Raw genomic sequence first — 60,625 nt, forward strand, 5'->3', positions numbered from 1 at the left:
AATTGTCTTGATGCCAAAAAGAGCCCAACAGATTTTACTTTCAAAAGTGAAGCAGTACGGCTATCACCATACTGTTCCGCTTGATTTATGCATAGAAAAAGCTTTATTATAATTATGCAGGGAGTTTTACAGATTATTTGGACACTGCAATGTAAGTAGAACAGGAAAGGAAAAACAGAAAAAAAAAGAAAAGATGAAAGAAAGAGGAGATAAAAGAAAAAAAAATAATATTAACATTCAAGCAATGTGGAGGTAGGCTAATGATGTGGAGCTTCAGGACCTTTGAGCAATTCCTGTAATCATTGCTCTCTTACACTAAAACCACCAGTTTGTGACCTTAAACTAAAGTGCATTAAGATTACCTTCTGAGTCTATCAGCAAGATCACCCCTGAATGGCTAAATGTACTTTGAAACAGCCTAGTTAAAGTCTGGGCTTAAATTGGCAGTTTATATTCATAAAAAATGTTTACATTTTGCAGAAATAAATAAAAATATTGCAATGAGGATTGGGCCAGATGAGCTCCTTTACAATTAGGTAAAATTATAATTTCCTTTTCTGGCACATTTCTGATGGCACTTGCTGCCACTTATTATGGCAGACCTGGTAATTAGGCTCTGGATCAATTACTCTATATGCAAGATTAGTTTTGTTTGGATAAAGTTTCCCTATATAATGTGAAATCCTTTCAAACTGTGTTTTTTTGCCGGTATATTGTAGATGAGTACAAATCTGTCACACTGCAGCGTTGGGGGAGACCTGGGGCAAGATTAGCTTAGATTTTAAAAATGATTGTTTGATATTGCTTCAAATTGTCCAAAAAAGAAAAAAAGAAAATATAAAACGGGGTCATTTATTTCCCATCCATTAAGGACTAAAAGCAACAAATAAAATAATAAAAGAAGCATAAAATCAGTCTTCAAAACATAATGATGTCATTGTTTTATTACCTCACACTCCTGGATACAAAACATTTTACTACTATTTGCTTTTTTTTGTGTAACTCAAAAACATCATTACACATCAGAGAAAGAACATATGAACATTTCCTGGATCCAGCTAAAGAAAAAAAAAATATGTCACTTAAGTTACATGATTTTCTCCATGGAAAGAGCTCAGTTACCATGGTGAAGAATAATTATTTACATCTCAACCATAACGACCTGGCCACAAAGCCAGTGTGACCCAGCAGACATATTTTAAAGCCTGAACACCCAGCCAGAGTTCTGCAATATTTACACACCACAGAGACAAGTCAGAAAAAATAATCACATTACTTCAAATCAAAAAGGTCGCCTTATAAATACCTTAGAGGAATCTTTTTTTGTATGTTTTATCTGCAAACTCCAGATAAGATTTAATCAGTCATAATTAAAGCTAGTTTCAGCTGAGCATTCTAAAAGTAAAGTTATTTTTTTTTACACCTCTTTTTCTTCAGTAATTCCAGTGAAAGTGGTTGTTGTCCGCAATGAGACAATAAATAAGCCGTCCCAGGCAGTGGAGGTTCTTGTATGAGTGTTGCCATGGCTGATACCCATAACAAGAACCCCCACTGTCCCCAAAGTAGTTTCACATCAGAAATATGTACAACGCCCAAAAAGGTGCTAAGTTGATGAGTAATTAACCTTTGACCTCATCTCCATTATGAAAGTTCCACTGAGTCAAACTTTATGAAGGTCTTATTCAGCAAATTCGCAAACAATTTTTTAAATGCATGATCTAATAAATTCTGCAAAGAACTTGGAAAGACACCCTCGTTTTACGGCTATGATGAAAATGCTGATTCTATCAATTCACAGACGTTTCTGCTCACTGTTTATGACGTCACAGTCAAACTAAGAGGACATGCCTGCTAAGTTTGGATTCGTATTAAAATCTAGAGTTAAATCTTAGTTAAATTTAGCTATTTAAACAGTTTAGGGTTAAAAATAGAAGATTAAAATTTTTATAAGGTGATTTTGAAATGGCCTCACCTTCGTCCTTTACCTTTATATTGCCTTTTTGTCCCAACCTGCATCCATTTTGTTCTTGTCAAAAAACCATCAGGAACTTTGTATTTAACTTTCTATTACAGTTTGTTTCATTTTATTTTTTAGTAAACATAAAATGCTCCAAACTGATCATTTATATCTTTTATCGTATTTTGTCTTCTTACACACTATTTCTGTTTAATGTTTTTTTTATCCCAGTTCAGGCTGGTCTTCAGATGCTTGATCAACCTCAGGTTGAAACAGTGAACCATCTCCTTTATCTGAGTATATTATCATATTACAGCAGATTATAAGCAGATTTTAGGTAATTACTTAAAATCAACAATTGATGAAGATGGTTTTCCATGAAGTGGGTATGATTTGATGCCTAAAGTTGATTGCATTGGACAAACAGGTTTTTATTTATTCTTATTATTAGTGTTTTAAGCTGACATATTAAGTCCTCACAGCTATTACCTGTGTACCTACAAAGATCTGCAGAAAAAGGAACCAGTTCGATAGAATCTATGTTATTGGTGCGGGAAACAGAGCTGGAGCCCAGCCAGCACCAGTTAAGCCCTTTAATTGGTTTAGAGGAAAGTTTCATAGTGTAATTGATCTTTTTACATGTTTTGTTACATTCTTTCAAATATTTCTTTCAAAACCTATAGGAATGTGAACCTCTAGGTTCCCTTAATAAAGGCCACAAATGGCTACAGAATAAGACTTAAAAAAGACCTTCAGAAAGCCTTGAGAATTATAAATCTGTACAATCGGAAAAAAATCCAAGTCATTTGGTGCATTGGAAGCAAAGACATTGTAGATGAATTAAGAATTGTTGCACAGTGCTGTAAGACCAATTTGAGAGACAGGGCCTTGAGAACCTTTTAAACCAAAGCATCAAACGACAAAATGACAACAATAAAGAAGAGTCAGGACTGTAACCAAGCAAAACTTTAACTCAGATTCTAAGGCTTTAAAATGTTTTTTTTTTCTTTCTAAAACCTAAAATTATAGGTCTGCAGTCTGACTGTAAGTACACCTCAGAAAATTGGACTTCCACATCAGGCTTAAAGGAATAGTACACCCAAAACATGATTAGCCTTCATTTTCTACTCACCTCCATGCTGAACAACACTCTGGAGTACTTTTTTGATATCTCAAATGCATCTGGAGATCTGGGAGGCTTCTTGCTGTCTGCTGACATTCAAATAATGGAGGTCCATGGCGCCCGAGACAGAAAGGTCCATAAAAGTCCACAAAAACGTGTCAATATTCCTCCATACTGCTCGTCCAATGTAATCCAAGTGTCCTGAGTGGGTAGCATCCAGAATTTACTCGAAACGAAGTAATTTAGAATGTTTTTAGAGCATAAACAGTAGTGTATAGGATTTCCTAATAGCGCCCCCATGCGCGCTCACGATTCTACGGAAGCCGGCAGACCAAACCGGAAGGAAGTGCGCATTCAGCGTCTGGTCTGCCGATAATGCAAGCGTAGAAGAAGAAATGTGCTGTTTACCTGTGCAAAGAAAGAAACAACGAAAGAAAAATGTCTGAGGACTTCAGTGTTGAGGAAGAGCATGAGTTCTTTGCCGAGCTGAATGCGCTGGTTTGGTCTGCCGGCTTCCGTAGAATCGTGAGCGCGCATGGGGGCGCTATTAGGAAATCCTATACACTACTGTTTAGGCTCTAAAACGTTCTAAATGACTTCGTTTCGAGTAAATTCTGGATGCTACCCACTCAGGACACTTGGATTACATTGGACGAGCAGTATGGAGGAATATTGACAAGTTTTTGTGGACTTTTGTGGACCTTTCTGTCTCGGGCGCCATAGACCTCCATTATTTGAATGTCAGCAGACAGCAAGAAGTCTCCCAGATCTCCAGATGCATTTGAGATATCAAAAAAGTACTCCAGAGTGTTGTTCAGCATGGAGGTGAGTAGAAAATGAAGGCTAATCATGTTTTGGGTGTACTATTCCTTTAAGCTGCCCGTTCGACAACACAAACTCAGATGGAAATCTGGAGCTTGGTGAGGTTCCTCTGGTGCATGTTGTGGTGCCGCACCAGCTCGTCGCTCCGGGCGAACTTCTTCTGACAGTTCGGCCACCGACAGTTAAACGGCTTCTCACCTGAGACAGGAGGACGGGGAAGGTGACAAAGCAAAGGTTGGCGTTATTGCATCAAGTTCCCTCAGAAATGTCTGTAACATTTATTTAGACATCAAATGGATGAAGGAGAAATGGAAAAATAAAAGTTTTACGCACTTGTTTTACCTGTATGAGTCCGTGTGTGTGTCTTAAGGTGGTCAGACCGAGAGAACTTTCTCTGACACGTCTCGCATTCGAATGGTCTAACTCCTAAACACATGTACAATAAGCATGCGCACACATTCAAACACACCAACAGGTCAGAAAAGGTTCACATCAGTTCAACAACACAAAAACACCCACACACCCACACACACACAGAGAGGGAGACAGAAAAATAAAAAGTAGAGCAAAGGCTTGCAGGGAAGCCATTCCAATGTTTGGCCAGCATTTAGCAACTTCATCTGATGTAATTTAAAACTGAACATCACTGCTTAAAAAAATGCTATCTGTTTAAAAGATGGGTGTCATGCAAAGAGCAAAAGTGAGCAACAGGAGAAGGAGCAAAGAACACAGCGGTGAACAGAGCAAGATAGAAAGCCTGAGTGAAGGTAAATGGTTCAAACCTGTGTGCCTCCTCTGGTGTCTTTTAAGCTGGTCAGACCGTGAAAAACTGCGGCCGCAGTCTGTGAAGTCACAGCGATAGGGTTTCTCCCCTGAAAAAGTGGTATTATAATTCAGCTCTAGATCCATTAAGTATCTATGATCAATAACAAACACGTTACACTAATGTCCAACTTGTTTCTCCACAAATACCATATGATCTCACAGTCGTTAAACTGTCTTAGTCAGAGTTTGCATCCTGGGAGCTGGGTTGGAATAAATACCAACAGGAACACATCATCCTCTACATTTGTTTACACCAATGGTATGAAAAAAAAAAAAAATTGCATACCTATTTTCAGTGAGGGGGAAACTGAATAAATGTGGCACACAGAAGGATATTTAATGAAATCAGTTTGTTCAAATATTATGGTATTATTTTAATAAAATAGACAAGTACAGCTATTTTCAATTGAAGGGTTTGACAGAAGTTTAGACTTCGATTCCACCCGCCTCATGTCGATGTGTCACTGAGAAATACATTTAACCTAAATAAACATGTGACTATGAGTCGTTAAGGTTGGTATGATACATTTGGACTTTTTAAAATTGGAAATGGAAGAACTATTTAGTGTTTACTTTTAGTGCTTACACCTGTTCAGCAAGTTGAACACATAAAATAATTCAATAAAACAGAACTTAAAGGAATAGTACACCCAAAACATGATTAGCCTTCATTTTCTACTCTCCCCCATGCTGAACAACACTCTGGAGTACTTTTTTGATATCTCAAATGCATCTGGAGATCTGGGAGGCTTCTTGCTGTATGCTGACATTCAAATAATGGAGGTCTATGGTGCCCGAGACAGAAAGGTCCATAAAAGTCCACAAAAAACGTGTCAATATTCCTCCATACTGCTCGTCCAATGTATTCCAAGTGTCCTGAGTGGGTAGCATCCAGAATTTACTCGAAACGAAGTCATTTAGAATGTTTTTAGAGCATAAACAGTAGTGTATAGGATTTCCTGAAAGCGCGCGCCGGCGCGTTCATGACGCTACGGAAGCCGGCAGAGCAAACCAGATGAAAGTGCGCATTCAGCGTCTGCTCTGCCGATAATGCAAGCGTAGAAGAAGAAATGTGCTGTTTACCTGTGCAAAGAAAGAAACAACGAAAGAAAAATGTCTGAGGACTTCAGTGTTGAGGAAGAGCATGAGTTCTTTGCCGAGCTGAATGCGCACTTTCATCTGGCTTGGTCTGCCGCGGTTTCCGTAGCGTCATGAACGCGCCAGCGCGCGCTTTCAGGAAATCCTATACACTACTGTTTATGCTCTAAAAACATTCTAAATGACTTCGTTTCGAGTAAATTCTGGATGCTACCCACTCAGGACACTTGGAATACATTGGACGAGCAGTATGGAGGAATATTGACACGTTTTTTGTGGACTTTTATGGACCTTTCTGTCTCGGGCACAATAGACCTCCATTATTTGAATGTCAGCAGACAGCAAGAAGCCTCCCAGATCTCCAGATGCATTTGAGATATCAAAAAAGTACTCCAGAGTGTTGTTCAGCATGGGGGTGAGTAGAAAATGAAGGATAATCATGTTTTGGGTGTATTATTCCTTTAAAAGAAGTAATTACCTGGATGTTTCTTTACTATGTATCAATGGGGACTTTTGCTGGGTAATTACCATCAGGTTACCACATAACAGGTTATATTATTGGCCACCACCTACCAATGGCTTACAAAGTAAATTGTAACTTATGATCAGGTAAATAAAGCATTATACAACTGAACTGAAGTTACATATAGATAATAGTTTAGTTAAGAAGATTGGCTTGCCGTCTTCTAGGTTTGGTTTTCTGTTATATAAGGGTTTGACATTAAGATGTCTGACTTTACCTTGTCTGAATAAAATTTAATGCATAGCACTTACCAAAATTCTCCATAAAGTTTTTAATTTTATCTACTAATATAGTGTAACTTGCTATGTTATTAACATGTATTAAATGGTTATAGATGTACTGTAAAAGAAAGGGTTACCGAAATTTCGTAGGTTTGTCATTTGAAAGAATAGCATTGTTTCCTGTTTTTTTCAATTTGTTTTCCTTATCTAAGAGAGAGGGTTATCTTCGAATAAGTTGCTTTATTTTGATAACTTTCATGAATGATAATAAAACGCTCCCATCATTATTTTACTAAATGCAGCATGTAGCTTTTCTGGTTTACTTTGAAATAGTTATGAGATAAGCAAAATAAAATAATCATCTTTATTAGAATTTGTAAAGTACAGCTAAATTTATTGTCAGTATTTAAACCATAGCTCAGTCAGCAGTGAGGAGCGTTCAGTTCCCAGAGAGCATTATGGGTAAAGGTTCTGGCTCAGGGAACCCGTGAGGAAGTCTGTTTGAAGAAGGCACTTCTTCTCCTGCTCTCTAACCAGTAGACCACAACTCCCCCCAAAACATTGTCCCCATTACGGGAGCTGAATGCAGGCCACCTTTTCACATAATTTCAAGACCATATGCTTAAATAGGACAGGTTAAAAAAATATTTTAAAAGTGCAAACTATGAGTTTACCATTTTAAGAAGATTTAAAATTCACTTTAAGGGCAATATTTTGTCTAACCACAGAGTTGTCAGTTTAAAAACCAGCTCTGTCCGTCTCAGTTATGTGTCCTTTACCAGCATTTCCTAATATAGGAGGTCAGAGGCTGTTCATGTTCAGCAGCCTAGTCTTTGCCAGTGAGCCCCAGTGCAGCTATGGCTACAATATAGCTTGCTGATTGTAATTTAAAGGTGCTATATAAGTGCAGGCCTTTTACCAAAATTTCTTACACAGTAATTACTAATTAAATATGAGCTGGGAATCGGGGGGACTACAAAAAATCATTCCCCACAGTTTGGACACTGCTGTTTTAGAGGGAAAGGTAAAGAGAAAGCAGTGAATGCTGCACAATATGACATATATTCACCACAACATTTCAGCTAATTTTACAAAAAAAAAACATTTCACAGGAATTTTTTTTTGTTTTATGAAATCACACAGCAAACCCAACTGCGGTATTGCCATTTCTGTCACCTGTGTGTTTGCGGCCATGCATCTGCAGGTGCGACAATTTGAAATAGCGCTTGTTGCATCCTGGGTAGGCACACATGAACGGACGCTTTTCGTTGGTCTCTGATCGGACTATGGCTGGAGCGATGCTGGGAACCCGCCGCACATCCTGCAACCACAACAACACGGCATAGTTTTGAAACAAACACAAAAGAAGCTCTGAAGCCATCAATAACCAAAGGAGTGAAAGTTAATTAAAAGAAGAGTCTATTAAATACAGCCTCCGTGTAAATTAAGAGCATATGATCTGTTTGGGGAAGCATTACAATGAAATAGTCATATATTCATGAGATGGGAATTAGCAGTAAAATGACCCCAGAATGACTGCATCCCAAAGGGAGCAGTTAGTCACGCCTTTTAGGCAGACCCCCTCTCAGAGTGCCCCGCTTCTCATTTCAGGCGTCGCTGGAAGAGAATAACACAATTTAACATCCTCTATTCTAACTAGTGCACACACAACATGACCCTCCTTTATCTCTCTATTCTCAAAGTGTCTTCTGTCTTTCAACACTTTCCGTTTCTCCACCTCTCCCTCCGAAACGCCTCTTTCTGCTTAAAGGCCATCTGCTTTTAATTTCCTCAGCAGTTAGCATAATGATCACCTAGAGAGAACCCTTGTCGCAGCTAGCACTGTTAGCACCTAAAACACTATGGGTCTGGATCTGATTATTTGAAATTGTTGTTAGTTATAAGTGTAGTGGTGTACATCTCATGTTTAACTAACTCAGCATCTGTTAGAGGTTAATCTGTGCTTTAGTTTTCTACATATGAAAATCTCCTGTGCCAGGACATCGGCTGTTCATGCATTCCCTTATGCACAAAACGGGCTAAAGCTGTACATGCTTTAGACCACTAAATAAACAGCTATTAATATGTACTGGTTTAAAGTCATTATAAGTCTATGATACGTGATTATTTTATTCATAATTATGGTGCTATGAAAAAAAAAAACCCACAGCATTTGTTCTACTTTATTTTTTGTCAGATGACAGATAAAATATTCTGAGATGGTTTTGAGAGATGAACTATTTGTTTAAACTCATGCCCCAGCAATTAAAATATAATTAAATACGGACTCTGACCCCACCACAAGAAAATGTTTAGATAGGATACAAGAGATATCGAAAAACACTTCTATTTTCCTGCAGTAGGAAATTCAGGTGTCCCAGTGGCAAAGTGAAACACAAGTGGAGGCACATGAAATAAATAAAAAAGAAATAAAAAGTTTGAAAATTAGAATAGGAAACTGTGCAGTATATGAAAAGTTACAACATAAAAGATGATACTGTACAATCATCTTTGAAGGCAATCTTAAAATATTTTGCAGGTAAGTAATGTGATACTCAAAATTATATAAAAAAATCAATCTGTTTATATTTATTTTCATGAAATACACCATCAGACTATTAACATGAATGAAGAACATTTCTCCCAACTGTGCAAGAGCTGATGAACTTCAGGGTTTTCTAATACAGAGCAGCTTCCAGACCATGACTGCAGCCCCAGTCTTTAAGCAGCACACTCTGCAACTTTTGGATACACTCCTGCATGAGTCAAGGGGTTGATTTATCTCCTTGCTTTGTCCTCAAACATTGTTAAGCATTCTGAAGTAACCATTTATAGCAGTCAATTGTGTCAGATCAGGGAGGCATTCAAGTTTCAGAACAGTACCACTCGAGGACTGGAGTTGCAGAACCTGGCCCCAGACCATCACAATCCTACCACCATGATGGATTGGATTCAGCAGGATTGGAATAAAATAGTAATTTGACTAAGACAGGTGACTGATGTAGACTGACCATCCGTTTAGCATGCATGTAAATGTTTGGCAGGTAAACAAACCTGAGAGTCCATCAGCACCCTGCATCAACATGAAACACTTCTGCCTTGAGTGGCTAATCACTCTGGCTGACTGTTATTAGAACGTTCCAATCAGAATGTTAAGGTGACACGTATGAATCTGATAGTGAAATCTGTTGCATGTAAATTTTGTGATGTTTTTCTCTCATCTGTTTTTTCATTTCTCATTAATTTTGCATTTTTTTATTATTATTATTATTTTTTTATCTTACTTCTGATAATACTTCTGATAAGTTTTATAAGTAATTTTGTCTTCCCACAGGTCTGGCTGGGGTGCAGCTAAAGACATTTAAGCAAAAATTTCCAGTTTATAATTTTTAATCTTTTTTTTTTTTTTTTTTTTAAAGCCCAACATTTTCACATTGGTTTAGACTTAAACAATCACTCTGTTTTTTGGAAATTAAAAAGCAAAAAACATGAGAAATTATGTAATTTAGCAAAACAATCAGCTTTTACTTTGTGATTCTTTCTCAAAAGATTCACCAAGGAAAATAAACAAAGAAAATAACTGAGGCTTGAAGTATGTTTTCATTGGCAGTGACTGTGAATTTGGTTAATCTCTGTCATAAAACTTAATCCCTAACGTTACTTTGCTTTAACTCAATCTTAAACCTCACCTTTTAGTAGCTTCTAAATTATCCCTTAAGGGGTGTAAGAGTGAGCTTTTGTTTATGCATTTTGTCCTGAGGAAGACCTTCAAGAGCGAAGATGGAACAGGATGACAGATGAAACAGGCGATTTCTGTTGCAGAGTAAAAGCAGGCCTGGAGAATCTCCTGCTCCCTGTCCTTTGGAGCTGCTGACAGATGGTAATTAAAATCTAATGATTTATTAACATGTGAATCCTCATATGGAATCTGTATCATTACACAGTTTTAACTCTATGCATGTGTTTCTCTGCTGCTAATGGATTTATGTTAGAAAAGAATCCTCTTGGTCTTAAAAGCTCTGTGCATTGATATACATGTTTGTGAGCATGCCCTGCTCTGTATCAATGTTTCCTCCTTACACAAGCTGCTCATTGCATTAGCCTCCTCATCTCCACAAATTAGAAAGCGATATATTCTTACTGTCCCAGTGGTGTTTTTTTTATTTTTCCGTCTGCCCGTTTCTAAGTTCTTGGAGAACATGTGTGACACTAAACATGAACAGAGAACAAGATGCAGGGTAACTGCACGCAGCCAGAGCTCACCACATGATGACCTGTTGACGATAAATAAAGTTGTGCAGCAGCAGTGTGAGTCCCACCTGAATGCCTCTGAAGACTCCATGTGTGTGTATGCGGTACTGTGTGCTGCAGCTGTACACCATGGGGGTGTTGGGGTCGCTGTCGTAGCCTGGTGCATGGCTGAAACAGACAAAGACAAACTACCATCAGTTCATATGAAAGACAATTAAATACTTTTGAACATCCTTATGCAGCATTAGCCGAATGTCAGCAAGTAAACAATGCAACTAAGGTTTTGGTTTCTGCTCCGATAACACCTTTGCAATAAGAAAGGCTCCTTATAAAGGCATGTCTGTGGACAACTGTAAAATTTATTGGATGTAAAGCAGATCTCAAGATCAAGAAGGTAATTTAGTGCAAATTTAACCCACGCTGGCGGACTGGTAGAGCATGAAGCTCTGTCTCACTGAGTGCATTCATTGTGTGTAGGTACGATAAGGTCAGGGAGGGAACATTATTCAAAAACATGTCACTTACAGCCTTTAATGCAAATAGCAGACCAGAGTTCAATCTTGATGTAACTTGTTTTTAATGCATTGGGGTAATATTTCACTGTTATTTTGTTAGGACTCCAGTAACTGACCCAAGTCGTGTAGTTGTTTCTGGGGTTTCTCTCTTTGTAATGTTGTTTTTAGGAAAATATTTAAGCTTTTTACTGCATCAAAATCCAAAAATCATGATTTTTTTTTATTATACAAACCAGAAGAACTTGGACACTTTAGCAGCCAGTCTATTGGATCCAACTCGCAGGAATCGGATCAAACCTGCTGTTGCCTTTAGAACTGCTTTAGTTCCTCATTGCAATAAATGAATGAGTTGTCAGAAACACTCCTCAGAGATTTTTTTCCATATTGCCACAATAGTTTCATGTAGTTGCTGCAGATTTCTCTGCTGCACAACAACGATGTGAATCACTCACCAAATCCCAAAGATTCTAAACTGGATTAAGATCAGATGACTCTGTGGAACCATTGCAGTTCAAGAAACCATTCATGAGCCTCATAACATTGTGCTATTATACTTGAAGTAATCATTGGACAGTAGATGGTGATTAAGAGTTGAGATGATCAGCATCAATTCTCAGGTAGGCTGCGTAAACTAAAGCCTGCAAGGATTGGTGCTTTGCAGGTTCTAGATATCCCTTGGTCTAACACAGCTGATTCAAGACCCATATAACCTCCACAGCACCAAGGAGACCTGGTAATCAACAATACATTTTATTCAGGAGTTCTAAAGTTAACATGGGCATGGCCATGGCTCCATGGGGCCCTAAGCCAAATTGTTATTTTGAGGCCATCGATTTCTGCCAATATTATTGATTGCTGCAAAAATCAGTGTGAAAGCCAAAGTAACTTTATTAGTCTCCCTAAGATGAAAGTCTCATTGGACACAAAACACACACACCTAGTTCAACCTAAACCAGGCTTGTTTTTCAGTCACCTACTTGTATGCATCATTTATTGTTCCTAAAACTAATAAAATAAACTATAATGTAGATTATTTATTGTAGACATATCCATACATCCATATATATTCTTCCGCTTATTCCATCAGGGTCACGGTAGGGCCAGAGCCTCACAAAGAGACAAAAAAACCATGCCCAATAACATTCACACCTGAGGAGAATTTCGAGCGGGCAAATAACCTAGCAGTCATGTTTTTGGACTGTGGGAGGAAGCCAGAGTACCTGAAGAGAACCCACACATGCATGGAGAAAACATGCAAACTCCAGGCAGAAAGACCCTGGGTCGGGAAATGAACCCGGAACCGCCTTGCTGCAAGAAAACATTATGGTATGAAATATTTGATTCCAGCAGGAGCAGGATTGTACAAAAAAAGCCTATAATGCAAGAACAACAACAAAAAACAAGTAACATTGCTTCATAATATATATATATATATATATATATATATATATATATATATATATATATATATATATATATATATATATATATCCAAACATTTTTTATTTTTATTTTATATATAAGTGAAGCCTCCTACATGGTGATGTTAAAAAAAAGCATAATTTTATTATATTATTGTGTGTTTCGGTACCTCATTCTTATACTTGCAAAATAAAAAAATTGCTAAAAATTGTTCTTGGAGGACCCCTAGTTTTCCTGGAGGCCTAAGCAGTAACAGTTTGCTTATGTGTTGTTGGCCCTGATGTAAAGCTGGGGTCCAACTCCAGGCCTTAAGAACTAAAATACAGCAATTCTTAGATTTATCCCTTCTCAAATACAAAATATTTTAATCTATTGCTTTCAACCAGTCATTTGTAGTGCAAATAAATACACTGAGGAGGGGATTTAATCAGTAAATGAAAATACAACCGCTCGCCTTTACTTGACTAACCTTTACTTGAAATATAATAATTTAATATCTGTGCTTTTATGCACCTACAGTAAGGCTGGAAGAAAAGATACAGGAAATGGAACTTGCAACCTGTAGTAGTTAGGTCATCCACCAGAGGGCATAAGACAAGAATTTAGAAGCAAATTATTAACAAAAACACAAATAGGTTTTTCCCCATTAATATTGGCAATATAATCTAAAATCATACTTTAAATGAAATGGAATATATTAGGAAATAAAAAGCAATACTCCTTACAAGGGTAAAAAGCAAAAACAAACAAAAGGGAAATAAGTTTTAGTTATTGCCTTTAGTTAAAGCTTTCCTCATGTAGTGTATCTCATGTTTTTCTGTAGATTCTTTAATGAATCAACCATCTTTTAATCAGTCATACAAAAAGTAACAGTTTTCACTGTGAGAGCGCTGAACAAAGAGCGCTGTGTTTGACACAGCTGCCTGAGTCGCCTCCTGTATCTTCTTATGATAACACAGACAAACAGAAAGCTCCTGTCTATGAAATGTGTTATATTTCAGAGTGTCCAACTGAAGATGGAGGATGGGAGGATTGTGCTGATGCAGTGGGAATGGACGCCATACAACTGGACTCTCATAAGGTATTCTTTGTCTACCTCCATTTTTCCCAGAGAGGAGGATGGACAAAGTTGAGATTAAATTGCATGATCCTTGTCTCATGTATGACTAAATATGGCAGTATCTCATTTTAGACATGATCAGGTCATTCAGTAATTTTAGGATCATTCAAATAAATTAAATAGAATTTAAAGCATTCAAATAGCAGATTCTAAGAAACGTCTCATGTATACAACTCACAGAAATAAGAAGTATCCTACATTCAGAAGAAAATAAAGTTATGTAAAAATAAAAATAATTTAAATTAATGTGAACCTTGATTTTCTGCCCACCAGCTTATAATCAGAGTGTTAATTTCTGATTAAACTGCCCAATGCTATAAGAAATATAGATGGATGTGGACCCATTTCTACTTTGCTACCTTGTAGAGTATGACATTAAGAAAGAAAACGGTGCTCTGTACTAAACAGATGTAATTAAATGAGATTTACAAAACTCTTGATCTAAATAAACTGTTAACTGTATGGACCTGTTTGTTTTCCACACTTTCTGTTTTGCAAAATTCTACCTTACATGCATCTTATGGTATTTACTGAGTAGATGGTTCAGTATTTGCCTTACAATCCTTTCTGTTTGAATTTTAAAAAAATCCCATTCTAAGATTACTAGCTGCTATTCACAGGAGGGGCTGTACTGTATCTTTACTTCTATGTGCTTATATGACATCTTTGAATTTGTATAGCGTATTGGATGTTAAGACCAAGACACTTCCATTGGTGCAATCAGTTGAAACTGTATCTGCAGGATTAAAAATTTTTTTTTGAGGACTTTTACTTATTAGACAGTTTTCAGTCAGAATCATGTTCAACACAGTTCTGTGCCCACCAAGCAAATATTTGGCTGAAAAGACATTAAAATAGGACATGATTTACATCCAAATGACATCTAGATTTGGTTGAAAAGAGAAAGGTGAAAGGCTGTAATTTTCAGATTGCTGAAAACTGGGTTTGCAACATCTTTCCAACGTCTATTATTGGACTAAAGTGGGTCAAAATCAGACGGACCAAACAAAGCCCAATTTTCAACAATGACCTGATTTAGCCTAAAAACCAATGTCTAAATGATGTTGGGTGTTTGGGAGTGGAGTCCAGTTCCAATCTTCTTGACAAACATTTAAATCAGCTTTAAAATTAACAATCTACACATCATAAAAAAAGGAATACCTGAAGTACATTGGCGTTGATGCACCTTGCCTTATTCTCCTAAAAGCTCATAAATGCTCCTAGTGCATCCATCATTGTTTGTGCTGGACTGGGTGTAGCGGAGTCTAGTTATCCAAATCTGACTTGACTGAGTGAATTAATCCAGGCAATACTGAGATATATAAATGAAAGAATTAGCTCACTACTAAATAACTACTGAAACACTGCTGCCCTATAAAAGGAAACCAAAAGTGGATCATCATTGATTTTTTTGGCAGGACATAGAGAAATCAACTCATAAATACTTTCAAAAAATGTGCTTCTTTCCAGAGTAATGCAATCTTTAAACCAAAACCCTGTGGAAAATTAGAGGGGTGAGCTGAAGAGAAGAAAGGACAGAAGAGGAGCCAGGACTCTGGAGCGTCTGGGGAGATGTGCAAAGATTTGTCAAATATCCCTCTCTCTGCATGGACCAAACTTGTAAAATTCATAAATTCTGTCTTAAAGAAAAAGCACAAACGATTTGTACTGTAGATGAGCAACAATTTCACAAACATGATTTAAAATATTCAGTATCAAGCTTGACATTAGGCATGTGAACAAAAGTTGGGTGTGGTTCACCAAATATGAGGTATTTAAATCCTGGAATGCTCCTCCTCTGCTACCCAAACTCCCCTATGCTTCCTCTTCCTCATGTCTTTCCCTTCGTCCTGCCTCTCCTTATCTTTGGAGACCGTCTCCTCCTCTTGTTGCCCTCCATCCTCTTCCTCCTCATCCTCCCTCAAGCCTCCCTATCCCGTCGGCTGCTGCCCGTCACTGCTTACAGATATGGCTGGATCTGCAGTAGAAATCTGTGGCATCACCAATAAAAATCTCTGAAGACTGCTTTTTTTTATGGAATTTCTTTTTCAGTTAAAATGCAGCCCACAAACAAACAGTTTAATTGGTGAGAGCATGCCTGTTGGCTCGGATTAGAAAAGCATTTGTGAGGCAGTGGTGACTTTGACCAGCTCTGCAGGTCACGCTGACATACAGCTCAAAGTGAAAACTATAAGGTTTGTCTAAACATTGGATGCTGATACGTGAGGGATTTCAAATGCGTTTCCTGAGCTGATTTTCCTCAGGCAAAAAAAAAAGAGAACATAACTTTGATCTAAGTTAAAAATATCACAAAATATTTCCAGTGAGAGAATGACAGCCAGACATCGTCTATTCTTGAACGTCTCTGATAAACTTAAAGGAAATAAATCAGAGCAAGGGATTGCATTTCAAAAAACAACTAGTAACTAAAAATACAGGCTATTGTTTGATTGTTAGAAATAAAAGCCTTGGTAGAAAGTTTTATCTAAAGACATAAACAGGCATTAAAATAATGAAATATAAGGAAGAATAAAATTAATCTTTACAACAATCTAAAAATGTTAGCAATCATTCTAAACAAATTCTGCAATCAACAAACACTGAAGAACAGGTAATACAGCTGCACAACAGATAAGCGTAACTGCCAGCAAATAATCAACTGACACATCTGCGTGACTGCATATCGATTGCAACCTCCAAACTACCGCAAAAAAAGAAAAGTAAAATGTATGGAACTTGTTGCCCACACCACTATTTAGCGGTACATTTTTTGAAACCTGTCAGTAGGGCTTCATGCCCAGAAAACAGGGGAGAGAAGAAGGACATTGTTGGAAAACAAGGCTAATGTGGTCTTTATGCTAAATAATTATACTTTTGGAAGTTGGTAAGGTGTGAAAAGCAATGATGCAAAAAAAGGGAAACAATTGAATCACCAAATAAAGCACCGAAATAATGTGTTGTTTGATAGGAGTAGAGTTCTTAGTGCATCATGGCCGCTCCATTCCTCAGCACAGGGCTGATTAACCTTGTCTTAAAAAAAAAAGCCACAGGTCAATTTCCTACCTCTTAAGGGTGGATGCCAGTGTATTGACAGGGTTCCATGCCACACACTCCAACTGAGAGGTCATTTGATATAAATTGTCTCCGCTGTGGAGGAAAGACAAAACGTAGAAGAGAAGCTCATGAGCTGCTATTTATCACGCTGATTGCCATTGATCTCGCTCTTGGAAAACCCATAAAAAAGACCAGAAATTCTATATTTTTGCTTATTTATATTTGGACATAACCCACTGCATAATCATCACTCATGCTGGCCACATACATGTGTAAACACACTTTCTATCTCTTAATTTATTGCCCTTAGTCCCTCTTTATAAAGTACCAGCAGGTTCAGAGTGGGCTGAGCACAGGCAAAGTGGTGCCTGGTACCTAGCTCATTACAAAGCTATTATTTTACAGTGAAGAAGGCAGGCAGGCAGCCAGGAGAGGCTGAAGGTGCTTCTGCTAAAATATTGCAGGGAACCGACTCAGAGCAGTAATGATTAATGTAATGATTCAGATAATAATGGGTCAAATTATATTCTCAGTTATTTACTGATATAAGCTCATCTTTTAAACAGCCGACAAGCATTTTTTTTTACAGCTCTTTGTTCAATTTTCTATGCTGTGCGTACAGTTTGTCTCTGATTTTTACTCCGTGAGAAAAGAGAAAAGAAAACAAAGGAACTTTCCTAAATGTAAATAAATATAAATGTAAATCCCTTTATTCCCCTTTGCATTTAACTCATCCCCTTGGGAGCAGTGGGCTGCCATTGTGTGGCACCTGGCTAGCAGTCTGGGAGAAAAATGTTAAAGAAAGTTCAAAAAATGCAACAAAGTTATAAAAAGTAAAATGTAAAATTATGTCAACAAAAGTTAAAGAGTGAAAACTGAATCAAAACGTCCATCATTTGGTATCAAGATCTGTCAGTACTTAAGCCATACAGTGTGAGTATTTAAACAACAATGTTGCAGCGACTGTTAGGAAATAAGTAGATCATATCTAAAGCAACATTCCTTATCATAGCTTCATTAATTATCACAGAGGTGCCAATATATAGTGAACTACAAACCTTATGTAACACGATAAACAGACCATTTGAATGTCTGACCTTTTCCAGCCACTATTGTAAAGTTTAAGCAATGAAACAAATCAAATAGCAAGTAAAAGCAATCAGAACTTTTAAAAGGCTTAATTAGAAAATACAGTCAATAATTCCAAAGCAATAATCTAATGCTCAATAACGGATATTTTCCCATTTTTCATCAATATGACTTGTAAGAACGGAACGTAGGCTCTAACTCAGGTTTGAATCTAGGGAGTTTCTTAAGCAAAGCTCCAAAAATGTCAATGTTCTTATCAATGAGCACCTTTATTTGCACATTTGTCCAGTGATGCCATGGTCAATCATGCCGGAAATCCAGGTTGTGCCTGTATTCATGGAAGAAGTTGCTTTTTGAGTAGGTTTGAATTCCACTTTGTAATTACAGTTGGGTCTTGTGCAGGTTTCAGAGGATCTAGATGCTTCCTTGTTTTTACCAAAAAGGATTCATGTTTGACCTAATCTTCCTTCTCTAGGAAAATTCTATTTCAGATTTTACAAACAATCTGAAGGAGGGCTCATCTGAGCAACATTTCCCACCAAATGACTTTATGAAGTCACTGCTTTCTTTTATTTCGAAACAGTGGCTTCTATCTGCACATCTTTTCTGCAGCTTTGCCTTCAGCCACATGCTGCCATTTCAAGAAGCCATAGCTAATACAAGAAGATAAAAGGTTCTCTTTTTTTGTATCTTTTTTATGCATATTGTTTAGCTAATCAAAGTAATAAAATATCAGCTTTTTAATTGACTATAATGAGGAGAATCTTTTAACAAAGAAAAATCTTCCCTTAGTGAAGAGGAGGCTTCTGCTCATTTGGCTCAATAACTTGAAAAGATTGCAAGTTGTAAACACAGAAACCACAAAACTGACAAAACACCACATGATGTCTCTGCAAAACGTGAGTTTTTGGGCAACGCACTTCTTTTTTATGAATTGATAGAACATCCTGCTCAGTTTAAAGCTTCTCATTCTGTTCTTTACTTTGATAAAAGCCAGAAAGCCTCTCTTTTTCTCTCTCTCTGCTCGGATTAATAAGCCCTCGGCATGTTTTCACTTCATGTTGTTCCAAGCTGATGGCCCGGAGAGTAAATACAGGCCTGATGGTACCAGGCTGCAAGATTAGACGACTGACTTCACTCACATGAGACTTTCCAGCCATGTGTGTATATGTGCCTGTTGTGTAGATATCAGTTATGTTTATGAAAAAAGACAAACTTCAGACTAAGAGTCAGGATGGTCTTTCTCCGTTAAAACACACTCTGAAGCCTTAGAATCCATCCCAAAAGCAGATTCTTTATTTTTCCATTTACAGAAAACACAGAATCGGTGGCATGTAAAGAATTTCTCATCTTGAGACAAAGCAACAAACAGTTTGGGGAGCAAATGATAAGGAGGTGTGCCTCCTAAAAATGTACTGCACTATTAACTTCTTAGGTTTATTACTGAGATCCAATTTTTATGACATTTTTGGCTTGGAGAGGGTAGAAGTTTCCTGAAATACATTTTTGTATTTGTCTTAGATCTAAATCTGAGGTTGTTGACCCAAAGTTATGACAGTGAAAGAATGAGCACAGACAGACAGTAGAGATGCACATTTTACAGAAAGTTTTGTGTCTGTAACTGAAAGAATGTCAAGTTTTAATCAACCTTATGCACGGGAAAAACTGTCAAGGAAAAGAAAATTATCCTGAAGGAAAAAACATCTCTAATAAGGAATTTTTTTTTTTTTTTAGCTTTTTTCCCCACCTAATTTTTTATTGTTTTTCTAATACAAAATAATATGTATTGTCACTTTGTCACTTTTTGGCTGTTTTTTACTTCTGTGTAGCTTAGATTAAAATGAACAAACTAAACAATCTAACACCATATCTTTTGTATCATACATTAATTTGTATCCATATTTTAAACTACCTTTAAGAATTTGTGATTGAAAGATATGTTCCGTGACCATATTGAGCGATTGTCTATAATCCCTAAAGATGGTTTTGTGACTAAAAAATAAGATCTACCTGAATGAGGTCATTCAGAGTTGTTCTGGTTTGATCATCTGTTAAATTCCCAACTGGTTTAGACAAAGATTAGAACCATTGTCAACAAGAATTAAGGGAAATATTCAGTCTTTAGATACAGATAGTTCAAGTCAATATGCAATTTTATTTAAAGGAGAAGTTCGGTTTTTTACACTTTAAGCCCATTTTCTGTAGTGTCCAGGATGAAATCGAATGATCGACACCAAAGGTTTGACAATTGCTCCTGTCTCTGCTTTTTGGCTCATTTAGAATCACCCCCTGGCTGCTTTAGAATGGCTTGCATAGAGCATGTCCGATAATGTCCTTAAAACAACCTTAAACGTTCTTTTTTTAAAATATGCTACTCACCGGGTCGTCAGCGCTGTTCAATGACGTTCCAAAAAAAGTTTCGTAAAGAAAAAACGTTCCTGTAGTGTTTTATTTAGCATTTTGTAAATCCCATTGAGTTCTGTAGGAATAGTCAATATTCTCCTGCCACCGGAAACGGAAATGGGGCCTGTTTACACAGTTGTAGTCTTTTCGCTTCACTCTGTGTACTCCGACGTCGAGGTGCTAACGTCTCTGTTAAACACTTTAAAAAACTCTGAAAATGGAATACGAAAGGTGGATTCTTGATTCTCGACGTCGGAGTACGCAGAGTGAAGCGAAAAGACTACAACTGTGTAAACAGGCCCCATTTCCGTTTCCGGTGGCAGCGGAATATTGACTATTCCTACAGAACTCAATGGGATTTACAAAATGCTAAATAAAACACTACAGGAACGGTTTTTCTTTACGAAACTTTTTTTGGAACGTCATTGAACAGCGCTGACGACCCGGTGAGTAGCATATTTAAAAAAAAAGAACGTTTAAGGTTGTTTTAAGGACATTATCGGACATGGTCTATGCAAGCCATTCTAAAGCAGCCAGGGGGGGATTCTAAATGAGCCAAAAAGCAGAGACAGGAGCAATTGTCAAACTTTTGGTGTCGATCATTCGATTTCATCCTGGACACTACAGAAAATGGGCTTAAAGTGTAAAAAACCGAACTTCTCCTTTAACAGAAAAACTATTTGTCTTTATAAAATAAAAAAAAAATTAAAATACAACACTACCAGGAGGAATAGGAATAATACATTATGGCTTACTTCATGGGTTTCTGATGGTTTGTCTATGGGGGAGAAATAGAGGACATGGATGAAATGGAAACACGCAGGTAAGATGAGGCGGTATGAATTACTGAAGGGATTTCAGGTGCTGCACAGTATGTTTCATTATATTTCTTTGAATATTTTTTTTTTTTTAAGAAATTACAAATTTTCTTTATAAAAATATGAAATAAAAGAAGGTCAGACTTAGAAGAGTCCTACATTTCTATGCTAGAAATTGGTTTTAAGTGTTGAAGTAAAATCCTGTTAAAACTATCGAATTTGAGCATCAGAACTTCTGTTTTTGTAAAAAATCAAGTTACTCACATTTTTTAAAGAAAAGACCAAATATTTAAAAAGCAAAACAACAATCAGGGCATAAGTCAAAGTTGATGCATAGCTTAACAGTAGAAAACTGTTTAAATAGGTGCAGTTACTCTCAGCAATCTTAAATGAGATTAACATTTTTTTAAACATAGATTTAAGCCTTTTGTAAAATGTTTTTTTTTTTTTTTTTTAATCACCTGATGTCAGTCTAGACATTTCTTGTCAATTATGGTATTGCAGTTTTTGTATCAACTTAAATGTATACATTTTATAACCCCAAAAGGTATTCCAATAAGTTATTAAACAACTAGAAGGACATTTACGTCATAGAGAATGTTCAAAGTTGTTAAGATACAAATGGACAATAATCCCAGACACCAACAATTAAAATGAAATCAATTAAATCCCAATTTTGAAGTATTTCTGTACTGTAGATGGCAGTTTGTTTTCTACTTTTCATGTATAGTAGACACTTAAGAGTTTTAACCCTGTAAATGCTTAGCTTAGAATGAAATATATATTTTTTATTCTAAAGATTAAGCGCTAAATGAACAGAAAAAAGGAACCATGCACAAAAATAAAAAAAGGAAGCCGCAGTGGCAGACAAACCTATCCAGAAGGTGAACATCCTGTTTTAAACTTCATCCTGCTAACTGCCACTGAATCACTGATGTTGCAGAAACACAATCAACAATGGATTCAGAACATTTCCGGCTTTAGTTGAAGCTGTAGCTTACTCTAAAAATATGATTTAGAGGGTGTTTGCAGTGTAGTAGGGATGCAGAGGGCAAATGTTTGTGTGTTACCTGTTGTAGGGGTTCCTCAACAGCAGAGCCTGGCTGCTTGTGCAGCTGTCAGAAGGTGTGTGACATCCATAAACGGGAGGAGGTACGGGATACTGCTGGTCACCTGGGATATTTAGAAAGTTGGAATGTATATTACATGCATATATCTCAACTTAAACTATTAAAATGTACAATTATTTCCTGGAATTCCCTGATTTTTTAAACATAATGAAGCAGTTGTTCTCACAGTCGGTGCTAGCACTGTGGTACCCGAAGCAATACTGTATGTGCATATTTTCACTTGCCAATGTCTCCAAATGTCCGCCCTTTTCACTATATAGGGCACTATATGGTGATTATGCCATTTGAAATGAGTTTCAGAACACTTAGTGGATGAAAAAGTAGTGGACTCAAAATTTCCCACAATGCCCCTTGAAAAGAAGTGACCACCCATGGTCACTAGATGAGCAGACAAATCCTGGAATGCTTTGCTCTCCCCATAAAGCATTAAGGGATTTGGTGTCACAGCGGCCCACTGTCAGGTAGCGACAGTAGCAACTAATAACAAAGATGGCGCAGGCACCACACGGTGGAGGCGGAGTAACGTGATCAACAGGGAGCGAAAAGTAGTTATCATCTGTCCGAATGGTATGTTAACTGAGTTCACTATAAAGTCCACTATATAGTCCCTGCTCTACATCTTTGTTTCCAATAATCCACCGTTCAGCCCAGAGTCAAATTATAGGAAAAAAAAGCAAATAAGTGCACTCTTTACTTGTCTGATAGTTTTCTGTGCATCCCAAAGGCAGCAGCAGTGTGCACTTGCCAGATATGATCCCTATATAGAGAAGACATATGCAAAGAAGAAATGTTTCATGCATCTTCTCTGTATAGGTGATGTTAATTTCCACCTACAACAGCACATACAGTAAGGCAGTTTCACAATAGAAATTATTATGTTTTGCCATAACGTTTGATCCAGCTACTGATTTTAATACATATGTTTTTACTCTCCTATAGGTTGTAAGCAGGACTGAAACAATTAAGTGGAATAAATATTAATCAATTAATAAAATGATAATTGATTAATCATTAACTGGAGTCTAAAATATGCCTTTGGCTGACAGAGCAACCCACTTAGAGCAGTAATTATACCAAAATTGTAAAAATATGCAAACGTTTTGCATTTAGGGTAAAACTACATTTTCATCTGTCAACAGGCTCTATGAAGGATCTCCTAAAGAGGAAAAATTGTTGATTAGCCTGGTTTAATTAATAAAAAATGTTCTTTATGGGTCCTTTTGCTATGTGTTAAAGTTTCAAGAGATTATTCAATTTGCCAAATAATTGTTATTTGCAGCACTTATTGTAAGCGCTTTTGTCATTATTTTGAACAATAGGTTTGCAATCTAAGCCTCGCCTCTAAACAGAGATTATTTCTCCTCTGTATTATTTGGTTTGATAGGGCACATATTATCAGTCTGGTAACCCAGAGAAAATGTGAATCCTTTATAGCTCTGGTCCTCACCGCTTTTCCTTTGTGTTTTCATTATTTTGTTTTAAACAGAGGCAGACTATCTGTATAAGTAGCCATTTGGTCACTTCAGCCACGTAGCTTTTATGGTGACGACATATCAAACAAAGTGCAGCCATACAAAGACCATCTACATGTCAATTTGGGCTGCTGTATTTTTCGCACAAAACAGACTGAATTAAAACACAAAATGTAGCATTTTAAAAACCTCCAAGACTGTCATTTAGAGTGACTACTTCATATTTTCTACACATTTTACAATAAAACAAAAATCTAATTTTCTTAGTTTAATGTTTTACCACTTTTGATTTGTTTGTCAATGACAACTTGTCCCTATATTACTCATCGAGTGCCAAAAATTAAAATATCTGCATTCCTATAAGACACCTATCTTAGTAGAGGTATCTTTTGAAAGTAACCTTTAAGAAGGTGTTGAATCAGAATCAACTTTATTGGCAAAGAATGTGTGAAAGCATCAGTCTGAATTGAACTAAACTATATAATGTATTTTATTTAGTGAACTGATTCATTGAAATAAGTTAACTTTTCAATATTATCTATTAGTATGTCTCTTTTTATTGGTATGGACTGAGATGGTGTTTTACACACTGTAAAACAACATTCTTTTTTGTCTATAAAACCAACTTTTAAAACAGGGACAATAATTTAATTCAGTTTAGAAAGTCAAGGTAACTCTAATCTTTAGCATACTTGAGGTAACTGTCAGTACGTATATCTTTACTGTAGGTACTAAGTTATTTCCACAGGTGAAAGTCCTGTTAACTTTTGTGCTTTTGTTGCAAAATGTTGGAAACTTTTAGAGTGGACTTTTCAGTTAAAGGATCAGTGCTCCTTTACTTTTTTACCATATAAATTGCTAATAAAGAGATGCTGCCATAAGAAATAATATTGTATGTCTTGTACAACGACAATAAAGCTTCTTATTAATTTCTTATTCAGGTATGAATTTGCTTATAACTAAGTTAAACTAACTTGTTAGAGAGCTTTGCATTTGCTGTTGGTGGTTTGATTCTCAGACTTTTACTGTTTCTGAAAATAAAAAAAATGAAGAAGACAAATGAGGATGAATTGCTGGATTCTCTGGTCCAGCCTAAATATGTCAACCTTTTTTCCGCTGCAATAAGCTCTAAATAAAAAGTAGAATTCTGAGTAAAAAGTTTAAAATTTGTAGTTTATTCATTATGTTTCCAACTCATCACTACTTTCATATAAAGTGGAATAAAAAAGAATTTGTAATTTGGTTACTTAAAAGCCAAAGTCCTAAAGGTTCTCGCCATAACAGAAGCAATAAACCAACATTTTCCATCAGGTAGGCTGTTGAGCACTAGCCTGGGTGCCAGTCCGAACTTAGTCCCGTCCACAAGGTTTGAGGTCGGGGAAGTTCGGTCTGGCTCTGCTCCATAGTAGCGCGAGTATTAAAGCCCACTGTCAGGCGATCCAATCAAATTGTCAGGGCGGGCTTTATACGATGATGGACAGATGATCAAGAGTAACGTTATCAACCACGTGACCAAAGCGCGCTTGGGTGACAACAACAATGGCTGCCGCTGGAGAGTTTGGGTGAGTAGATTCTGCTATTAGGTCTGTTCTAGAAGATATCGACAGCAAATTAATTTTAAAAGAGGAACAGAGAAACGCGATCAAGGCTCACCTTCTTATTCTAGGCGTGAAACTGTACGCTTTGATTTTTGTGGACAACAACTATGCCTGGCTTAAGATACGTCACGCACTCCGTTGCTCTTATTGGTTGTAGGTCTATCCAATTGAGTACAGAAGCATTTTTTTCCTGGTTCGTTCAAAACACGCCCCATAATCACAGCTCTATGGAGCAGTATCAGACTCATATTCTGACTAGAATTGAGTCGGACTACGTCAGGCTAGTTGAGCACTGCCTGTAGACCGAAACAAGATGTGTGACAAGTGATGCCTCTCTCTACCCTACTTAAGCTTCTGCTCCACCCATCTTATCCCCTCCAGCTTAAAAGTATGGCTTGGGAAATTCTGATTTAAGTTAGAAATGTTGAACTTGCTAAGTCACATTACAGTGAAAAATTGGGACTGAATATTCTGTAACATTCTGTAATATTCATCTAACAATAAACTTGCTGTAAGTGGCTAGCAAGTTAGCATGTACGCAAAGGTGTTCTGATGCAGATTTGAACAAATCTTTTGAAAACTTTGTCACGGTTAATCCTGAGAGCAGAATTAATGATTTAGAAGTTTTAAATAATAAAGAAACATTATTAAGAACACAATAATGTGAAGACCTGAATAGTTTTTTTCTATTGCAGAGTAATAATAAATGCTACCACTATGCCAAATCTAAAACCTCAAATATGAATTTTTATTGTCTTGTGTTAAAAATGGAGGGTGGATAAAAGCTGTGAACCCAAATAAAAAATCACACTGTTTTATTGATCTTTCAGGAGCTGATTGCTCTATAAATAATAACTAAATATGGCATGATTTGATCTTTAAGTTTGTTTTGCTGAAGTTTAAAGCTACAGTGTGTAATTTTCAGCGACCTCTAACGTCCAGACTGCAGACCGCAGCAACATGAACATCTCCCCCCCCCCCACCGCTTCTCCCCCCCAACAGTACGGCGAGCGTTACGGGACAAAATGTCTTCCACCACGTCCGCATCACCTACCTTCTCAAGTGATGAGGTTTGTTTACATAGATAATTTTACAGATAGTGTTTCATTAGTCTGTGTAGGGTATAGATTTCATGTAGACTTAAGATAATAAATATACCCGTTATTTTTTCTACATCGTTGTTACGTTTTGGCGATCTCGCAATCGCTAGCTTGTTGGCTCTGCGCTGCCGTAGCGCAAAGATGTCTGCCTCCATGGCTGCGAGACCCGCTCCTATGTAATTATAAATAACGAATTCTAAGGCAACGCAAATATTAAGGTTAAGAGGCTGAGCTCGTAGATGATGATAAATAACATAGTTATGTATAATATATTACATTTCTGACTGTATATCCCTGTAATTATTACACACTGTAGCTTTAATAAAAGATAAATATTTTATTTGAAGCCCAAAGATAACCTACAGTAGTTTCCTTCATAGGTCTCAGAAACTGTCGCAAGTAACCAAAATCCTAGTTTTAAAACTTCCAATACGGCTTGTCTTTCAATAACCGTTAGTTCAATTTTCATTACAGGTGTCAGGTTTGGTCCCACTGACTCATATAAAATGATTTCAGAGATATAAGGGCTGTCTAAAATCCAGTTTTACAGTTTTTTGCCTGCAGTTACCCAGAGGGCTTAAAAGAAAATACCTCTTTTCACGGAAATTGGTGCTACTACTGTAATTACCCTGCTTGTTCACAAGAACTTATTTACAAATATCGAGATAAAAAATAGCAAATTGTTCTTATCAAACCTAAAAAGAAATAGAATGAATAAAATAGACTACAGCTTTTCATTGTTAGTGGCAAATGAGAGTATAGTTAGAATTTAGTGCTACCTTCTGAATCAGCCCTTAAAAGCCATTTAAGTTATTTTAATTGAAAATAGGCTCTTATTTTACCATCTGTAGCTTCATATAACATGATTAAAACATAATGTTGATCTTCTACTCTAAGAGATGATGATTTAAGTTGAGATTCACAAACTTTTCATTCTATTCTTAAAAAGCACAAAAAAGTGCCTCTTTCATAACATTTTGGTAGAGGCGCTACTACTAGAGTAAAAAATATAAATATAAGGTAAACCAAGGTTAAAATAAATAAGAGCTCAGATGTTATTCATTAAGAAAATTTCTTTATCTTTTAAACAGGTCATGATTTTCTCACAGATGTTTGTTTTCATTTTACTTTTTTTATCAGGTTGTGCATTTTTCTTTCTTTTTTTTCCTTTTTTTTTTTAAAAAAGAAAATACTTTGAGATCAAATTAAATCTGAAAAAACAAAACAAAACCCCTAAAAAAGGATGTAGCCAAGATGGTTCTACAGATATTCATTTTTTCCTTTTTGAAAGTGTTGATTAGAGTTTTTGAAAAATAGACAAACAGTGGCTTCAGGAAAAAGATCTTTCTGGTCGCTTTTTCTGAAGCAATATAGTGAAAACTTCAAAGCTTTTCTTAATTCTTAATAGCCTTGTTTCCTGTTAAATATAAATAAAAGGATTGAATTTGCAATAATTATAGCTACAACTCCGCCAGAAACTCACATTTAAATGTTTACTAACAACATGCATAGGCCGGGGTCTATACAAATTGTGGGTGGATAAAAGAAGAGATGAGAGAAGGAGACAAGGGAGTTTGTGAGTCAGGATATGGCTGATTTATACCTCCGACAGGCAAGGTCACAGCAGAGACGTCAGAAAAAGGGACAAGACACTCCCCTGGCGAGGGCCGAGGGGCTACCAAATACAGGGTCCTGCTCTCACACTGGGGCTCAAAGTACACAAATAAAATTTGGATCTTATTAAAACAAGCTTTAAAGCTTTGTTCTCTTGATAAACAGGATAAAATTGATGTCAACTCTGAGTCAAGCTTCATATTTAGATCTGTATTTATTTATGATAATATTGTACATTCACAGCAAAATTGGCTTTAACTACAGGAAATAAAGTTTCTAATCTGCAATCAAAATGTAATTCACAAAAAAACAATTCAATCTAAATTAGATGTTAATTTTATAATAGCTTTTTTTTTTTTTACATAAAAAAGATTAATATCATGTTTTAATTGTCGTGGGTCACTATTCGCATTGTGATGAGTGGGGAAAAAAGCAAAATGCAGTTAAAGCTGTTAAATATAAACCTGTATTGTGCTAATGAGTAAAGTCTGCATATGAAAAAATAATTTTCTTCATACCACAATTTATTTTTTTTTCATTAAAAACGTATCTACAGTGGTGGAATAATATTAAAAATAAATTAATATTTGGCGATTCTTTTAATGTTCATAAATATTTAATAAGTTATTGTGGTGTGATCTATTGTAAAAGAATAACTTTTTTGTGTACTATAAATATGTTAAATTATAAAATATTTAATTTCCTAAAATATGCAATATAAGACGCAATTTAAACAAACTGTAAAGTTTCATGGTAAGATTTCTACTGCTTTAATTGTCAGCTCAAAGGGTAATTATTGTATTGCTTTAAACTTTTTCATGTGACTAGATGACTGAATTTTATATACTGATGTGTTTGAAAGATTTAAATTTTTCCTAAAAGCCTAAAATAAAAGCAAAATAAATCCAAACAATTCTATTTCCACCCCTGGATGTTTTCTGGTTTGTTTCCGAGAGATTAAATGAGAGGAAAATCTAACTGCAGAGGAAGGCCTTGGTGTTTTCCACAGACTGAAACAGTGTAACCCTGAAGTACTCAGACATGCACGTACCCATTGTGTTCGGCTGGGTTAGAGCGTCTTCGTGCTTGAAGGAGTGGCCGGAGAACTGCGAGCTGTGGTGCGTAGGAGTGTGCCCGTAATTACCGGCTCCATCGAACGCCACCGTGCTGTAACCTACAGCAGAGAAAAGGCAGAGAGCACACACATCAGCACACCATTTTCTAAATACTGTAACCAGTGGAAAAGCTCAACAAAATGACGGTGTTTTTGGACTTGAGCATATTTGTGAGCCTACAGAGTTTTACATGTGAAAATTTATTTATTGACATCATTTGATGCATTTTTATGCCTTTAAGTTTGCCAAGTCACCCAATTTCTGCAAGAAGTCTGCAACTTTTCTCACTTTAAATTATTTAATTATAATGTGTTTAGCTTCTATGCATCTTTGTGCATTTATAAAGTTGAGTTTTACCTAAAATAAAAGTAAACAGTTAAATGCACCTACATAATATGGTTCCTGGCATTAAGAAGATCCACGCTTGACACCCTGGACCAGCCTCTGACTCATGACTCTAGCTGACCCCTAAAGGGCACCACCAGCTGCCATAAATCACTCCTGTGCACCGACACACAGATACAAACACACTATCTCTCCCATGCTTCATTAATTAAAAATGCAGCACTTTCACCGACTTTCACTCTCTGAGTCAGTGGGTGAGCGCAGCAAGAAAAGGAAGAATCCTCATTAAACGCTTCCATTTATCATCCACTCACCCCTGACTTTTCTGTCTGTGTGTATCATCTGTCTGCGCATGTAGTATGATACTTTTTGTTGCCTCCTTGAAGTGCAGCACTGAGGTGAGAAGCTATGAGTTCAGTTTGTATTCAACTGGAAAACCTAAAGACTGGAAAACCCCGGTGGAATGCCCCAGTAGGATAATAGGCCTTAAATTAAGATTTCAAACCTTTTGTGCAGCTTTTGTCGTCACTTTTCTCTCTTTACTGCAGATAGAGACAGTTTTATGTTTAATATGCATTTCTTCTGTGCATATGTACCAAATTTCTGCCCCAAAGAAACTTTTTTATAGAACATTTACATTTGGGAAGTACATGTGAATGTGAAGGATTCCCGATGTGACCTCTCAATGATATGAGCTCCGCTGTGTGACCCGGGTCCTGCTGTTGGTTGGTTTGTTTGCATGCGCTCAACCAGCCACAGCAGGGTGCAGATAAAACAGGTTAGGGGGTCGGCCCGGCTCTTTGATAATAATGTTATTCCTGAATTATCTGCTCGAAAGCATGTTATTACTAATTAATTTGACGACTATCACTAATAGATTAATTATCGAGCAGCTTAGAACAGCTGGAGAAATACGTTTCTGGATGCATTAAGAGAAAGTCTCTTCAAATGTTTGAGATCTAAATGTTTTTATTAAAACTGAAGGCAGGGTTGATCTATAACTAACTGAATATGTGTGCCATCTATCTAGAAGAATCAGATTTTATAAAATCCTTAAAACAGATATTTTTCCTAAATTTTGTGCCTTTTTTGTGGTACTGCTTGCTGTTGGAGACACATATGGATAAAGTGTAATTTGTGAGAAATGCCAGTCTCTAATAATGGAAATGATAAATTAGGAATCCTTCAGCAGATCATTAGCGCACAAAGGAGTCTGAAAAATAAGAGAAATTAATCCTGGCTTTTTTTTAAATTAAAAAACTCTTCATTTGAAAATCCATTCTTTGATTTTAGATTTGTAATTTGGGTACAGAAATGTTGTTAACGCCTTGAGTCGTTTAACATTTTCCATGTATGCATAAGTCAAGAAGAGGCAAGAGCAGTATGGCCAACTTATTATTCATAATTTTTTCCCCCTGCTTTATTTCTTCTTTTCAATTACGAAGACAAACAGAAATACTGATATAAATCAATTTCAGCTTTTATTGACCAAAAGTCAAACTATCTTCGGCACAAGATAAATTAAAGTACATATTTAACAGCTAACAACAGGTTGGCTCTACCACACGCCATCAAGCCTACGTGATGTACCATTGCTTTTTACATAAACTTTTTTTAATGTGCAAAGATTTACGCTTCAATATTTCAAAATAAAACACAAGCGGCAGGATACTGTATATCTCTATATATTGTCACTAATATCCTTTTCTTTATTTTAATGTATCTCACTCCCATCAAAATAATATGATCAACCAATATGTGAAAAATACACGAATAAATAAATGAAAATAAATCTTCAGTTCTATTCTAAAAGTTTAAGGTTATAATATTAAAATGAGAAATCATGCGTCTGGGGGATGGAGTATGAGTGTTTAATTTTTTTTAAATAAAAAGCCATCCATAAAGGAGAAAAAAAATCCCCACCCCAAATTTAGAAGGATATTACTCACGACTTCTCAAATGTGATTTAATCAAATTATAAACCAAAAATTAATAATAGTGGGAAATTTAAGGAACCATTAACCCCATAACATTTGTTACATGATCCTTAATATAGTTTCCTCTGGTAAAAATAAAATTTAAAACCCAGATAATTTTTTTTAAATAAGGAAAATCCTTTGTGGTGTGGGGATAAAAATGCTGATTCAAGTTTTTAAAACAAATGCTACTCACTCTTGCCTTAAAACTTTGTAAGCAGAGCTAAGAGGACCTAACATACCGTCTCTAAATAATTCATTTTTTGTGTCTACAAGCAGATGCAACACAACATACTGTAACTACATTCATGTAAAATGTTCACTTGTGGCTAAAAACTCACAGGGAAAAAGCTTTCTGCAATCTGCAAACAGACTCTTTAGGGTCAAACATTAACACCAAGTGGTTCCTCAGTTAATCATGCTTTGATCAACCGTGCTTCCCTGGAAATGAAACATTTTCACTGATTTTCTCCATAATTAACTGATTTTTTTTCTTTCGGACTGGATTTCTAGATAATTATTATGTATTAGGAAGTAGTGAACTTCGACATCCAGGATCTAAAGGCAACATCCACCATTAGCCAATCAAAATAACTTTATATCATGTAGGAGGCATCTTTAATAAGGAAAAACAAATCTACATGATTCATTAGAGCTTTTTTAACGTTTATGTAAATACATCAGAGTAAAGTCCCACTTGTAAATACTGAAACTTCATCAGATGATACTGTATATGAAATAAAAAGTGAATCTAAAATGGGGCAGATGTTTGAACTGCAGCCCTACTGTACCTGTCTGGTTTCGGGCTGCCGGCTGGGTGTCCATACAGCTACTCAGGTACGATGGGTTGCTGAACATCCTGCTGGGGGGCTGGTGGTGGTGAGGCGCTGCCACAGGCGCAGGCTGGTTGGGTGCCGTTGGAGCAGGAGGAGGGGGGGCCCCGAACGCTGCCCCGTACCTGCAGGCCCCCGTGCCCGTGAACTGACCCGAGAAATGCACTGTGAAAGCGCTGAGGCCGCAATGGGGGTCTGTGTCGTGGTGGTGTGGGTCCCCTGTGGCTCCCCAGCTGGGCTCCTGTTTGATGAAGGAGTGGGGCCCCAGAGAGGAATGGGGAGCAGCCAGTGAGGGGTAAGGGGAGGCAGCGGTGTGGAAGTCCAGGACAGGAGCCCACTGAGGGGCCGTGCTGACGGGCAGCGCTGTGCAGCTGGGGCTGGGGCCTGGAGGGACCGAGGGCAGGAGGGAGTTCAGGTCACGAACCTCGGAACCCATGGTGGTCCAGGGACGAAAGCTTGGAAAACTGGAGGCAATTTTTAAGTCAGTCCTGTCTCCTTTCACAAGGCACCTTTCGAATCCCCCAGAGACTAAAAACGCTCTTTCTAAGCTCTGAGTCCTCCAGACAGCGACTCTGGAAGCTCCTCAAGTCCAACTAAAGTTCATGTCAAACTCACTGCGGTTCAGCTTCCCCAATTAGGAGATACAGCAATCAGGTCAGACTTTCAGTTTCCATCCAGATCTATGAGCAAAAACAGAGTTTCACGACTCTGAGGGTCCATCCAAGGAGGAGAGGGGTCTCGGCTCACAGGCTTCCCTATGAATGAAGAAAGAAGAGTGGAGGAGTGAGGAGGAGTAGACCTCTTTTTCCTCCACTGTTCGCCTGAGGATTTGTGTGTGAGGAGGGTGGAGGAGGTGGAGTCAGGAGGTGATGTGGGACAGAAACCTCTGACTTCATTCATCTACTCTCCACTCACACCTTCAAACACACAGAGGCGAACAAATGCATTTATAAAAACAGATATTTCAACCAATTTCAAATTTGAATCTTATTATTACTAAAAGCTGTGGGTCTTGATCAAGTCATCAAAACTACATATTTCCCTGTACATTTCCTTGGACATGAATACTGTTAATAATCATACTATTAATAAAAAATAAAACTCATAAAGATGTTGCAATAAATGATTCCTAAAAAATATCAGTGTTTGAAACATATCCAGGTGGATACCATCTGCAGAGACACTGAGGCCCCAAACCGCCCCTAATAAATCAACAAATAAAATTCACAATTAAAACGAATGCTGAAACATAGAATTGAAATTTTAAATTAGTATTCAAAAATTTCACGGTAATAAAAGAAGGGTGTAACGGTTTAATGAACCCGCTGGGAGATGAATCTTTGGGTTCCGCATGAGGGGCCCCGCATCATAATAAATATCCCGCTTTTACCTTCAGGCCTCTAGATTATTACCTTTTCTGGACTCTTATTTTAATTTATCTATAATAGATAAAAATCTGAGTTAATAGGCTATATCTTTTAAGAACCCTGTTATAAAATGCTTAACTGAATGAAATTAGATTATTAAAAGCAGATAGAAAGGTTAAAATACAGGCAGTGAACATACTTAAATTAGTAATAATAACAAAATAAAGAATGATCGAAATATTATAACATTTCAACAATCTGTTTAAAATTTCTTTCAGCTTAAAGGTGGAGAAAATTACTTAATCGCATTTCAAAGCGTTTAACCTCATGATCATCGGCGTCGCCAGACCCCATTTACTGGGGCACGTGCCCCAGTATAAATGAGCTGTGCCCCAGTATAAATCTCATGAATATTTGCAACAGTATTACATTTTTTTAATGCATCAATTTAGATATTTCCAACGGAAGGAGACGTATATTTCTACTCAAATGCGCAGCAAGTGTGTTGGTAACTCCAAATTGAGGATGTATTAGCGCCCCGACGTCAGCGCATGTCACTGCATGAACTGCAGGTAAATTAACACGCTGCTCTCAACTGAGTTGGATGGGACACTGTGCGGCCACGACGCATTTTTTAGTTTAGTTTCTTACCTGTCAATTTTATTATTTTCCCAGTGAAACCACATGATTTATAGGCTACTAACTGAAAATTACTGCATTGGTTTGTAGATGGATATCAGGAAATTCCTCACACGAAGCAGAGACAGGGAAGCAGTAAAACAAGATGAGAGAGAGAGAGGTAAGGTCCCGTAATGAATTAGTGATTTAATGTAACCAGTTACATTAGGAACGTTATAAGTAATATGATAGATATTTACATAATTATAAATTTGCGTTTTTTTTATGTTTGCTGTAGAGAATGAGAATGCAGGTGCTGGAGTAGGAAAGGGAGGAGGAGGCGAGACTGACAGGCAAGAGACAGGTGAAAGACAGGAGAGACAGGACCATGAAGGTGATGAGGATGCAACAACCAGCTTCCACAAACAAGAAGGGGACATTAGTGACTTAGGGGGAAAGCATGATGGTCCTAAACAAGTGAAGTTGTCCCACAATCCCCAGCACAAATTTGGAGTAAAAAAAACGTTAATTTAATTCAAAATGGTTTGAGCTTTTCCTGGTTAAAAAAGAAAGCCTTGTCATCAAGGATATGCAGTGTGTTTTCAACTTGCTTGATAACATCATGTTCCCCACACTAACGCAGGTCATCCAGATCTCCCTCACAATCCCAGTCTACAGCTGGAGTTGTGAAAGGTCATTCAGTGTGTTGAGAAGGATTCACACTTGGCCGAGGTGCTCAATGGGACAAGACAGGCTCCATCATCTTGCTATTTTATCAGTTGAAAAGGAAGAACTTTCTAAGCTGAGTCACAAGTGATTGACCACTTTGCAAAAATGATAAATAGGAGGTACACTTTAATGCTCAAAAAATAAAAGGAAAACTTAGCTCAGGATGAGTTAAAATGTCCCCCGAACTAAAACTCTGTAACCTAGGAATTAATGATTACTTCAGAATGTGTATAAGGAAACTTTTTATATGTCAAAGTTGTTGATGTCTTATTTTTTATAGCTGCAATGTTGAAAATGTTCATGTTTGTTAAAACAAATATGCTCTTATACTCATTATTATCTCAACTGGTAATTTTGGTAGGAATGTATCAGGGTTGGGCAGTGTGCTTGTCTGTATTTATGTATAGAAGGAGGGGCGTATGCACTAGGGGGCCGGTGCCCCAGTAAAGCTTTGTGCCTAGCAACGCCCCTGCTCATGATCACGAAAATATCTTCCTGTAGATAATTTATACTTTTTTTTTTAGTTCACTGGAAAAAAAAAAATCTAAATAAATCTTTTTTTTTTTCTTAAAATAAATGCATTTGTCCTCGGATTGAGGAGATAAAATAGACACCTTACCAATGAAGAAAAAAAGACAATTTACATTTAAAATAAAAAAACACAATTACATCACCTTATTTCAAGTGCATTTCATCTAAATATCTTATTTTAAGAAAAAAAAATAATACTTATTCCACTGACAACTATCTCATTTACCTGCTCGAAATAAGGGTAAATACACTTAATTAAAGCGATTTGTACTTATTTCTAGATAGTTTTTCCAGCGTTGATATTTGTGTGGCGGCAGACGCAGAAAGGGGCCGTTAAACAGTGAGACTGATGCTTGTGGCTGTGAGGGAGGATAACGGTCCGCTTCATGCAAATATTCACAAGTTTTCTCCGCCTGCAGCGCGCAGAAGAAACAGCCGGCCGCTAAATCTACTCTTTCTTTATTAGTTTTATCTAAAAACACGAACCACGTGTCGCGATAAAATTATAACGGACCCTTTAACGAGAAAAACTCGCCAAACAGACCAAGTAAAAAAAAAAAAAATCCGTTTTTCTCCCCCTTTGAATCTTCTTCACATAAACAGTATGGAGATGCAGCTTTTGCTGCAGCGCAACGTTTTGTGACCTGCAGGATAATTTAGGATGACCTGAGGGAGGAGGAGGAGGAAAATATGATGAAGAGAAGCAGCGTCCTCACTCTGCAAAGGAAACATCGCCTGTGAACTCTCTATTTTTACATCTTTTCAAAGAGGACTGTTTTTTTTATATTTTTATTTAAACGCCTTAGTCGCTGGGTTATGCCCCAGATTTTATTACTGGGTGAATTTCTGCAGAATCAAGTTAGCCTAAATGAAATCCATCAGACCTATATTTTTTTTGGTGTGTACTCACACCTATTACTTTTGGCCTGTATATCTACCCGTTGAATTTTCAAATTCTCAATGCTTTTATTTATTATTCTATTTTTTTTTCATGTTTGTGACAGCCCAACACAAAGCTGCACATAAAAGAAGGTTTGCTGAAAATCAAAATCTGAGTGCTTTGGTTTTGCGTTCAGCTTTCTTCACTCAAAAAAGATTATGCAACCGCTTTTGGCATTTGCTTAATCATATTTATTTAGTTTATCACAATTGTTTTATGTCCTACCCTGCTAACATGAGAGAATTGTGTTAAAGTAACTAAATATGATGAAGTAAATGCCAAAAACGGTCACATTATTTTTTTTCAGTGTTGAGTAAGAACCACCTTTCTCTGCACCTGCTGTAGTGTCTCCACCAGCTTTTCGCAAATAGAGGTTAAAACATTTGTCCCTGAAGAACCAGAGAGGTTCTGAGAAGACCAAAGGCGGTTCTAGACAGGGGCCAACAGGGGCCAGTGCCCCTGTAGATCATGACCTGGCCCCTGTACTGAAGACATAATACTCAAAGAAATTCTAATGATGATCTGCACTGGAACAGACATGGTTACTGATAGGTCCTTTGGATCCATTTCAGTTTTTTTCTTTACAAATTCTGTTTTACTAATTATTTAAAAACAATAAGGGGATAGCTTCAGTGGTATTGAGATAGGATCCCAGTTTTAATCTGCTAAAGTTATTTTTCAGTGCAAAAAAAAAAAATACTCAGCTGAATTTATCCGTTTTTCTTGAGTTCTAATTCAGATTTTATAGAAAACGGTATTTTTAACTTAAATTATGTCAAAATATGTAAAATTCCTAAATTATGAATGTATATTGACCTAATAAGAAATAGAATTTTAATTAAACCTAACTAAATAGAATTTTCACTTCATACAGTTACTAATATATTTGAATCCCTTGCCCTGTTTTTTTATTACATATATTTCTGTGCCCCCATGAAAACACGAAGGCCCCCTCCTGGCCCCCTGGTACATTTGGTCTAGAACCGCCACTGGAGAAGACCATCATTGTTTATGTCTTACCAGAGATTTCATTCACTGAGCATTTCTAACACATGATCATATCGTGATCATGTGATTATATTGAAATATCTGTGCTGTCTAATAGTTTTTCCTCCAGGATTATAGTGCTTTTATAAACGGTTTGTCAAATATTTGGTTTTATGGCAAACTTTAAACAGGGCAGCTTTTTTTTCTTTATGATGAGGTTTTCTTCCATAAAGGTCAAATATGTGGCATGCTCCACTATTCTTCTATCAGAGCTATGCAGGGTCCTCAAAGTTAACATGAGTTAACAGAGTTAACATGAAGTTCTGCTCTAAATAACGCTCTTCGGCTCATCAGTAGGCTTTTCATGTCTTGGTATGTTTCCATTTCAGCCATCCTCTTTCCATTTCCAGGTGATTGATTGAAAGGAGCTTTGTGAGGTGCCCAAAGTTTGGGATGATGTTTTTATAACCTAACCCTGATTTAAACTTCTCTACAACTTTCTCCCTGACCCTTCTGCTGTGTTTCTTGGTCTTTGTGATGCAAATTGTTCACTTAACTTCTCAATGAGGCCCTATAAAGAACAGCTTACATTAAATCACACACCCCACTCTTACTGAACTCTAGGAGTATCAGAATATGAGGTATTAAGTATACCCCAGTTTTTTTGTTGACATTTTTTCAACAACTAAACACTTTCACAATCATACACTATTTTGCGTTGGTATAGGAAAAAGAATCCCATGAAAATACATGAATGTTTGGAGTCGTTACATGACCAAAAAGTGTAGAAGGGGTACAGAAGCTTTTGCAATGGTTTCTGTGACACAAACCTGATTTATCTCTGCAGATCCGTCACTCCACATAAAAAAAAAAACAAATTTTAATTTTTATCTCCAGCAGTCATGCTCTGTAACACATGCTTATAATCATAAAGACAACATTTAGAACGGATCTAAAAGAAAGTTTCATTTCAGAAAGTGTCATTTTGAAATTTCTGGATCGATTTGACATTGCATTGCATTTCTGACAGACCGTATGCATCATTTGCACCGCCATATCTAAAACTATTAAGCAGATCTTAGCTTTAGAAGCATTAAGTAAAAAATTATGATTAAACGTAACAAACTCAACTTTATAGTGACAACAGTGGAGTAGGATGCAGGGGTTTATCCTGCAACTGAAAGGAAACGCCAGCTCTAACTGATTCAATAGTTGTGTCCTTGGTTATGACACCGGCATCGGCTGATGGTGGCTCCTCTACGGCAGCCTCACTTCTATGTGTGCCCCAGGTCAGCAGTGGCTACACTTTAGCTTCTCACAACCAGTGTGGGTGAATGAGTAACTGTTTCATGTGGGGTCACTGTTTCCTAAGATTATTTGTCAGACATGAATTCAAAAAATTGTATTTCTAAACTGGAGGGATTTTTTTCCCCAACGAGTCAAAAACATCAGATTTAAATGTTCCTCAAAACAAACAAAGAAAACAAAAATAATCAACAAAATTTTTATTTTGTCTGAAGGTTTAACCCTCAGGTGCCACCTAAAAAACTGCAGCTAAGATAATATTTTTAAGTTCAGCACAGATGGTGAAAAGCATTTGCATTTTTAAGAGGAATTTATGAAAATCCTGTGGAGGATTTCCTTGGCGGGCTGGACAAACTGCAGCTCTATCAGAACATAACGATGATCTCTGACCTCCACCCAGTGATTTTACACTAAATAACGGCTTCAGAGGTTGTGAAAATAATGGCAGCATTTAGAGGCGGTCTGGTTTTGAATTTGATTTGCATGAATTGTTGGCAGAACAGAACACCAGATGGCTTAAAGCTGACATGTTAAAACCAGCTTGTAATTTTCTGTTTTTAGTTTACGGCTCAGCAGGAGGCTGGTACTGTTGTAACTTTCTGTATTCTGGCCCTTTCACATCTCTTCCCGTTATACAGTTGCTGTGTCCTTGAGCCAGGCCCTGCCTTTGATCTGAGTCTGCAGGCAGGTTTGAAGTTATCTGATGCCTCCAGTGCTGCCAGCCCTCTGGTCATCATTTTAGCAAACAAATAAAAACACACAGAGACGAGCCATTACGTTAACTTTTTAAAAAGTTAATTCAGTTAAATATTTTTGACATATTTAAGGTGAAAATGCTTGAAACTACGTTAGTTAAATGTTTCAGTGGCAAACAGCTGGATGCTTTTAATCCTCTGCATCTTTAAAACAGCTTGTTAGTCAAACAAGTTGTTGAAATCTAATTTATCTTGATTGAGAGTCATTTCTCAGCCTAAACAGTGCACATGCAAACTCTTTAAAATATCAAGTTCAAAGCAGGGTTTTCCCCTCTTAAAGGAAGTGTCCACTCAGCTCCTTGCTTCCCATCATGTTCTTCCTTTGTAACCAACTGTGGCACTGATGCATCTCAATTTGTTCAACACTCAGAATATGATAGAAATATGTGAAGACAATTGTTTCTGTTAAATCACTGTACATTTCCGTCTGCTCTCTGCATGCGTGTAAAACAGGCTTTTTCTGGCGTAAAATGAGCTAAGAGAGATGGTGACTTCACCATCTGGAAATCTAGTCTGGATCTCTACGAGGAGAGCAGCTGACCCACGATTCAACTCTTCAACTCTGCAAGCTGCACAGGCACAGGGAGGTTAGCGGGAGGAGAGGAGGAGGCGGGCGGGAGGAGTGTGGTGTTAAAAGTGCTTGTCATGAGGAGGAGCACTGTGTCAGACCACTTTGTTAGGCCGTCAAGAAGAATCGGGGAAGTGAGGAGGACACGACCGTACGAGTGGGAACTCAAGACATGCAGACTGACTCAGAATGGAGCGGGCGGACATTGCGGTTTTTCTGCCAATCTGCACAAATAATCATTTATATTAGCTGGTGCAAAATACAGTTAAATACAGTTTCTTCTGATTCAAACTGTAAATGTTGGAAAAATCCTAAAAAACTTGCAATTTTCCTTTAAATATGTAGATTTCTGAAAGCAAACTTCTTCATCAACATGAACCAACATTGGGTCACAACACTGATGAAGCTGAAGGGAAAACTCCTTCTGGAAGACTCTTATCAGCTTCACCTGGACCACCTGAGATGTCCCACGCTCAAGCTTCAGCCACTTAGTGTTGGGACTGTACCTCCTCCAAGGCCAATCATTTTTGAAGTTGTCCTTCATTTAGCTGGCCTAGCCTCCCTCCACTACCCATTTTACCACCAGTATCCAGGCACTGGGGGGAAGACTACTTTAATCCTTTTCCTAGGTTACTCATCTAGGCGAATCTGGATTCATTCATGTCAATAAAACTGTTCTAATTTAAGCTTTTCTCTCTGTTAGTCTTTTCACTCTGTAAAAAATAAGATGCTGATGATTATCAGTTTTAAATAAAACAGAATACACTTGACTGAATGCTCTGGTTTTGATCTTGATGTATTTTGTATACTACATTGCTCTATAGGGCTGGACTGGCCATTGTGCATACAGGGCATATCTCCTGTGGATCCATTTTGGGCTGGCCTGGTGCTGTAAAGGAGGGATCATTAATTTATCATTAATTATCTATTATATTAGTCTTTATAAGATTATTTATGAAATTAACAAATAATAATCAAATCAAAGGCTTTAAAAATAAACTTTATCCCAAAAATTCAAAAAAGGGTTTCTTCTGCATGCATGAGTTGTTTTGTATATTTTAGATTTTGGTCTTTACAATATATGAATTTATGCAGTTTTATGCTTGTTTAATTAAATAACTTTTCAAATAACAAATCAGGTTATGTAATCAGTTACTCAATACCTACATCACCTATAGCTTTTTCTTTTACAATTGAGTAATTTCTTTCTCTATATATTTATTTTCTAAACCTCTCAATGTATGCATATCTCCGCTGGTACACTGCATGTCTCCCCATGATCATATAATCATGTTTAGCCGCCATTACAAAAATTTGCCAAGTTCACTTTGTTGCTCTGGATGAGTTTTGTAGCTTTTTAGTGTTCAAAAGAAAGCAGAAGAGAGACCTTCTCATTATGAAAAGCCTATTTTAATTAACGGCAAAAAGTTATTAACTAGGACAAAAAAACTTAAAATTATTAAAAAGAAAAAAGATCAACAGGGGTCAGAAAGTCGAGAACAGCAGCAAACCAAAGTAAGAGTGACAGAAAGGTGGACAAAAATTATTACTGGAATATTTCACAAATGAGTTCATTATTGGAATATATGGCAGCTGTGAAGGAAGGAGGACTGGTACCCTAAAGAAAACTCGATGATAAACACAAGAATCTTAACAGGGGTCTCAAATGCCTAACAAGCCTTAGTGCAACTGATTGACACCCAGAGGAGGTGCTGTAAATCAGCATTTTTGTTAAGTTATATTGAGCAGGGACGCATCAAAAACTGGGCCGACAGTAGCTATAAGGACTGGAGTTAAGACCATTTTTATCTTAGCACTGTGTCCAAACCAGAAACAGAGCAAAACCCAACATATTGAATTAATCCAGGTATTAAAGGAGAAAGAGAAAAGCAGAAATAGAATATACAAGAACTACATAAAAACTACAAAACCAAATAGACACTAAAGTCTGCAGAGGCAAAACATAATTTAATGATAAATCTCCAACAAGGGTTATAACCAACAGCAGAAAAACACTAAATATAAAATGAATACAACATTTAATGTCTGTCAAGGCTCATGACAGGAAAAAAACAGCACTGATCCCCTATTAATTTAACTAACATGAGAAACCTAAAATTTAAATGTTACTGTTGGGACAATTTAATAATAGTACTACTACTGCCTTAGATTACAGAGGAGACACAGATTTTGTGAATATGGTAGTTAGTTAGAGTGGTGATGTTAGGATCATATGATATCGTCCCTGGTTTGTTCCTCAGGATCACCTGTTCTGCAGATTTTAGATCATTCCTGTTGGTCCACATGCAATCTAAATGTAGAATTCATTAATAGGCCTTAAGCCATCAAGTTTTCCACCACACTTTGACAACATCTAAAACATAAATTAAAATGGGCTCAGCAGAAAATGATTAAGACATAAAGTCTGTCTGGTTTATTCCAAACAGACCCTATGTTAATCTTAAGGATGCTATCTGCTATCTCTATAGTTATGCTGCTATAGGCTTAGACAACTGGAGGACAAAGAGACCCATTTATCCCTCATTCTGCTTCATTCTATCTCTATTATCCCACTCTGCATAATCTGTTAGTTCAATGCTCTCTCAGCTTTATCAGCTGTGCTGCCGCCATCAACACCTTTGTTTATAGATGTTCAACCTCTGCCTGTTTTTCAGTGTAGTCCTGTTTCTTTGACTGTGACTGGCGGGATATTGTCTCTTCATCCTCTGATGTGAGGGCTGGCTCGGGACTCGTCTGCTTTGCTGTGTGTTTCCTGGACGGGGCTGCCTGTAGGGATGGTTGACAGTTGCCTTTTGTATCTCTGCTTCTTTTTCTATGTCTGCTTCTGTCTCCTTGAACCTTGCCGCTCACACTGAGACTATTTCTGCTGGAGGTTTCTTTCTGTTGAAAGGGAGCTTTTCCTCTTCACTGTCCCTACAAGCATGCTTAGTGTAAAAGATTGCCTTTGAGTCAATGAGTCGATGCAATCAACTGGTTTTCCTTAGATATGAAAACTTTAAATCAATTTAACTGTATGATCTGGTTGAATTGTAAAGTGCCTTGAAATGACATGTGTTGTAAATCAGCACTATAAAAACAAATGGAATTGCATTGAAAATTTTATTAAAAATCTTAAAACACATGATTTTGAGAGTCTGCAAGGGGTCAGACACTTATTCACCAAATCAATCTACAAGGTGAAGCAGTTTCACTTCTATTTCCATGCATCTGACACAACAGATGCATGAGCAAATCCTAATTTAAAAGAACATCATAGCTTCATGTGAGTTTAGTTATTGGATCATTACTACAATATTAAATTCTCAGGTGCTCCAAAATCTGTTGCAGTGGTAAACTTGTGCAGCATACATTATTGTGTGAGAGCTGTGATGCTCAGGTTGTCCAAAATAGTGCTTTGGTTTTCCTGGATATGCAAAAATCTCCTCAAGTCATAGATTGTTTTCATGTAACTGAAACAAAAGAGGATACAAAACAACGAGACGTTGGTGATGATGGAAAATAAAGAGTATTTTTCAAGACACTTTTATCAATAATTAGTAAAAATAAAGAGGTTTGTAACTTGGGGCTCAATGTGAAGGTTTAAAGTTAACATGAATGTAGAAAATAATGCCTTTATGGAATGATGAGATATCACAAAGTAATACCTTTAGGTGTTTTTTTCTAAAGCTTTAAAGATACAACTGTATTTCAGTCGTCATTCACAAATAGTACTAGTAAAAAAGTGCAGTACTTGTACATTATCCTTACCATCAACTCCGATGAGGTTTTGGCTGACCACTTGGTCGCATCTGAGTCTTTGCTTGTGTGTTTTGCTGATAAATGTAGTCTGATCCATCATGATAAGTCCTCTGATCTCTGATAACACTTAGGCTGAGAAACTGTCCAGCAGCACAAGGAGGGACAACATGGTGTCAAGCTGAATTCACTCTGTAATTACTCTTTGTTCTTATTTTGTTCATGCAAAAAAAAAAAAAAAAAAAAAGAGAGAGAAAACTCGTCTCTTATCCCAGAGGAGCACTTTGGCATTTGACCAGTTGACCAATCTGCTGTTGAAGATTGATGGCCCCAACGGCCAATGGAAAACATTCCTGTTAGACAATCAACAAATTATCTTCAAATGAAAACTGGACAAGCTTACCCCCAGTGCTTTCTCTGGAAACACAGAGATTCCTATGACCCAGGAAACATTTTGTTTTTCCACACGACTGGTGCAAAGGGAAAGCCGTTTTAAATTAACGACACAAAACATCCACTGTTGTTTTTACCACACAAATAAAAAAAAGAAACCATCAAATGAACAAGCTTGTTTTTTTTTTTTTTTTTTTAGAAATAATGTGCAAACAGCTGCTCTATTTCAGTGTTAGAAAATGTTTTTAAGGGTATTACACATCTTCTTAGTCTGTGTTTATGCTAACCAGGTGTATTCTGTAGCTTTGACTGAGATATATGCTCATAAAACCCTTTTCTGCATCCTGCAAACTAATGTGTGTCCATTTTAGATCCTCCCGTCTGAGCTTACCTCTGATATAAAGGAGGATGTCTAAGTTCTGCTGCAAACAGCTGTCCAACAGCCTTCCAGCTGACATCAATAATCTGCATGTTTTCTGTTTTATTCAACTTTAATCATGATGCCAAAAATCACCATAGTTGTAAGGTTTGAAATAAATCAACAGCTTCCTGAAGCTGCTTTGCTTTGCAACAATGTACAACAGCAACGTTTGCTCGATGACTCAGAAAAACAAAGACCTGCTGACAGAACAATGCAGAACAAAAGAAGGGAGAATTACTGTATCTTTTTTGAAGGTTTTTCTTCCTGGGAAAGGAACAGAAAACTAGATAGATTGAAGTGTTGAAATTGAGGCAGGACTTTAAGGACAAAGAGGCTACTGGTGTTACAAAGCTAAGTCTGCCGTTGGACGTTTTGCATGTGAAAGTTGGCTCAGAGTGTGTTCTGAAATACTCCCTGGGTTTGATATCTCAAAGATTAAGGGGCCAGGGAAAGGTTGTGAACTGGTCACATTCAGGTTAGAATGAAAGATGCATCACTGTCTTTGCAAGAGATATGAGTCAGGCTGGAAAAAGTCAAAGACTCTGTTATTCTTGTTTTCACAGGCGGTGGTAATGAACATTTGAGAGTCAAAAAAGTTCTGCAGCTGTGACCTTCAGCCAAATAACGTTTCTTTTTTGATTAACACTTATCTTAGATTTAACACCGCTGCTGGGAAAACATAGGTGGTATAACACTAACCTGCCAATACTTTAACACCTGTCTTTTAAACTGTTTTAACTAAGAAAACTTTTGTAAAATTTATGGAAAACAGCTCCTATGGTTATTGTTTTTAAATAGTAGAGGAGGATGAGTCTGCTGCATGATGATCTCATGTTAAACCAGTGATTTCTGCAGATACAAAAATCAGAAGGACAATTTCTTTCCTTTATCATATTTTAAAATAAAAACATACATCTAAATTAACTAATATACTGATTATTACTCATTTGTTACTTTGTTATTCCTCGCATTTCGTTTAGTGATTATATAGACTTCCAAGAGAAAACAGAATAAACACAAACCAACCTGACTGGTTTAGAAGAAAAAGATCCAAATAAGAAAATAAGTTTTTCTACTGAGATCTTCATTTACTTCATTAGTTAAACTATCTGCTCATATAGGACAGATGTGAGCAGATAATTTAGTGAACTGTAAATGGCCTTGAGCTGACATGTGTTGGGAACTGACACTTAATAAAGAAACTGAATTTAATATAGCTTCTGAATTTAACACGGTTATCTTTGACCAGCATTACCCTAAGAAGATCGATGCATTGTTGTCCTTTACTCGCGACTATTCACAAACAAATTAGTCTATTTTAAAGGGGAAGGAAAAGTCTTTAAGCAGGCATCCCCAAACTCAGTCCTCGAGGGCCGCTGCCCTGCAGGTTTTAGAGGTTTTCCTGTTCCAGCACAGCTAATTTTAATTGAAAGCTGATTAACAGGCTTTGGTCTACTGCAATCATTATAATCCGCTGTGCTAAAGCAGGGAAACCTCTAAAACCTGTAGGACAGCGGCCCTCGAGGACCGACTTTGGGGATGCCTGTCTTAAAGTCTTTATTTCAGCCAGCTGACTGTCAGTGGGCATCAGCAGGTGGAGGAGCTTCATGAAGCGGGAGAAGAGGAAAGTCTTTTGGCAATATATCAAAATGACTGTAAGCCATTTTGAAATATAAACCTTATTAAAACTTGTTATAGTTTGACACCAATAATGTCATATATCTACTGAGGACAGATGGCCTTTGTTTATTTTCAGGAAAGCATAATAGCTTTTCAGAACATTTTCAGAAAACCCTTTTCATTTTAGATATCCACTTGGTGGAAAATGCTTTGTAACAACTCTCAAAATAATTGTTTTTATTTTGGATCACATATCCATCATTATCTTCACAGCCTGAAAAGTCATGGTCAAGTAGGGCAGTTCTGATGCTACCATTATTTGCACTTTCAGAGATGGAGAAGCTTCATATTGACGTCACTGGAAATGTTCATTTACTGTCTGGAAATTTTCATTTACTGCCTGAAAAGCTGTACTAAACAAAATTTAGTATTTTTTACACTTTGTGTATACAAAATGATTAAAAAAGTTGTCTAAGTCTGACCACTCCATCGGCCTGTATCCTCAGACACAACCAGCTGTAAAGTACGGTATATAAAACTTTTATATCAGAAGTACCAATAACCCCACAAAAGCATATCTTGGATCAGATGAGCCTTTGTTCCCCTCAATTATCTGTCAGGCTCCAAACCATGACTGGGCTGCTAGTTCAGGGAATCCCCTATCTAAGGAAAACCAACTGCATGCATCGATTAATTGACTCTACAGCAATCCCTCACAATGAGCATGTATGCAGCGACAGGGGAGAGGAAAAACTCCCTTTTAACAGGAAGAAACCTCCAGCAGAACCAGGCTCAGTGTGAGCGGCCATCTGCCGAGGCCGACTACGGTTCAAGGAAAGGCTCAGTAAAAGCTGAACCCATAGCTGTGTCTAGGAGAGAAGATTAAGTTCTGAAAAACAGGCTCATCTACAAACAAAGGTGTTGATGGCAGCAGTCTAGCTGATATTTCTCTCCAGGATGGTGTAACAGCCGAACAGAAAAGATGAAGCTACTATGACGAGAAAAAACAGAAAACATAAAGTCAGCGGTTGAACTAACAAATCCTGTAAAACGGGACAACAGAGACAGATTGAAGCAGAATGTATAGTGGTTTCTATATCCTCCAGCAGTATAAGCCTACAGTATAACAGAAAAACAGTGCTTTTTCAAGTCAGAAGATTTGACTTGAAAAAGCGCTGAATTTGAGAACTTGGTGGAGCTTAGCAGGTATGTGAAATTAGTAGTCATACCATGCATCAGTGCCAAGATCATGATAGCTCAACAGAAAGTCACCACTGCAACAAGGGATCCCATATCGAGGAAAAAAATAACTGACTGCATCGATTCTTTGACTCTACTGCAATCCCTAACAATAAGCATGTATGAAGCGACAGAGGAGAGGAACAACTCCCTTTTAACAGGAAGCAACATCTTAGATAGTGGCTGCTAAAACATTTACCTCATAACCCCACCTAAAATAAATGTTAGGCAAAAGTTTGGGTCTCTGTTAAAGAAAAAACAAACAAATATTTGACATTTTCCTCATACAGTTAGAATTTTTGCTACTACATTTTTATGCAAAGATTCTAATTTGCTGTAGTAAATAGGAAAGAGAGGAAAACAGGAAGATAGAGAGACACACATTAGTTGGTTTGCCATCAGCCATAGCATCCTGTAAGTTATATTCAGGCTGTAGCAGACAATTTTTCAAAGATGTTATCTAAGTCTCAGAGCGGACAGCCGAGGGAACTAGACCAAACCGATCTGGATATATATTTTCAGCATTAAATATCGCAGCAACAAATCAGCTCTCTGCTCTTAAAATCCAGCCAAGTACGCGCCAACAAAATCTGAAGCTGCAGACATGAGTTAATACACATACACTGAAAATAGATCCAAACATCTGACCTCCCTGAGATGCTTTGATTTAACTCACTGTATAACTTAAAACTTGTTATGAAACAGCTTGGAAAGAACGTGTCATTCATCAGTGTCTTGTAAAATATTATGTTAACTAAGCGACCTTTTATTTTTGTGCCATCTATATAATGAAGATCAAGATAATTAAAATGGAGGATTTATGCAGGTGCTATCTGGAGTTTGCACAGGTCAAAGGAAGTTCACTTAGACAATTTATTCTTAATAAAAGGAGAGTTCTTTAAAACAAACACACTGCAGTTTGATAAATATAATCTACTGGTAAAACAGACTATAGATAGGATGAATAAATATACTGATGCTTAACTATTGCTTGCCTTTTGACAAAACTTGACTCTTTCCTTTTCTTAAGTTTATTTTGCTTTATTAAACCACAAAATAAATAATAAACATAAACACACGCAAACAAGTTTTAATCTTTCTAAAAATAGGATATGAGTTCAACACATTAGCAAAATCTAAGGCATAACAAAACTTGTAGCATCATTAAAAGCAAAACAATCATATTTATTAATAATCCAATTTAGCCTACTTAAAATATTCATTGTAAATGTACTTTTATTTTGCATTAAAATCAATAAAACTGTGACTCCAGAAGTAGTTTAAACCCTTGGTGTTTTATTTGGAATCCACTCTGTTCATGTTTCCTTTCCCAATATATGCCGTAATCTCAGCCTTGATTTTCACTTCAACCATATTATTTATAATAGTAATAAAAATAATATTATTTGGATTTGAAGTTTTTTAAACATTTTGCATCAGTTTTTACGCTGGGCACACAGATTTCCCCCCAAAGCAGAGTCTAAAATGTAAAATCAGAACAACAGAACATTAATTACAGGCTGCATCATAGCTTTTCTACTTTAAAAGCCACAAACTATCACTATGGCAAACTGGACTCTCAAAAACAAGAGGAGGGATATCAGAATTACAATCAGGTATCTAATAAGGAAATACATGTTAATTACATGTCTGTTGAAACCGAATCAAAATCACTTTAAAGTTGATATAAATTTGAAATAATCCTCAACTGATCTTTAAAGGAAAAGTATGTTTCCTGTTCAGTACAATGTTTACCAGTGGGTTAAAAGACACTAGCTATCAGAGGCACATATAGTTTGTACCTGAAACGTTGTATTTCATCTGCACAGCAGTAATAGAGGGTTAGATGATTTCTCTGCTATCTGACCTTCAATAATGAGGAAACTATTTTCACATAATATCCCACTTCTGTGGACAAATACAACTCAACGAATGAAAGAACGCCATCTGATGAGATAAAAGTTGGGGTGGCTGAAAATCTGGAAAGTACTTTTGTGTTCAACTCTTCTAAGTCTTTAAATAAATGTAAAAAGAACCACCAGTCTGCAACTCTAGAGTTAAATCCATTTGTCTTTAATAGAATAGCTCAAGATGAGTCGGGTTAGATGGAGTGTGCCCAAAAATATAAATGGTGATGTCTTGCTACAAAACTGGTATCAGTCATTCCATGGAGGCTTTCATATTCCCTTATAGCAATACCTTACCAATGTGGCAAAGGCCCCCTTTAAAACACAACACTTTTTGCTGAATTGAGAAGACAGGGAATTTCAGGAAAGGACGAGTTTCCTTGGTATGAAAATCTAAATAAAAATCTCTGTTACTTGTAAACTTGATAAAATCAGTCCGAAGATGAGCTGGACTTGGTGGGATCTAAAATATACTTCTGAAGGCAAACTGTTTGCACATTTAATTTAGAGGTATTAGAGTAGTAGGCTGTGAATAGCACAACGGAAAATACACATATGTGCAGCAAGCATAAAAATTACACAAAAACACAAAACACGTGAAAAGGAAAATTATTGCTAAAGGTAACATTTTGTAAGTAGCAAAAACCACAAAAGGGAAGTTAAGACAAAGTATAAACTGTTCCAGATTAATTAGTGGAAGACAATGATAATTTCATATGAGACCAGATCCAAAGGGAGAGAACAGATTCAAAGGAAATGTTTATCTTTTCTGGGCACATATGATCATTTTTATATTTTTGTTAGGGGTCCATGAAAATTAATTAGAAATATTTTCTGTGTTCTGGTTCCATTTGGTGTTGACAATTTCCTTCAAGCGGTCTGAGGCAAATCCATTACACAAAGCTTGTTTGCAGATTTTCCTGAATAGTAGCTTTTTAATACCTGCAGCTTTTTTTCTTTGCTTCATTATCATTTGTGTTTTTGCAGTTAGTTTATTTTTCAAACTTCCTGCTCTCTATATTCAGTGATTGCAGCATTTCTTCTTTTCAGGGTTTCTCCTTTCCTTTCTGTTTTGCATGTTACCTGTAGTCTGATTTGTGCTTGTCGTACTTTTTGTTTTTGTTCCACATTATTGTATTTACACCATGTTTTTACACCTCAGCCACCATAGAATAAACATGTGTGACACAGTTATCAGGGTTTTCCTTTAGAAAAAAAATAAAACTCATGTTAAATTTTATTTCTGCTTAGAATACAATACCACAAAAATATTGTTAAGTATAAGAAATTTAAACACTTTTACGAACCAAATCAATTTGCTTCAAATGCTTTGCACCTGAGGTTTTGTGAATAAAACAGTTCTGTTTTTGATTCAATGTATAAGTATGGAGGTGTTTTGGACTTAGTTCAGTCTTGAGGCCTCTGCAGCAGACTGAGCGCTCGGCGCTGCTTTGTGCTTGATGGAGTACCAGACACATTCCTGCCCTTTAATAACAAATGGGCTGACAGGGAATGATGATGGTGTGGTATGGGTTCAGTCACCAGGCTTAATGATAGATTATTTTCTGAGAGGTCTGAAAGTACATCATGCTGGGAGTAAGATTTGATAACAGGAAGCCACACTAACATTTTTTTTTATTGAATATTCGGAGAGCAGTCACTCATGGACCCCGGTAGAAGGTCTGGTCCTCTGCTTGCCCGTTGTTCCCCTGATGTCTCTATCTCCAGTTTTCCTTCCATCACATCTCCCCAGCAGATCTCAAATCTTCTGTTTGCGGTTCCACATGTTGTTTTTGGAGAACGGCCCAACTTCACTTCCGACATCAAGAACCCCACGAGAAAACAAACACAGCTCGTCTTTATCGAAGACAGGACCGGAGCAACAGTGGGCCGAAGCTACATTGATCAGAATCTAATGACCTCTGACCTCATTTTTCCCCCACTTTTGACAGGTCATTACAGGCTGCACTGAGCATAATCAATCAACGACTCATAGATGAACATCAGCTCTCATTATTAATTTATTCCAAACAATTATTCAAAAGTTAAAGTTTATATAACATTGGAAAAAGTCATCTAAAAGCAAAAACGGTTTAACAGAGAGGAAGAAACATGAGTGCAGACAACAGCCGCAACAGGAAGTGAGTAAATCAAAGTTCTGACCCATGCGTATCTGTAAATCAACCACTGGAGATGTTTCTAAAATTACTGTTCAACAAAGTCTGACTTTTGGTTTTAAAAATAGAAAAACTAACATTGCCTCTAAAGTACTGAAATAAAACCTGCAGGGACAGAGAGTTTGCCCAACAGATTTCTAAAACACAAATGTGGCACGTCTTCATCCCCAAACATGCTCCCTTTCAGTTGTTTGGTTGAAAATCCATTTGTTTGCAGCTACCTTTAAGAAAGTTTGTTGTTTTTAATAAAGTAAACACATTATATATTATTATTATCCCAAACAACCATTTGGTACATACAGTATCAGGTTGCTTGTTAGGCTTAATAAAGACTTTTTTAAATAGCAGAAAGGCTCCCCTTTGCTTAAAGTGCAGTGTTGTGGTGAGTAATATGTAACCGTAACAACCCACAGTGTGAGTCTAAGGGTGATTTATTGGAACAATGAAATGAAAAATGTCAGTTGTCTTTCAAGTGAAGTCACTTCATTTCTTCATACCCTCTAAAAATCATTTTAATCTCTTTCTACATTCAGATTACAAGATTATACATATAATTTACTTCACTAAGGTAGTGAATACATTTCAAAAAGGAGACGGGTTGAAGCTAAGCATAATTGAGCATTGATAAAGAACAGAGGGTTTAGGTCATTGTACACAAGCCAAAAATCTGCCACAGCTTCGGTGGACAGAGGGTTGTCGTTTTGCTATCTGAGGGCTCAGTTTGAGCTTCTCCTTTGGGTATTTATGTGCCACTGAGCAAGGCACATTGCATCGCATTACCTAAGAGTAGTATATGAATCTTTGTGTGTTGGTAGGTGCGTGTAAGTGGCTCTAGTGTAAACCCCACAAAGACCAAAAAAAGGGATTTATATTATCAATCCATTTATCATTATCATTCAGGTTTAATAAAAAAAATAAAAATAAATCAACAATGTCACTACTTCTGCTTAAACAGAAGTTACTTTATATGCCCTCCTTGTGTTACAGTCTCATGACCTTTCATTAGTTTTCATGGAGTGAGTAAATTAAGATTATATTTGATTATAAATTGTGGAACATTTTCCCAAAACAGTCAGATGTGAGCTCACTGACATGCTTTGCATACGGGATTTGCATGATTTTGCAGCTGCTCTGAACTGAATGGTTTCTCAGAAATGCTGCACAATGTTTCCATTTTATCTCTCTACTCTGGACAAAAAGTATGAATTAAGGTTCTTTTTCTCTTTTTCTTTCTTTATTTCAAGTTGATTTTATTAATGGATATTTCTCTTCGCGTTTAAGTTTTTTGTGAAACTAAGTTGCTGAATTCTATTATGTAAATCTAAAATGGTAATTAACTAGATTTCTTATTTTCAACTGTTTGTTGAAAGGTAATGCTGGTCTGCATCATTAAAACAGTTGTTTTGATCTTATCTCAGGGAATCCCTGTGTGAGTCACTCACCTTAAAAAGTCCATAGCGGTATATTGGTTATTTTTTCTCCAGGTTATAAATAAATAAAGTATAGTATTCTGTTTATCTTTTAACTCTTCACTAGTATGTTATTCTTTAACATTTTTTCTAAGGTCCACATTTGTGTGACTTTTTTTGCTTCTGTAAACACCAGAATTTCCCCATTGTGGGACAATAAAGGGATTTTCTGTTCTATTCTATTTTCTATTCTAGGCTCCAACAAAGTATCAGCATCCAATGGTATTACAGTTAATATCCTGAAACCGGCTATTGTAAGTTGCTTGTGTATCACCAGTCCATGTATGTGACACTGAACTCAAGCTTTTCTATGATCTCTGGTAGGGTTCATCCAACGAATGACTGACAAAGGCTCCACCTCAGTGATGTTTGGAGAGAGAGCAAAGTCAGGATTCAAAATGGACAAACAATCCCTTTGACTGGCCCATTAACCACAATGACACGTCCCTGTCGTGTTTGTTTGAACAGTAGATCTGCAACACAGATAAATGTCTTTCACTATTTTGATTCCATTAGCATCGTTTTCTCATTCGCTTTGGCCCATGGCCTTTGTGGGGTAGCACCTGACTGCCTGTTTAACCCGACTGGGCCTCTCTGAGCCGGACACATCTGGGTGATCCAGAGGTATGCCTGAGGGGCAGCGATCAGGAGATGAAGAGTGAATAAAAACACAAAACCAGCAAAACAAGCCTAAATAGAACTTTAATGCTTCCACTGGAGAGAAAAAAACCTACCCTTGTAAATCAGAAGTAGCAAAGTGAAAGACAAACATCATCAAAATTGAAAAGAATTTGGCAAAATTAATTGACATAGATTGTTTCATTGAAATGTAACGTTATAGGCCAAAGCCGAGTCGTTAACTGGGAAGTTTTACTGCTTTTTTTTCTTCCCACAAATAGAAATGAACCATTGCATAAAATTCTATTTAAATTCCCTTGGTCTTGCTTGATATCCTATAATGAAATACAGAAATAACCTAATGAGCTAGTAGGGACCACCTGCGTTTGATTGAATGCAGGTTTAAATCAATCTTACCTGCGAAGGCCTCAGAGGCATCTTAAAAGAACGTCGGCGAACAAACGGTATCGTGAAGAACAAGGAACACGGCAGACGGGTCAAAGGTAAAATCTTTGTAAAGTTTTAAACAAGGTAAAATTATAAAACACATCCTTGGTTATGTGTGTTACCAGAAAACTGATCAATATTTTTCCTAAAAAAAAAAAGGTAAAGAGTACAGAAAAACTACAAACCTACCCATTTCACCAAAAGTGATAGCAGTGGTAGAGAAAAAAATTTACATAAACATATCAAAAATAAACAAATAGATAAATCAATAAAGTAAAAAGGCCTTTTTTTTCCTGAAATAAGTACATTCTTTCTTGAATTGAGGAAGTAAGTAAGACACTTTGCCGATGGAACAAGACAATTTACATTTAAAATAAGAAAAAATTATTCCATTGTCTTATTTCAAGGGCATATTATCCAATTATGGTACTTTAAAAATCTCCTTCTATTGGAAAATCATCTCATTTACCTACTCAAATTAAGGGTAAACACACTTAATTTAAGACATTTTTATTCATTTTTAGATCATTTTTGCAGTGTAGTTACTGAAAAAATAACTACAGTTGTGTGGAGTGGCGGCCTAATGGTTACGGCATAGGGCTTGGAATCCTGAGTTTGTGAGTTTGAAACCCATTCCCACAGAATGCCAATCTGGCACTCTGAGCAAGACCCTTAATCCCTGATTGCTCCTTGGGTGCCCCACGATGGCAGCCAATTGCTCCCCAAGGGTTAAATGCACATGTAAATTTCTCAAAAATGATCATCAACCCTGCATCTACAACCCCTAATGTCTGCTGGAACCACAGTCACAAAGTTTAACTGTTTAAAAAGCTGCAGAGTGCCATGGACAGATCTAAACAAAGTAGTGGGTGAGCTGAGAAGAAGAAGCGGTGTACTAGGTGGTGTTAGGAGGACCTAAGAAGTAATCCCCACAGACCAACATTACCATCAATCCTGCTTTCCAGTGTTCACTTACTGGATAACAAAATGGATAATCTCTGGCTCAAACTCTTTTAAAAAAAGGAGATTAGTAACTGATGCACCATCATTCTGACTGAGAGGGATAGGGAGCTGAAGCTGGTCTGATCTGGTAAACATATCATGGTGAACTCAAATAAAATGCTAAGTGTGCTTGATTAAATTTTAACATTTCTCAAATCAGGTGTTCGAGACACCATCAGAGCTATCTGAAACAAAATCTACCAAAACAAGGTCAAGCACAGATAGGCATGAGTAAAGATCAAAACATACAGAATAAAAGAAAATGCATAAACACCAAGCAGTCGGTCATTTCTGCAAGCCTTTCAACAATTAATACCAGGTTGCCATACAGTGTGATTTAGAGTGAGGCAGATTTGTGAAACTCAGACTTAAATCATCCAAAAAAGAAATAAAATGCACTGAAACTGGGATTTAAAAAGCAGGGAATGAGGCAGGCAGCCAGAGAGACAAAGAGATCTAGATTGTGGCTTTGGCAGGTTTATGTGATCTCCTATCGAGTCAAACACAAGGTATCTTGCTGAGAATAAGACCTAAGAGGCTAACAGATATAGTACAGAGTCTTTGCATTTCTGCGTGTTTTATGTGTGCCTCAGACACATGATTAGGGTCTATACTGCATCAATAATAGGGAGGCTTAGAGTCCAAACGCTTACACTCCTGCAGATATATAGGCATCAGTGACACTGCCCATCTGTGGGAGGACCATGTACCCATAAGAAGTTAAGGTCTACCAGGAAACCAGAAACGTATGTTTGCTACCAGGGTGGTCCTTTAAAGAGGATGGTTCAGTTAGAGTCTGTAGAGTACTAAAGACTTGAACAGTATAGATCTGTATTTAGTTTATCTTTAATTAAATATCCACATGCTGAATTTAGGCCAACATATTGTCAGCATTTCCTGGAGGAGAGAAAAGTTTCAGGGCTTGGCAGCTTTTCCTTTCTTTAAAAACAATACTTTACTTTTGAAGTCAAAAAGAGAAACACCCATAGGCAGGTCAGTAGGGGGAGATGAAACTGTCATTAAAAAGTGTTCTCCCAAGTATGAGCTTTGCTGCAGAACAGTAAAAAGGATCAACATAAAAACAGTATAAACTTTAATACATGTTGAATTTTTTTTTATTATGAGCAGAATATTGAAAAACACACTTATCAAATATTACTACAAAAAATTCTTGTTTCTTCTGTTTTTTGGGGGGGAGGGACACCTACGCGTTTTAAAAAAAATCAAACATATTTTTATTGATTTGTAAATTCAAACAGTTGGTTTCAAATCATGATTTTAATAAAAAAATAAAAAATGCATCCAAACAGAAAAGCTGACGCCCTAATAGACCTACAATGAAAACACTGAAATAAACCTGTCTTGAAACAAAAAGAACACAAAGAGTTTTTAAAAAACACACCATCTTTACAAATGCAAGAGACAATCATAACTTCAGTCACTGACATCTATCAGCATGGAAAAGGCTGCAAAACATCCAGTCTTCTACAAACCTCAATGAGAGCCATTATTGTTTTATGGCTCAGGAATAAACAACTCAAACGCAAGATGCACATTGGAATCAAGTTCAAGGGTCTTTTAATACACTGGGGTCAAACACCAAAAATCCAATGTACGGTAAGCAGGAGTAGCAAAAACAGAAGCAGGGAAAGGGCCAAAAACAAATAGGGTCAAAAGATTACTAGAAAGCTAATTTTAAATAATAAATTAAAGACGCCAGACTGAAAAGACAAAGATGAACTGGCAAAGGAAAAATGCATGACTGAGAAATAAATAGGCTAACAAACGAAGGAGGATCCCAAACCCCAGGTGAAGAACATTAAGGTGGCAGATGCAGGAAGAAAATCAGGAAGTGAAGTTGTCTAAAATGAGATAGAAAATTAATGCAAAATAAAACAGGAAGTAAAAATAAATGGTAACACAAGTAAACTTAACTAGTCATATTCAACTCAACTCTGTATTTCATATAAGCACCTATTGGTTCTGAAGACATGATCTTTTAACAGTTATGATCAAAAATCAAACAAATGATTTCTCCAAAGAAAGACAAATGTGTGCTATTAACTGAGCCAAAAACAGGACAATGCAGCTGATGTTTACCTGTCGGCCCAAATACATTCAATCCCATCCATTTTCCATCACGCTTATCCCAAGTGGGGTCGATAGCGGTGCCGGTGCCTATCTCCAGCTGTAGGCGGGGTAGAGCCTGGAAAGGTCGCCAGCCCATCACAGTGTACATACAATCCCTTCAAGTAAATTAAAATTATTGATATAAGAATGACAAATTTTAACTAAAATAGTCAGAATTTACAGAGTTCTGAGTCAGTGCGAAAACACAAAATAATGAAACTCTAATAGCATTATCACCACAAACACCTGGCAGCTCACTGGATGTCATCGTCATCAGTGTCCACAGAGAACTGTGTAAAGTGGTGATCGTTTGAAACAGCACTGGGGAGATTAAACTGCAATAATTGATCCAAAAATGTTAGGTCAGTAAAATGATCTCCATGGAATCAACATGTTTGGTCCCTATAAAATTAGAGGATTATAGACTTTAAAATGTACATTTCCTTAAACAAGCCTGATGGAGCTGATGAACCAATATTTTATTGAGTAAAACTTTGAGGCGATCACTGCAATCAGGTGTTTTCTGTAATGTTCAGGAAATGTTCAGTAAGACTTCTGTACCTGTTGACAGTTATGTTGGTCCACTGTTCATAAGCAAGGTACTTTAATTTGCCTGGGAAAATACATTTTTTTAAATAATTTTTAAAAATAAAAATTCAGAATCAATATTTAATTTTACAAAATTATCATTTAGTAAATTTATATTCATTATGACTTTTTTCAGTTTTGTGTCATTTGAAAAACCAGGGTGAATTTATCATACCGTATATACTTTAATGGGAGGATATGTACACTTTAAAGCATAATCATATTCTGCAGTTAAAATAAAACATAGAATATATGAGTTTTTCAGCTTATTTTTAATGTGTGTTACTCAGAAGGAACGTTTTACAGGTGATCTAATCAGTCTTCAATAACTAAAGCAAGTACAGAGAAACTTACCAACCTACTGACTTCCCTAAACTCAATATATTTCCAACAGGTCATTTAAGTTTCAACCAAAAATAAGCTGAGAGCTGAGTGGTGCAAAAATCACAGATTCAGGAGTAACAAAATCTAAAATCATTTCCTCAATTTCTGCACCTAGATGGACAAAACATAGGGGAATGCATGGGAAGCTAGAGAGACAGATAAAAAGATGAACAGTCTAGAATGGACTGATCAATGAATAAAAATACTGATGGATTGATAGATAAACAAGCATTTGCATTAATATAAAAAGGTAGAAACAAGCAACCATGTTCCTGCTGAGACCCTGCATGGATGGATCCTGGATGAAATCTCTTACTAGGACAAGATTTTTAATGATTCAGATATTTAAAGGATAATTTATTGGGAAAAATATGTGAAATACAGCTTTCATGCTATTTTTTCATGCTCTTTTTCCGTACCAAAATAATTCTTAAATCCCATTAAATTTAAAACAGTTGTGAACTTTATACTATTGAGCAACACTGAGTCCTCCTATGAGTTTAAAAGTTGTTTACATGGTTAAATCAATAGCAGGTCAGATTTTACGCCTAAAATGTAAGTATTGAAAGTGAGGTATTAATCAGGCTAAGAAAAATGCTAAAAGACCTTAAAAAAGATTAGCAACTACCACTCACATTACTTATAGACAATGCATGCACCTACAGCTGCTTAAAAAGAAAAATTAATATAAAACAAAAAGCTAAAGGCTCGTGCAGTTCCCGTTGGCTGCATATAGTCTCTCTTATGTGCATGATAACTCATGCTTTGCAGAGTCTGATAACTTCTTGAAAGAGAGAGTTAGCTGAAACACTGAGTCCAGGCTTATTTAAGAAACTATAAATGATGCACCAGGCGACCTTTCAACTCTGCTAACCCCTAACAACAGGGCAGCGTTTCAGAGATTATCTTCTCTTCTCTCCTTGAGGACTGAAAGCCGAGAGGCCTGTGTGTGCAGTTGATTCACAGCTGAGGACTTGCTCTTAGGGGGACTGGGAGAGCAGTCAGTCATGTTAAACTCCAAAAGGAAAGGTGAGGTCTGTTATTTATCAGCGTTGTGAGGTTTTGCTGCAGCAGAAATTTGTAGATACCAAGCTTTTAAGACTAACTATATATCAGAGAAATAAATATTGAGTGAAAGACAGAACCGAAGCTTTGGTTAAAATGCGTGTTGTTTTTCCATCATTTCAACTGTTTAACCACTGAAGGGGAAAGTGAATTGATTTATATTATAGTTTATTCAAACATGTGAAATCTCTGTAAAGAGGAATAATTTAACTATTTCTCTCTAAAGAAACAACAGGGACAACTACGTTTTAGATTAGACTGTTCTGGTGCATCTACTGTGATGATAAGTAAATAAAAATGATCCAAACATTAGTTTGAACTAGAAAAGTACTATAATATGTGACAGTGCTGAAGGGCATACAGATGACATCTGATTATAAAACAGAAAGACAAAGATCAACATGAACTTAATGATCCTCCAAATGTAAAAAGATATGCATCAGCATTTTCCTGGTGCCATGATTTAACTTTTACACAATCTCCTTCATAATGCACAACTGCAGGTATTTCCTCTTTAACTGGTCTTCTGTGTTGTGGTTTATGCTTCATCACAGATGTCCAGGTTCCCTATGCCACCAATGAACCTCCATACCACCTTTCATAACACAGCTTTACACTGTTGACAGTTCCAGATAGCCTGCCTCCTTTTGTTTTTTAGCCAAAAGGAGCCCCTTAGAGCTACCTCTCCCAAGGAAGCTGCAGATTTATAAAAAGAAAAAAAAAACCCTAAAACATTAGTGTTAAAGCAATTAAATAATTTCTACACCCTAATCCTTGGTTCACACTGTCTGTGTTCCATGTCATCCTTGGTAAAGTCTGCCACACGGGCTCTATTCATGCACTCAGGTCTGCCTCTTGTATTGCTTTACTCTGACGATGTCTGACTTTCTCTCTGGTTCTTACGGTTTGAAGAAACTGCAACATTTTGCTCCATCATCTCGATTCGTATTTGACAGCTGTCCATCGGAGCCAGCGGGAATTACAGCACCAACCACAACATCTCCTATTTGCAATGAAGAGAAAAAAGTCCAAAAGATGGTAAAACTCTCCCCTGGCCTGCACCATCATCATGCTCATCTATTCCGTACCTTGGCTCTTTTCTATGATTCAGGATTGGCTTAACACAAGAAATAAAACAGTTGTGGCCCATATCAAGGGTATATTTTCTATTAATATGATATATAT

At 36.8% G+C, this 60,625-nt stretch overlaps 1 protein-coding gene across 4 annotated transcripts; it reads right to left on the bottom strand.

Moving 5' to 3' along the window:
* Nucleotides 1–2,072: 2,072 nt before the first annotated feature.
* Nucleotides 2,073–33,243, bottom strand: wt1a (WT1 transcription factor a). 4 transcript variants are annotated; one of them, XM_038305594.1, is made up of 10 exons: nt 32,383–33,243; nt 29,207–29,329; nt 22,312–22,414; nt 16,941–17,024; nt 10,889–10,988; nt 7,746–7,890; nt 4,685–4,774; nt 4,245–4,328; nt 3,956–4,100; nt 2,073–3,043 (listed from the first exon to the last, which is right to left on the bottom strand). In XM_038305594.1, the coding sequence occupies exons 1-9, from the start codon at nt 32,858–32,860 to the stop codon at nt 3,979–3,981; spliced, it is 1,329 nt and encodes a 442-aa protein (XP_038161522.1). In that variant the 5' UTR covers nt 32,861–33,243; the 3' UTR covers nt 2,073–3,043; nt 3,956–3,978. The 4 variants fall into 4 exon arrangements, with proteins under 4 accessions (XP_038161522.1, XP_038161521.1, XP_038161524.1 ...); XM_038305593.1 differs by having other exon boundaries at nt 4,236–4,328; nt 32,383–33,242; XM_038305596.1 differs by lacking the exon at nt 16,941–17,024 and having other exon boundaries at nt 32,383–33,242.
* Between the last annotated feature and the right edge of the window lie 27,382 nt (nt 33,244–60,625).

Source organism: Cyprinodon tularosa, unplaced genomic scaffold (genome assembly GCF_016077235.1).
Source record: "Cyprinodon tularosa strain WSP-4 unplaced genomic scaffold, ASM1607723v1 ctg56, whole genome shotgun sequence".
NCBI classification, from domain to species: domain Eukaryota; kingdom Metazoa; phylum Chordata; class Actinopteri; order Cyprinodontiformes; family Cyprinodontidae; genus Cyprinodon; species Cyprinodon tularosa.

Coding starts and splice junctions, on each gene's coding strand:
- wt1a (XM_038305593.1), bottom strand. CDS start 32,860: ATGGGTTCCGAGGTTCGTGACCTGAACTCCCTCCTGCCCTCGGTCCCT. Junction 29,330..32,382: donor GGCAGCCCGAAACCAGACAG/GTACAGTAGGGC, acceptor TCTCTGCTGTAG/GTTACAGCACGGTGGCGTTC. Junction 7,891..10,888: donor GAGTCTTCAGAGGCATTCAG/GTGGGACTCACA, acceptor TTGTGGTTGCAG/GATGTGCGGCGGGTTCCCAG.